This window comes from Manihot esculenta, chromosome 14 (genome assembly GCF_001659605.2).
Source record: "Manihot esculenta cultivar AM560-2 chromosome 14, M.esculenta_v8, whole genome shotgun sequence".
Taxonomy (NCBI): domain Eukaryota; kingdom Viridiplantae; phylum Streptophyta; class Magnoliopsida; order Malpighiales; family Euphorbiaceae; genus Manihot; species Manihot esculenta.
Genome location: NC_035174.2, coordinates 22,697,515 through 22,769,603, shown reverse-complemented (window position 1 = coordinate 22,769,603; position 72,089 = coordinate 22,697,515). Strand labels below are relative to the sequence as shown.

Sequence of the window (72,089 nt, the reverse complement as noted above, 5' to 3'; positions counted from 1 at the left end):
CGTGGTCAGAATGGAGATATATTGTGATTGGTTAGAATCTACAAAGAAGAGAATGTAAGGTGGTGGGCAGCCACTCTGATACTCAAGTCAGAATACTGGAGAAGAGAGTAAATGTAATGAATTGCTTTGAGTTTTTGTATGAGAGAATAACGTACATTTATCTTTATAATTCTTTCCTTTTATACGGTAAGAAAATAGTGATAAATATAGTATTTTCCGATTATCTGGCGGTGATGTGACTGATTGCTTGATAAGACATATTGCCAGCTAATAAGTTGGTAATCCTACTATTACAATTGTAATGGAATACATTGGGCTGTGCCTACTAATGTTAACTCTGTGCCGAGACTTGCCCTATCATGGAAGAGGCGAGTCTTGATGATGCACTGGGTGTTAAGGTGTCCAGATCTTCCTTCCTTTGGCCTGGACCGCATTTTCCACTTTTCATATCCTAGCCACATGGACCTATCTCGTAGTGACAGTTCTCGGTTTATTTTGGGCGATTATTATATAGTATAAAAGGTCCCCGCTGGTCTTTAATTCTTTAGATTTGAAGGTAACGGTTTGTATTTTTAGTTACGTGGCACAATTTGACTGGCCTTTACCGTTTGTGTCATTTTTTCTTCCCTGGGTCATGATGGTGACCTTATTTTTTGTGCCATATTAAAAACTTTGCCGGCTATACCACTGTATAAGAATCCTCATTTCTCTTTTTTTACTTGAGACTATCGTCTGCAGGAGACATGAATGGAGAGGCTTTCTTTTCTTTTTTCTTCTTGCAAAGCAGAGGATATTACCATGGTCTAGGAAGGGTATCTAACGGTGGGTCTTCACAAAAGTGCAAGCATAAAGTTTAGATCTAAGGACTGCAACTAGCCCGACTATAACGCCTTTTCGGCGTTACAAACCGAAGGAGAGGGGATGGATTGTACAAGATTGACTCTGAGGGCCAGGCCAGGAAGGTAGTTGGAGAGATAGTCCTTCATATGTCCTTTTAAGTGACATCTTCCTTTAGGTCGGTGAAATCCATGCACATCCTCCACTTTTCATTAGCTTTCTTCACCATGACTGCATTGGCCAGCCATGTGCGATACTAGACTTCTTTTATCAATTTTTCACTTAAAAGCTTATCAACCTCTTCTTTGATCACCCACCATCTCTCCAGTGCAAACTTTCTTTTCTTTTGTTAAACTGATTTAACGATCTTATCAATAGATAGTTTATGGGTGATAAGTTCCTTTTTTAGAGAGAAAAGGATTAAGAGTTTGGTGTAAATCCAAAGGAATATAGAAAGTCTAATGAATTTCCCGGTAAAAGAACCAAATGATGTTGCTAATATTAGACTGATGATGTGGCCGAAATAGAGCTACGCTATGGTTAGCTAGAACCTGCAAGGAAGAAAATGTGAGGTGGTAGTGGGTGCCCACGGCCGCCACTCTGATGCTCAAGTCAGAATATTAAGAAGAGAGTAAAGTAGTGAATTACTTAGAGCTTTTATGTGAGAGAATAACATACATTTACCTTTGTAATTCTTCTCATTTTATATTGTAAGAAGATGGTGATGAATATAGCATTTCTCGTTTATCCGCAGTGATGTGGCCAGCTGCTTAATAAGGGATATCATCAGTTAATAAGTTAGCAATTCCGTGATTATAGGTGTAATGGAGATACCCTGGGTTATGTCTGCTAATGGTAACTCCGTGCCAAAACTCGCCCATATAGGAAGGGCGAGTCTTGATGATGCACCGAGTATTAAGGTGTCTGGATCTACTTGTCTTTGGGTTGAACCGCATTTTTCACTTACTAAATTTTGGCCACATGGATCTATCTCGTAATGACAGTTTATTGCTTACTTTATATGATTGTTATGTAATATCAAGTCGTTTTTTCTCGTACTGATTCAGAATGGATACGATTGTTATGTAATATCAAGTCGTTTTTCCTTATACTGATTCAGAATGGATACAATTGTTATGTAATATCAAGTTGTTTTTTCTCGTACTGATTCAGAATGAACTAAGTCTGTTGGAGAGTATATTGGCATTAGTGTAGTGAGTGGAGGATGCAAAGTACCAAGTATCCATGCAAGCTATAGATTTTCTGAGTCCTCTATTAGTTTGATATTAATGATTACAAATTACATAGACATAACTTTATATAGGGTTAGCTATGCATAAATAACGTAGATGAATTTAATAACAAAATTGCTATTGAAAATGAATTCAATACTCTCAAGCAGTCATATGCTACTTCATAGGTTAAATACCGAAATATCAAGAAATCTTGCAGTATACTATCAATGATGCTGCGGAGGGTTAAAAACTCAAGATTTATTTATTTATTAATTTTTTTTATATTTTCTTTAAAGCAAGGAAGACAGAATGAAACGGAATGAGTACGAATTATACGAGGAAGACAACGAAACTTCTGGAATTCAAATAAACAACACATTAAATCTAAAATTTCCAATAAACAATATATTAATTTTTTAAAAAAACTAAAAATAAAAGAGTATACATAATTTTGTATTCATAATTTAGTAAAATTTATATATTAATTCATTTATTTAAGAAAAAACAGTTATTTATTACTTGTAATTGAAAAAATAATTCCCATTTTGAAAATTATTGTTAATAATCTTTATTGTATTATTTATTTAAGAAATAACTTCCTGCATTCAAATTACAAAAGCTAATTTATTAAACTAATGAAATTATACAAATAAAATTTGTTAATGAAATAAATGAATCTAAATAAATTTCTCACTAATTTATGATTTTTTTTTAAGTTATAAAAATTAAATAAATGATTTTTCAAAACATAAAGACTATATATAGATTTCAAAAAATTACAAAAATTAAATTATGGTTACCTAAGAAATCCAAATTTTAATATTTAACTAAAATTGTTAGAATAAATGTCTTAAATTTTCTGTATTTCTTTTTATAACAAAAGTTCTATTTTTTCACTTATTTTTAAATAAAAAATAATAGATTTATGTAATTAAATTATATTATGATTTTTATAAACAAAATTGAATAATTATTACTAATTACATTATTGAAAAATAAACAAATTAAAATTTTTATAAAGTAAAATCATATATTTTTATTTTAACTATCCAAGACATGAACATCTTTTACTTATTGTTTCGTTGCGAGCTGTATTCTTGTATTCCATTTTTGGCAGGTGAAATATACATATATAACACTTATGGTTTTCTCATTTTTCATAAAAATATTAAACATGAGAGTTCTCCAATTAGTTTCACGCATTTTCTAACATTTGAAAATTTAGAAAAATTAATCAATTAAAAATATTTTTTAAATAATAAAAAATAAATCTTTAAAAAAATTAAATTTTTTATAACAATTAAAATAATTTTCCATATTTAAATATTTTATTAAAATTTTTCTATATAAATTTATTAATATATTTTATTTTTAAATTAAAATTAAACAATGAAAATTTATTTTATTAAAAAATATTTTCCAAAAAATATTTAATATTCGCAAACAAATGGTACTTCAAAAAAATAAAAATTAGAAAATATTTTTGCACGTAAATCCACAGTAAATGGACCAATGTTCTTCCCCCACAAATCTAAATAAGAGAAAATGGTCAGGTATATCTGATCTACTCCATTAACGAATAGAAGTATACAAAAAAGAAAAACCATAAGATAAAAAAATGCAAAATTCATCATAAGTCCCTCTTCATTGCAACTCTCTTCTCTAGTTCCTAGAACGCTCAAGACATTCTCTGAGCCGCCTCCTTAGCCAAGAGCCTCTCCTTAGCCTTGGTCTTGGCCTGAGACTTGGATCCCATGATGCCACCACCCCACCTCTTCCGGTGCTCATCAAACTTGTCATTGAAGTTGGCCTAATTAATTGAAGATAGTTAGGATGAGAGTTTTGGGGGGGAATTCAGAAATAGGCAGACCATTTGAAGAACAACAGCGATTAAGTTCAAGATAACAAAATTCATATGAAAATCTTCAATTATGAGGATAGTTGTATATCAAATCAGAAAATCATGACATATTCTCTAAGAGCATGATACGAAGAAATTGTTTCACTGTAGTAGTGAAAACACAGACAAGTGCTATTTTTACCTTGACTGCCTCCAAGATCTTGCTAAATTCCAATTTATCTTCATTCTTCACAGATGTAAGGCATAAAGCTGCAGCTGTTTTCTTATGAACAATCTATTTTTTATCATACAAAAGAAATATAAAAAAGTTTATGAACTGTCACTTTCACAAGAAGACTGATTAAAAAAAATATCATTAAACGGATGTAATAAGTGCAGAAAGCTCACCGCTCCAAGTCTTGACTTCCCCTTCACAATTGCATAAGGGACCTCCATTTTCCGGCACAAGGCAGGCAACCAAACAACAAGCTCAATGGGATCAACATCATGTGCAATAACCACTAATTGGGCTTTGTTCTACACATATAATGCAGAGAAGGTCAGAAGAATTAATTATAACATATAGTTGATGGATCAACACTAGGGCTGTGCACGGTTCTTTGGTTCCCGAATAGAAACCGAAAAAGAACCGATGGTATAAGAATCAAACTGTACCGAACCGAATTTATTTAGCTATTTAATTCTGATTCCGGTTCTTTCTCAAGAACTATACTGAAACCATACTAGACCTTTACCGAATTGAACCGTACCGAAGAACCAATTTTATAGACATATTTTTAAATAATTTATAGTGATATTATAATTCTAATATTTTTTCCATAATATATTTTATATACCATATAATTTCAATAAAATTACACATATATAATCGCAATATTATTTAATTATTAAATATTTTTTTACTATTTTATTTAGCCAATTTAGTTAGTTGATTATAGTTTGTTATGTCTAAATAGATTATATATGTAGTATATACACTATCTCCATATTAATATAATTATATTACTAGAATATAAATTACTAAAATAATTATATATATGTGTGTGTGTGTATTTATAATTGTTATTATAAATCTCTATACCAATATAAAATTATTATATGTTTTAGTCATTGATCAATTATTAAAAATTTATAATGATATTTAACCAATTTAGTTCGTTAATTACAGCTTATTCTATTTAAATAGATTATGTTATACACTATTTCCATATTAATAGAATTTATACGAATATAATATAAATTACTAAAATCAATTACTTATATATATATGTATATGTACTTATAATTATTATTATTTCCATATATATATATATATATATATAATTGTTAATTAGATTATATATATTAATAAAAATATAATTTGATAAAATTAGAAACAAAATAAATTAAAATAACTGTAATTATTTTCTTAAAAAATATACTATTTTCAGCTAAACTATGTACTTTTGTCTAAAACTATGTACTTTTGCTATAGGAAACAAAGGAAACTAAATAAATTTACAACATACCAAAGGAATAATAAAAGCTCATTAAGTTGTAGTTAATTTCTTGTGAAAAAATTACAAGAATTTTAAAAGCTCTATTGGGAGTTTTTTTCTCTTTTTCTTCTTCATCTTCTTTCAAGAGTTTAAAAATTGTAATAGTGAAAACTATATTATTTTTAGTTATTTAGAATCTTGATGTATTTTAGATGGGAATACTATATAATATTAAGAATTTTTTATATTATTTTGAAGTTGAAACATAAGACTTATTAATTTAATAGAAATATTTAATTATTTCGATGAAGTTTAAATTTTATTATAGGAATTGAGAACCATGCCGAAAACGTACCAAAACCAAAATCAAAATAAGAACCAATAATAAAATCATATCAAAATTGAAAGCACATGAAACCGTACCAAATATCGATTTCGATTCTAGTTCGAAAAAATTGAAGGAACCGACTTTCGATTCCAGTCCCAATTCCTGCAAGGAACGATACTAGAACACGAATTGCACACCCCTAATCAAACTGCCATAAGCATGCAAGTGCTAACGTTCGGTTCAATTCAAAATCGAATCAAAAAAATCAAAAACCGAATTTTAATAAAAAAATTTAAACCGAACTGAACCAAACTATATATATAATCGAACCGAATCAAACCGATTCATCTCGATTTGGTTTGATTCAATTAATCGGTTCTATCCCTCTCCCAAACTCTCTCTCTCTCTCTCTCTCTCTCTGTGTCCTCTCCTCCTTCACGCTCCAACTATTCCAAATTTCCAATAACACATATCAAACATATAATCCAAAACAAAATTAATATTAAAACTATTTCAATCAATCATCCATATCTATAATGAAAGCAATGTTACAAATGAAACAACATTAAAAAAAGGAGAGAGAGAAAAACAATATTCCAATCACTAAAGTAAAATAACGCTGCAACAAGGATGATGGACTGATGGAGCTGGCACTGGGCAATGTTAGACAAGGAAATTCGACAATCTACAATGGTGCTACGGCCTACAGTGATGCTGTAATGCTGGTTTGGGCTGTGATGGTGCAGAATATTTCTAGTACTACGGAGAGAAAATGGAAGGCTAGATGACTATTAAAAGCAGCAAGAAGGGAGAAAAATGGAGAAAAAAGATTGAGGACGAAGGGAGCAAATGAACGAAGGAAGAAAGAAGGGGAGAGGCGGGCGACTAAGAATAAATGGGTAGAGAAAAAGGTAGGGTTACTAGTTGAAAAGGATGAATATATAGTTGGAAATGGATGACTGAGATTCATTAAAGATGAATGGTTAAGATTAAAAGTAAAAAAATGGTTGAAAAACATGAGATTGAAGGTGGAAGGAATCGAACCTAGTACCTAAATGTTAATGTAAAACACAACTTACCACCACAACATACCACCACAACATACAAGGTAAATGTTAGTTTGTATATTAAATTACATATATATCAGTTCAGTTCGGTTTCATTGAAAAATCTATTTTTAAAACCAAATCAAACCGATATAACTGAAAAATATAAAAATCAAAACCGAACTGAACCAAACCAAATTCTATTCTTTTAAAAACTGAACCAAATTCTCAAACTATTTCGGTTCAGTCGATTTTTTCAGTTTAAACCGAATATTGCACACCCCTAAGTGCTAGTCATTCAATATATAATTAAATCCGTAGCAAAGAGTGAAAAAGTGCAAAAATGAGCATAACCAAACACGTATTTACCAAGAAAACGAGAGATGAAAAAAGAAAAAGGAAAAGATGGAACAAAGCAACCAATCCTGATCTATTTTTCCAAAATATCTTCAACCATTGCCAGAAAAAACATAACCCAAAGCTAAAAGAAAATTTTTTCCGTGCTATGCATTCTAACTTCATTACCTAATAGGCAAGGAACAAGATCATAATAACCATCAAAATGTATACCTGCTCGACGAGATAAGTGACATGGTTAAGTCCATATTTAACAACAATGGGTTTCTTTGATTCCACAGTTTTCCCCTCAGCTTCAGCTTGTGCTCTTTTAACAAGCCTTTCCTTCTTAGCGGCCTTGTCCTCAGGTCTATATTTAAGCAACAATTTGAAGAGTTGCGTAGCTGCAATGAAAAACAATACCAGAAGGCTGGGTTTCAGAAAAGATAATATGTAGTAACCAGGATATTTTAATCATAATAAATTTCAAGCTAACCAACACAATTAGACAATTTATGCAACTTAACACAATTACTGACCATGAAATAAACAGACGACTCGCAAGTTCTAGACTAGTAATAGAAATCTTACCAAGGTTCTTGTCAAGCGTTTTTGTGAACTGGTTAACAGCAGGAGGAACCTTCAAACGTTGCTTCAGAATCCTCCTTTGCCTCTGAATACGAACAACATGAGGCCACTTGACAAACCTAGTTAAATCCTTCTTTGGTGGCAGTGCACCACCAATTCCAAACTGTTTGGGTCGCTTCTCAAACAAAGGGTTAACCACCTTTTCCTGCAAGCATAAATTGAATTACACAAAAAAAAAAACACTCCATTCACATTGCGTAGATAGAACAAATTATTAACCAAGTAAAACTTCAAGTTTTTGCTTAGCTTGTTTTATTCTTCCTTGAGAAAGAGAACTAGGATTACTTACAGGTTTCTTCTTTGCCAGTACTGGGGCCTTAATGCCTCTTTTGGGAGCCTGTGCAAATACATGAATGTGAAACAAAACAGATGGACGAACACAAACGAGAAAAACAACTAAGCAACTAACATACAGCCATACAACTATTCTAGCATTAAGCCATTTTTGTCACCTTCTCAAAATACACAAATAACACTAGCATAATAAGCTTTTAAACATTATTACCACAAAATCAACTCCTACTACCTTTGTTCATCAAACTATCGTTGTAGGATAGAGCAGAATTTCAGCTCTCAAGCAAGTTTAGAACCAGATAATTATCTGATGGCAAAACAATTCCATATGGCACTATGAATTACAACTCTAAAAGTACTATTTTATAAAAATCGCTTCCCAAAAATCTTAGCAACTTGACGGAGCAAAACTACCCAGATGAAATAAAAGATTGGATTACAATATCATAAAAAAATTCAATAGATTGATTGACAAAAAGCATTAAAACTCCCAAAGCAAAAGTAATAAAATGAACCATCTTATCCCACAATACCAATTGAATTAAATACATCACTCAGTATGATATAACATCGTTTCCCACTAACTGCCCATATGAGTGAAATGATTCGGTTTCCAATACTAAACAAATTCAAAGGTTCATCAACAAATTCAGAAAAGAAAAAAAAAATCCAAAACAGATTTGGGGAAAACGAAGTCGAATCATTCTGCACACAATGACAGATAAATTATAGAAGACTGAGTATAACATGGATATGAAATCAGCGAAAGTGTTGATGGTACCATGCGAGTAAAGAGATGCGCAAGATCGAGACCCCTGCTGTCGTACCACGAAATGGGGGTGAAAAAAGCGCAACAGAATTTTGGCTGCTCCCAGGGTTTTATCGAAACCCAAACCCTAAATTATAATTTGCACTTTAGTCCCTTTTCTGTTATTTATTTTTATTTAGCCTGTTACTGTTAACCAACTGGTCTTGGCCGCGCGGAATATTTTTAGAATAAATTATATTTTTAATTTTTAAATTTTTATATAATTAATAAATTGATTTTTATATATTTAAAATTTAATTTTTATTTTATATTGTAATTCTTTCATTTATTATAAATAGTAATTTAAAATTTATAAATAGTTAAATTTTTTAAAATATAATTTTCTTCTTATAATTTTTTTATAAAATCAATTACTAATTTAAAACTATTTGACACCATTGAAGTTGTAATTTTTTTAAAAAATTAAATGAAAAAATCATTTATAAAAATTCTAATGTACAGTTTTAAAATTATATTAAAAAATTCTTATATATTTATTCCATCAACTAAACAGGTATTCATTGATTTTTATACATTTTACAATTAGTTTATTAATAAAAAATTTAAAAAAAATTTGAGATTATACATCAATAAATTATTATAATTAATTGAAATACCATTTAATTTTAAATTATATTAAAATATCCTTATAATTTTTTAATTTTATTAATTAAAAAAAAGTATTTATTAATTTCGCAAATTAATCTCATATTAAATAAAATCACCACTTAATTCATTATATTTTAGTCTATTAGTTAGCTCCCTATTATCCATGCTATATGAAGATAGATAGAAAAAAGGGGTGATGAGTTTTATCAGATGAGAAGAGTAATTTAAGTATTAAAATATCTTTTTCCAGTTTTGACTAATAAATTAACAGTAAAAATTAATGAATATTTAAATAATATAATTAAAATATAAAAGTATTTTAATGTAATTTTAAAATTAATAACGGAATCAAATATAAATTTATTTCAATATAATTTTAAAATTATAAAATATTTTAATTAATTAGAACAAATTATAAAGGTATAATTATAATTATTTTTTTTAATTTAAAAATAGATAATAAAATTATTTATATATTGTTCTATTATTATCTTTTGTTATGTTTAAATCATTTATAAGTTCCTCATCTGAGTTTCTGGATCTAGAAGATCTATTTCTTCTAAACAGACTCATTTTAAAATTCTAGGGTTTTCACATACACTTCCTTCTCTACTCGTTCTGCAGGTCTTACACCTCTCTGCCTGACTTACGACTTTCGTGATCACAGTTTTAACAGTAGATTCCTCAGAAATACTAGTATCTGTTTGTATTTCTATATTTTGTCTTCTTCTTGAGGATTCTAGAGAATGTCTAGAAGGTTGATAAATAGTGGAATTGGTTTGCCGAAAAGAATTTGATCTTTTAAATTTTAGTTCTACTGAACCATCTTCATTTTGTATAATATAGTCTAATTCTTTATTATCTTTGAAAGGTAAATTTGGTATTGTTTTTACTGGGTATTTCCAGCTTTCAGGTAAACTTACATCTTTCCATTGTATAGTTTTAGGAATAGTTATATTTGCTTTAGATTGATCTATTTCCCAGAATATTGTTTCGCCTTCTACTCTATTATGATCTATCGCATTAGGACATAAACCTGTATTCATTATTTTATAATTTAACCTATAAAATATTTCATAAATGTGTGATCCTTTTAACATATTATAATTGTGTGTCAATATATCTAAAGTTAATATCTTCATTATGTGTGGATCTGTTAATGATATTGTAAAATTGGGAAAACAGTTTGAATATATTGGTCCGTTTGTTAAACTAGTTTCAAATAATCCTAACAAAGAATCTTTATAATTTATGTGTCTACAATCTCTTAAAGCTACATGCATACTGGTATTTAATCCTTCTACTGTTAATGGTTTAATTGCAATTTGTACTAATCCTATATGCATAAATCTATATCCTTGATTAATATATTTTATTATGGTCTTTTTACTGAGTAAACTCATAGATTGGTTTTCAGAATATAAAGATATTACTTTTTCTTTAGTTTTAATAGCTCTGGCAGATTTAAAATCTAAAATTCCTTTTTTATATATAGTAGATATTGGAGTTATAGGTGGCTTCCAATTAGCTAATTGTTTAGTATTCCAGTTACTTTCTCTAGATAATATTGTTCTATTATTATCTTTTGTTATGTTTAAATCATTTATAAGTTCCTCATCTGAGTTTCTGGACCTAGAAGATCTATTTCTTCTAAACAGACTCATTTTAAAATTCTAGGGTTTTCACATACACTTCCTTCTCTACTCGTTCTGCAGGTCTTACATCTCTCTGCCTGACTTACAACTTTCGTGATCACAGTTTTAACCCTAAATTTTTAATTTGAGTTTATTAGAATAGATAGAACTTCCATGGCTCTGATACCATTTTTGGAATTTCTCTTATGATTTAAACAATAATATCTCAAGACAATTTCTGATGTGGAAGATCAGCCAAGGCTACAACCACAAAGCATACTTATTTAATGATGAATATTTTTAAATGGCTAGGGTTCCTGCAACCTTAACCTGGATTGCCCAAAATTAAGTCAGAGGGGAGTGAGAAGAGAGAAAGCATATTGCCGTCAATACGGACTTATCAAGTATCAGTTCATATAGAATACAGAATGTAAATACAAATACTCACTTTGTATTAATTTATACTACTATTACACTGCTACGACCAAGTTGTAGTAAACTATGGTCTCCTTACAATTTGTAGAAGCAATACAAATAAATCTTTGGTAGTGAAACATGAAGAACATGAAGAGAAATTCAGAGAAATTTTTCGATGCCCTTACAATGAAATGCATAGCTCTATTTATAGATCCGGACTTCAATTTTTTCTTCAAATAAATTTGATGCTTTTTCTTTTGAGCTGTCATTTGTTTGGTGCTTTGATGAGTCATATGTCTGTCACCTGTCATGCTTTTTCTTTTGTCGGCCAGTATTGTTGAATGCTTTGCTGAGTCATTTGTCGGTTTGTGCTTTGTGTCACTGTCATGTCGACTATTGTTGAATGCTGAGTCATTTGTCGGTTGTGCTCTGTGTCTTTGTCGGCTTTATTGAGTCAAGTCTTTGTCAGTCACATTTCCACTTGAGTAAAAAAATCATCATTTTCATCAGAGAGATCAATTGGTGATGCTGTAGAACTTCTTGTCTCTTTTAACTCTTCTAATAATTTTCCATATTCTTCTTCTAAAGTACATGCAGCCATTTGAGACATTATTTGTTGTTTCTTTGCTAAAAAGGTTTCGTGTTTGGTTATGGTGGATAGGCCTATATTGGTAGTATTGCAATATTCAGGATGTTTTAGAAAGAATTGTTCTATGGCTTTTGAGCCACAAGCTTGTAGATCAGTCTTGGTCCACCATTTGATTTTATATGTTCTGATAAGGATTGGTATTTGGAAATTGTCAATAGACTGGTCTTTTATTTGATATTCTATCATAAGGATCCATGGTATATGAAAGTAATGGCAATAAATTAGCCATTTGGGAGAACAAATAATAGGATCTGGTAACTGGTTTTTCGCAAAGAATTGGTCTTGTGCTAATTGAATTTGATCTGGAATAATATCTTTGCTTATACCAAATTTGTTCCACCAGTGATGGAACCAATATGGTATAGGATACATAAAATTGTCAGAAAAGAAGAAAAAGAAAGAGACAGATAATTGGTCATTTTGCTTCAGGAATGTTCTTTCCCAAGCATTTTGGTAATCATAATAATTATATTTAACAATTTGTCTCATTTGTCCATTGGTCAAAGTCATTTCTTTTGTCTTATAGGGCTCTTGTCCCCAATCTGAAAGTGTCCATATTTTTAATATACGTACCTTGCAATACCGCAACTTGTTAGGAAATTTTGGATCAAAATTATTGTGAATAAGTATGGAGTTTGTGTTGATGAGGATGGCTTCATAATATTGCTGAGATTTATGGAAATTGTCTGGAATATAATAATGGGTTTTGGGAAAAATGGATTCACAAAACTGGTAGACATTTAAATTGGAATTTTGGGCCCAATATTCAGGTTCTATTGTAAGTATGTAGTCTTCAATGGGTTTATATTTATATTCTGATTGGGCTGATTCTTGTGAAGTTATTGGGCTTGGAGTAGATGGGCCTGTAACAGCTTGCTTAAAGGTGGATGGTGTTACTGGTTCTATTAGTCTTGTGGGGGATTGTAATGGACTGAATTTGTTAAGTGAAGTAAAATTAGGCCTTGGTGATCTGGGTCTTGGGTAACTTGGTTGCACAACCAGAGCACTTGATATCGGATTCATTGGTCTCTGCATAATACTTGCAGTACTAGTAAAATTGGTCTAGGAACAGAAGATTGTCCCGAAGTAAATAATTGTAAATTTATCAAATTGGTCTTAGTAATATTTGTCTGAGATCTCAAATATATCTTTTCAGTATCTTTCCCTTTTTCCATTATTTGCCTTGTAAGAATTCTCGAGTTAGGAAATCTGCAATAGAATTATTAGTACCTTTAATATGAGTAATATCAAAATCAAATATAGATAAAAAGGCTTGCCATCTTGCAAATATATGTTTAGCTGCTAAATTTTTTACATCTTTTGTTAACACATCTTTAGCTGCTTTGCAATCTACTCTAATAGTAAACTTTTAGTTTAGTAAATCACTTTGAAATTTAGTAACGCATAATACTATGGCTAAAATTTCTTTTTTTATTGTAGAATATTTTTCTTGTGTTGGATTCCAAAATCCTGAATAATATCTTATGATACAATCTTTATCATTTATTTTTTGTTTAAGTATACCTCCATATCCTAGATCAGAAGCGTCTGTTTCTACTATTTTTGGAAAATTTGGATTACAAATATTTAAACATGGCAAATTTTTTACATATTTTTTAATTTCCTGAACTATTTTTGTATGTTTTTCACTCCATGGTTTAGGATTTGTTTTTAACCTATTATATAGTGGTTTGCAAAAAATTCTTAATTTTGGATAGAAATCAGAAATGTAGTTCAGAGATCCTAAAAACCTTTGTAATTGATTTTTGTTTTTAATTTCATCTGGGAATTTGTCTGCGAATTCTATACTTCTTTGAATTGGTACTATTATATTTTGATAAATTTCATGTCCTAAAAATCTAATTTTTATTTGAAATATTTTCATTTTTGGTTTGGATAATACTAATCCATTTCGTTTTATGGCATTATAAAAAATTTGTAAATGTTTAATATGTTGAGAAATATCTTGACTAAAAATTAAAACATCATCTATATATGTAATGATAAAATCATATGGGTTAAAGATGTCATTCATTATTTTTTGAAATTCACTTGGTGCATTTTTTAATCCAAAAGGCATGATGTTCCATTCATATTGTTCAAATGGTACAGTAAAAGCAGTTTTGTATTTATCTTGTTCTGCTATTTGGACTTGCCAAAATCCTGATTTCATATCAAATTTTGAAAATATTTCTGCTTTATATAATCTATTTAATAAATCTTGTTTATTCGATATAGGATACCTAATCCATCTTAAAACTTTATTTAAAAGTTTATAATTTATGACTAACCTAGGTGCTCCTCTTTCTAATTCTGCATTTTTTATTACATAAAAGGCTGCACAAGACCAGAGAGATTTGCTTGGTCTAATTAAATTTTTTGTTAATAAATCTTGAATTTCTTTTTTGCAATATTCTAATATTTCTTGGTTCATTTGTATGGGTCTTGCTTTTGTTGGAATATCTTGTTCTCTAAAGTCTGGTTCATAAGGTAATGTCACTATATGTTGTTTTCTATTCCAAAAAGCTGTAGGTAAGTCAGAACATAAATCTTTTTCAAATTTTTCTTGTATGTTTTTTATTTGCTGTTGTATATTTGGCGTATCTAATTTTTCATTAATTTTTTTAGAATGCAAATCTTCTTTTAAGAATTTTATTTGATTTTCTATATTATTTATTTTGCTTACATTTATTTGTTGAAATAAACTGACATCATGATGTGTAATTGGGGATATGAATTTGAATATAATATCTTGTCCTAGAATGTTGGTTTCTAATCCTAATTGTGTTATTTTAAAAGGATACAACATTTGTAAAAATGGATTTCCCAGTATTATTTGGGTATTAAGATTTTTTATTAACATAAAGCTTGTTTTAAAACAAATATTATTATTACAAATATGTGCACTAGGTATTTTATATTCTATTTTTACTTTAGTCGAATTTGCTGCTGATAGGATTTGTTTAGTTTTATGAAAATATTTGCTAGGAATTATTCCTTTGTCTATACAATTCATATCTGCACATGAATCTAACATAGCTATTGTTTCTATTTTAAAATCTTTAATTGTTAAAGCAATTTTAACATACCATTTTTAAAATTTAATTCTAGTAATATTATTAAATTTTAATTTTTTGTCACTTTCATTATCTGAAACAACATCTTCTGATTTTATTTTGATGTTTTCTAAGCTTTGATTTTGTTCTAGTTGATCACACCTATGTTTTAATTGTCTTACTTCTAATTTTAATTGTTTTATTTCTGACTGTAAATCCATAGAAGAGATTGTTTTTATTGGTTTCTTTTGTTTAAACATTTGTTCTATTTCTTCAAAGCTTGTTGGTGATTCTGTTCCTTGTTTTATTTCTTCATTTATTATTTTTGTTAATTTTTTGAAAAATTTTCTTTTTATCTTAGAATCTTGTACTTGTTCTATTTGCTCTAATATTTGGTTATATTCTGTTAACATATTTATTTGATTATTACAAACACATATTTCTCCTTTACAATTATGCTCACTACTTCCTATTGTTTCTGAGGAATGATCACTACTGTAATCATCATCTAATTCTGATGAGGATAAATTAATCTGATCTATTTTATCTAATAATTGTTCAATATTATCAATTTTTAATTCTAATCCTAATTCATGTATCTTTTTTCTTGCAGGGCATTCTTTAGCAAAATGTCCTTTTTGATTACATAAATAATATGTTATTTTATCTTTTGACCTGGTTTTCCTATAATTATAATTTCTTTTTCTAAATTGTTTTTTCTTATTTATTTGTTTGTTATTTTTATTTTCATATTGATGATAATTAGATTTTTTGTAAATTTTATCTGCCCTAAAAGACTTATATTTCTTTTGTTTTGATTTCTTTGTGCTTCCAAATCCAAATTGTTCGCACCAGTTCCCTAATTCTTTTCTTGATTGTCTGTTTTCTGTTTTTAATTTATTCTGTAATTTTATATCTCTACATAATCTTAATCCTGTTAAATTTACATAAGTTATTCAATCTCCATATGTTAAATCATCATAAGAAATATGTCCAAATCTTTGTTCTATTGTTTCTTTTACTTTTGTCGAAAATAAATTAGGTAATCCGGTTAAGAATTTCTCTTTCCAATGGTAAGCATTTGGATCAGCTAAGGCATAAACTCTTTTTAGAAAGTTGTCTTTATACCATCTAAAATTTTCTAGTTTTCTGCATTTTAAATTTTGTAAAATTTCACTATTTCTTTCAGTATATAAGTCTAAGTCTCCTATGAAATGGGATATAATATTATAGACTAAATATGCTAATATAAAAGATTGTGGTTGTCCTGTTGATGGGTCAATAATTAATTCTCCCGTAGTATTATTAATTCTTCTGGCTGATAATATATTTTCTTTTATTTCATTACTAAGTAATTTGTCCCACCATGTTCTTAATTCTCCTGTAAATCCTAATATTATATTTTCTGCAGCTTCTTTTTCTGTAATTCCGACTCTTTGTTTATAAATATTTCCTACTATTACCATTTCTTTTGTAATTTGTATTATTTCTACTTCTGATCTTTCGTCAATATTCCATTCATATATATTCTTTGCATTATGTTGTTTTTGTTTTCTATCTAAGATTTTTAAATCATCAGGTTGTCTATTATATTGTCTTTCTATATTATTCAAAGGAATGATATAGTCTTGGTCAAAGTCTGATACTTCTAAAGGATTTTCTATTGTTTTATTATCGGAAGAAGAAGTCTCATTGTATTAAGTTAAGACAGTAATTTTTCCTTTATCTTTGCTAGTAGTTTCTTCTTTAATTTCTCCTGAAGTGCTAGCTTTTGAAGGCTTAGTTTGTTCATTAATTATTTTTTTGTAATAATTTTGACATATCATTTAATTCTGTTTTTGGATCTATTGTGACAATATCTATAGGATTTTGTGATGGAGGTATCATTTTTGTGAAAGGTTTATTTATCGGTTTTTTCGTGGGATCTATGGTATATGGTCTTGAATCAATATATCTTTGAGAAATGTATGTGGTTTTTGGTTTATATGCTTAATTCATTATATTTTAGTCTATTAGTTAGCTCCCTATTATCCATGCTATATGAAGATAGATAGAAAAAAGGGGGTGATGAGTTTTATCAGATGAGAAGAGTAATTTAAGTATTAAAATATCTTTTTCCAGTTTTGACTAATAAATTAACAGTAAAAATTAATGAATATTTAAATAATATAATTAAAATATAAAAGTATTTTAATGTAATTTTAAATTAATAACGGAATCAAATATAAATTTATTTCAATATAATTTTAAAATTATAAAATATTTTAATTAATTAGAACAAATTATAAAGGTATAATTATAATTATTTTTTTAATTTAAAAATAGATAATAAAATTATTTATATATTTTTAATAGTAAAAAATTGTATAGAAGTATAGAAATTTGAATAGAAGAATTTAAATATTTAATTTTAAAAATATAAGATACGGTAATTATATTAAAATTTAATTTATTTTTTATTTTTTATTTTAAATTTACACTATAAAATTTTATTAACAATAAATTATTAATTAATATTAATTTTATTTTAAATATTAATAAATATTTTTTAAATAATAATTTATATAACCTATACATATTTATATTAAAAGAAATTTAGATAATAATAACTATTATATTTTTTAAAAAATAATATTTAAAAATTAAAATACTTTTAAATAATAAATTTATGATTAAAAAGAAAGTTATTTTGTCCGTGCATTGTGTGAATTATTTATTAATTTAATTTAATAATATAATTTAATATTTTATAATTTATAGTTTGAAATCATAATAAAAAATCATATTTTGAACGTTAATAAATAATTTTTAAATATTTAAATTCAATCTAATTATATTAAATTAATTATAATTTAACTATAATTAGTGATATTCTGAGATCCAGATAATAGGGTTTGCGATAGTTGTATAAGCTTGTCTAGAGTGGAGGATGTCCTTCCCCTTTTATCATTTTTCCCTTTGTCTACTATTGATGCCTAACGGGCTCTCTGCTATAGTACCGCCTGTCTCTGCAGGTCCGTACGTACGAATAGCGTCAGACGTTCTTTCCATGTCAGGCGGCCATTTAATTCTTCCCGGCGTGCATGCAGGCAGGGTTACAAAATGACTAGACCTGCTGTCCTTCCTTATGTCATGTCATTAGGCTGAGCTCATGGTTGGGGTACCTGAGCTTGTGAGTGACCCGACCTGTTTTCTGAGGCTCTGTATGGGCCGAAGGGGTCGATCTGGCCCGACAGGGAGGGTTCCTGGATCTTGGATTGGGGCAATCTTCGTGGGCTTGGCTCCTTTCTTAGACGCGTGAAGCCCGGCGATCATCAATTGCCCCTTTACCTCCTCAACAGTTATTACATGAGTGATGAGGGGGTAAATATTTAGGTTCTTTTAATGATTGTGTGGCTCGAGAACGGTTTCCATCAAAACGTCCCTTCCTTGCTTTTCTGTTTTCAAAATTCAAAAAACCCCAAATTTCTACTGAACTCTTATTCCCCAGTTGCTCTCTGTGCACTTCGTTTCTCTACATTTTTCCTGCGAAATCATCTGCCATGGAAGATCCAAAACTTCCTGATGTTATGAACCTAGAGTCTAATGTCACTCCTTCCTCCCCCGTGTTCTTCTTTTCTCGAGAATATCTAAACACCCCCCTTATTTCGGATTAGGGCTCCTCATCGTAACGAGAGGATTGTTCTTCTCGATCCTCCCCCTTCCGGTCTCATTGATCCCCAGAGGGATCGTAGTCTAGTTTTCTTTGTCAAACAGCGTGAGTTTGGCCTAACCTTTCCCTTCTCTCCATTCTTTATCGAGGTTTTTTAGTATTTCGAAATAACTCCTTATATACTTGCTCCTAACTCGATTCTTTTCATGTGTTCTTTTGAGTATGTCTGTTTGAGTTGGGGTTTCACCCCACAGCTCATCTGTTTTCCACTTTTTTTCGTTTGGTTCGTGCAAGCCAGTGTTTTTATTATTTTGCTCTCCGAGGAGGGTTGTCTATCTTTTCGGGTCATAAGGATTCCATCAAGGCCTAGATAGAGGGGTTCACTGTGGTAGAGCTGAAGGGAGGCCTAGGGCTGTCTTGGCAGGTGGATCTCCCTTGGAGGCATGTACCTTCGGGCTGCAATGACCTCCCTCAGCTGACCCTTTCTGAGCAGATCGACCTTCTCAGACTGACTTCTGTTGAAAAGAAGTATGATGTCGAAAAGTGCATGTTTGTGTCTAGTCTTTAGAACTACAAAGAAGCTGCCGATATTTGCCCTGTTGATGTGTTGTTTACTCTTTAATTCTGTCTTTTATTTGGTATGTCCCTGATATGTTTGACTTCTGTTTCTTTGTAGCTTCCAAACTACCCATGGAGAGGATCAAGCCACCCAAGAATTTTGTCTTGTCTCTGGAGAGCATGAGGACTGCTCTGGACGCTTTTTGTGCCGGAATGTCGGTGGCGGACATGACTCGAGCAGTCGCTGAGCTTATCTCTCCTCGATCTACTAGTCGAGCCATTCCTCCTGCGTCGAGCTCCAAAGGTCATCGTTCGGGGGGTCCTAGAGCCTCCGGCCGCAGCTGGTCTCGCTCCTCTTCCAGGTCTCTCTCGGCCATGAAATCTAAGCCGGCCTCAATTTCGACATCTCGGGAGCTCGTCGTAATCGAAGAATCTGTTGAGGAACACCTCCAGGAAAGCACCGAGGTCCCCTTAGCTGTTGGGGGTGCCTCCAAGGGTGTGGCCGAGGTCGTCTCAACTAACGAGGGTGGAGTCGAGGTCGTCCCAGCTGGTCAAAGTGTTTTTGGGGACTCAAAGAAGGCCGGAGCTGTTCCAGGTGCTTTTTGTTCGAGGAAGACCTCAATTGTTAGCAGTGTCGTTGTTAAAGAGGCCATGGGCAAGCGAGCTCCTCCTTCAGAGATTCCTGCTTCAGCTCCTGCTCCAAAAAAGGTTCCGGCTCTGCCCCCAATCGAGAAAGAGAAGACTTCTATGGAGCCACTATTTTTTGCCCCAGACAACGAAATCCTGAACGCAGAGGACATCACCCACCAGTCCCCGGCAAGCGTTGTCGCCGAGCTGTTACGGGAGAGGATGTTCGGTGGGGTCACTGAGGCCTCAGACCCGCGCTTGTTGGCCCTCACCGGCCTTCTAGCTAGCTCTATTGGGGAGCAGGTGGCCTTCCATTCTCGGACTCGAAAGGAGCTTAGGGACACTGTCAGGGAGATGCTCTTAATTGTAAGTTGTTTTCTTATTCTGGTTCGTTTTTGTCTTTGTTGTTTCTAATTTTATTATTGTCTCTTCCTTCCTCTAGGTGATGAGCGTCTTCATGGAGATTGATGCCTGTGACTGGTCCCTTCGGAACACTGTGGATTGCCAAATTGAGGAGGCCCGTCTCTAGGAAAATCTCGTAGCAATGGGTGATGCTCGGGGCCAGCTCACCGCGGCTCAAGGTCGTTTGAAGGACCTCGAAAATGAGCTAGTTTGGATATGGGATGCTGTGAAGAGGGCTGACGAGAGGACAGCAGTAGCGGAGTCTCGTTGTGATGAAGTTTCGGCTCATCTGTCCTCTCTAGAGGAAATTAGACGAGAGAGAGACGAAGTGGTGGCTCAAAGAGATGACGCCTGGAGCGAATGTGAGGTACTCAGGGCAGATCGTGACAACGCCCAGGCCCAATTCGAGACAGTGAAATCCCAAAGGGAAGAGGCCCTGGCTCGGGTTATTGTTCTTGAGCAAGAGCTCAGCAAGCGCATTGAGGACCTGAAAGGCTTGACCTTGGCTACAGAGGAATTAAAACTTCAGAATCAGCAGCTCTGTCAAGAGGTTAAGGTCCTGGATGTGAGGTGTTCTGCCCTGCTCGAGGACGCCAAACTTACTGAGGATAAGGTCCGGTTGGCATGTGAAGAGCGCCTGCAGGAGTACAAGGGCTCTGTCGAGCTAAAGGCTGAGATTGATCAGGCTTGCCAAAGATGCTTGCAGGAATATAAGGACTCTTCAGAGTTACAAACTGAAATTAGGCAAGCCTGTGAGGATCATCTCCAACGTTATAAGGATTCCCCTGAGCTGAAAACCAAGATTGAGGAGGCCTGTGAGGAGCGACTTGCGGAGTTCAAAGCTTCTGATACGATGAAAAACGAGATATGGCACAGAGCTTTCTGCATGTTTGCCTCTAGGTTCAATCAGGGTTTGAAAGAGGCCAGGGATGCCCCCTCCACCCCATTAGCTCGGCTCTGAGCTCCTGAGGTAGATTCCGATGGGGAGGAGGTACGTTATGAGGAGGATGATAATCCCCTTCCTAAAGGCACTCCAACCTTGCCAACTGGACCTAGAGAAGAGGGTGATGGGCCTCAGGGGTCTCAAGTTGAGGGCGACGATGCCGCGCTGCTTGCAGAGGATACCGGACTCCCAAAGAACAACAACATAGTTAGTGTAGATGACAATATAATTACTGAGGTTGAGCCTCTTAATATTATTTTGTCATATGTAATAGCTGATAAATAAATAAAGACTATGATTTCTCTTTCATGCCTTATGTTGCCTTTCTTCTTCTTCCTTTCTTTTTATTGTCTAAATTTTTATGACGATCTGAGAATATGTGTCTTGGTGACGGATGAAATTTGTTTGTGACTTATACTCTCATTCATATTTAGATTGTTTTTTACTCAAATTGCTTTACTAACTTTGCCAATCTACCTATGCCTCCTTGAGGTCGGGGTCTTTCTCTTTTACTAGGCTTATAGAGTTTTCCTAATTTATAATAAAGAAGGCTTTTGACAATATGTGTTCTTAACAGATCCTTAACTTTTTTAACTCGGAGTGACGGGCTAAACTTCTTCTTTTATGACTTTGTCAATTAAATTGCCCTAAGCTAGGTCTTAACATCAGGCTGAGCTTAGTTGTATATAACATTCAGAGAGATAAGCTGGTCAAAATAGGCTTCATACCTTAGGCAATTTCAATCTCTGTCTTCCATGCCACTTTCTAGCAATCGTCCAAGTCTGGACCGCGCGTTCAACTGTTGCCTTTCGTACTTTGTTTGAGCACCTGTTCATTATGGGATAGTCCAAGCTGAACGATAAGTTCATCTGTTTAACTGAGCCTATGAGTTAGTGATTTTCGTGTCTCGTTTTGTGAGGTCGGACTGGCTCTTTTTAGTTTCATGTTGAGGTCAGTTTGACCTTCATTGTTTTTATTAGCTGACCTCTGCTGCAACGATCCGGAAACCGGACTGCTATCGGCGCTAGGATCCAAATCGACTTAAGGTCACCGAAACCCGTAGCAAGCCTACTATACATCCTGTTATACCTGATAAATCCCATACATGATCATACATATTCATAAAAACTTTAAACTTTTTACATATGTACCAAGCTTGACCTGTGCATGCACTATAACTGTAAACATAAAACCCCTTACTGGAGCCCTCATCAAATGCTCCAGTTGGGTCAACATCTCAAATGTCAAGCCTGGTTCAACATGTCTCATCATTAAATATTTACATCAATATCATGTACAACAGGGATTTACAATAAACACTAGGGCCAAGCACAATACTAATCCTCATTACATTATTTTACATTATATCATTTTACATTTCATTACATTACATGTCCACTAACACTCTATTACATGACATAACTATGACCATTACCCTTGCTGACTCCCTGTGCTATCTCTGGTCCTATAAACCTGGGGGTTAGGGGAAGGGGTGAGCTACTAAAGCCCAGTGAGCAAAACAGTAAAACAGTTTATAAAGGTATGCCATCATGAAATGCATCACAACACAAGTAAATCACCTTAAAATGGTATTGTCACCAATAGCCCTTTACATATCCAATAAATGCCCGGTGTAACAGCCCGAAAATCGGACCGCTACCGGCGCTAGGGTCCAGATCGACTTAAGGTCGCCGGGACCCGTAGCAAGCCTAACATGCATCCTGTATACCTGATTAATCCCATACATGATCAACATTTACATAAAACTTTAAACTTTCTTTCTTTCATTCACCAAGCTTAATCTGTGCATGCACAACTCATAATCATAAACCCCAACACTAGAGTTCTCATCATCAACTCTAATGGGGCAACATACAATAAGCTTGGTCTTCATATCTCCATAAAAAACATACACAAAGACTATGTACAGAGGGATTAACCACACACTAGGGCAAAGCACAACTCTATCTATTACATTACATTATCTCATTTTACATTTTAATACACATCTTTACATTACATCATGTCCACAACTATACTATTACATAAAAATCATAACTATAGCCATAATCTGCTGACCTCCTGAACTATCTCTGACCCTGCAAACCTGGGGTTAGGGAAGAGGGGTGAGCTATAAAGCCCAGTGAGCAGAACTAAATAGAAAAACAGTTTATTATATCATATGCTTTCATGACATGCATCACATCACAAACAATACACATCAAGGATGAATTTGTCACCAATAGCCCTCTACGTATAAATCTCATATCATAACAAGTTCAACAATGCTCTATGCCAAGGGCGATACGGCCACGCCTGGACTTCACATACTCTATGCCAGGGGCGATACGGCCACACCTGGACTTCTCTTACTCTATGCCAGGGGCAATACGGCCACGCCTGGTCTTTCCGTCTCATATCATGTCATACATGTCATATCGTGTCATATCATGTCATACTGAGGGCTAATGGATCATCCAATATTCATCCACATCGTCATCATCGTATTATGCAATGCAACATATTCGTGAACTCTAATGCAAACAACCTATTACATAACATGGTATTCGTGATGCATGAACATGCTTAAAACATTTACTTTCTTTCATATTAAAATAGTTATGTTCTACTCACCTTTGACTAGCTCTGGACGGACTCTGAAGCAGCTAACACTGTCAAACACCTCGGTTTCTCGGGTCCGATACTACACAGGTGGACTCCAGTGAGGTGCCAAACATACTCTAAACAACTCATAGACAACTCCCTAAAAACCCCCTAAAACAAACATAGAAATCATGCAAAGGAAGGCTGGACAGGGCACTTTCGGCGGCAGGTTCGGCGGCCGAAAGTCCCTCTAGAGCCGAAACTCAGCTACTTTCGGCGGCACCTTCGGCGGCCGAAAGTCTCTTCCAGAGACGAAACTCATGCATGTTCGGCGGCACCTTCGGCGGCCGAAACTCCCCTCCAGAGCCGAAAGTCTAACTTTCGGGGGCAGGGTTCGGCAGCCAAAACAAGCCACCACAGGCAGGTTCGGTGGCCAAAAGTCCCTTCGGCTGCCGAACCTGAGTTCATTCAGAACTCAGCCTCATGCACAAACAAGTCTCCAAACATCCTAAATATGCATTCAACTTCTCAAAAACATGCATAAACCCTTAACCATGCATAAAACCCTTAACCATGCATAAAGGAGCTTAACAACTAGATTAAACTCCAAAAACAACGCCAAAAAGCATACATAAATAGCTTATGACACATAAGCCAAAACCATTAAAACAACCCATAATCTCACTTGCCCTCTCCCAATCATGCATACACTCTCCCACAAGCATATAGGGCATAAACACTAGTCCAAGCCCCCAACAATCAGCACATAAACATACATTGGGCACAAAACCCACATAAACCTTAACATGCATATCTACCCATACTCAACCATTAAAACCTCTTAAAACTTCATTAAATACAAAGGGAAGCAAGGATCTACACTTATCTCTTGAAGATCGAGGGTTGGTGCGATCCCTAACTCGGAGGTGTGGAGGATCCAAGCTCTACAAGCCTCCAAGCTTCAAAACTTCTATTTAAGCTTCAAAACTTCAAAACAAGGGTAGAACTCATGAAAACTTAAGGGATGGGTAGAGAAAGCATGAAAACGACCAAAGGAGGACAAAAACTCACCTGAGCTCGAGAATGGGGAGAAAACTCGCCCATTTCTGATCTGAGGGCTCTTTATAGGTGGCCTGGTCAACCACCTTCGGCAGCCTAACGTGCTCCCTAAACTCATGTATGTTCGGCGGCCGAACTTGGTTTCTGCCCTCGCACTTTCGGAAGCCTAAAGCACTCCCGAAACAGCCCTATGTTCGGCGGCCGAACTTGACTTTCGGCGGCCGAACCTGGCAAATGCCTCCTTGGCCTATTCTTTTCAAAACTCAATTTCTTTTCCATTTAAAACCATAAAATCATGTGAAAATATTTTAGAAACACATTTTACCCCTCTAGAAGACTCTGGCATCGTCAGAATTCCAGATTCCAACGGAGATTCCGCAGAAAGGTAGGGATTCCGATGCCGGAATCTAGCCGGGTATTACACCCGGCCCTCGACGGAGCTCCTCAGGACTTCCTCTTAAACATAACATAACATGTCCAACTGTGCCAGGGGCGATACGGCCACACCTGGTCTTCTCTTACATATTGCCGGGGCGATACGGCCACATCTGGTCTTCTCTTACATATACATATTGCCAGGGGCGATACGGCCACACCTGGTCTTCTCTTACATATACATATTGTATCACATCGAGGGCTAATGGATCATCCAATATCCATCAACATCAATAACATATTATGCAATGCATCATATTCGTGAATTCTAATGCAAACAACCTAATATATATTATGGCATTCGTGATGCATGGATCATGCTAAAAAGATTTTATTGCTTCAAAATAAAAGAGTTGTGTTCTACTCACCTCTGGCTGACGCTTTACTGACTCTGTAGCAGCTAGCTCACTACTGACCTCCTCGGTCTCTCAGATCCGATCCTACACAGGTGGACTCAAATGAGAGACCAACATACTCTAACATAACTCTAAACATCTCCCCAAAAACCCCCTAAAACATCACAAAACATTCATAGAAAGCATACAAAGGAAGGCTGGACATGACACTTTCGGCGGCAGGTTCGGCGGCCGAAAGTCCCTCCAGAGCCGAAAGTCACCCACTTTCGGGGGCAGGTTCGGCGGCCGAAACTCCCCTCTAGAGTCGAAAGTCCAAACTTTTAGGGGCGAGTTTAAGCGGCCTAAAGCTGCCTCCAGGCAGGTTCGGCGGCCGAAACTGGCTTCGGCGGCCGAACCTGGGCTCTCCCAAAGGGCAGAACCCGAGCCTCACATGCACATCCAGCCACCCCAAAGCCTCTCAACTCATACCAACTCACACAAAAGCATGCATAAACATATTTTCAAGCATTTAGGGGCTTAAAACTAGGCTATACCCCAACAAACATCACAATAAGCATACATTTAATATAAAGAGTACATAAACCCTAACATTTTAGATCTACTCTAAACATGCATTAAAACCCTTAACCCCTTCTTAAAACTTACTTAAAACATGAAAGAAGAGAAGGATCTACACTTACCTCTTGAAGATCGAGAGGAGATACGATCCCAAACTTGGAGATGTGGAGAAAACGAACTCCGGAGGTCTCCAAGCTTCTAAAACCTTGATCTTAGCTTAAAATCTTCAAAACATGGTAAAAACTCATAAAAAAACTCTGGGAGATTTGAAGGAAAACATAAAATCAACCATGGAGGGTCAAGAACTCACTTTTGCCCGAAAATGGAGAGAGAAAACTCGCCCATTTTCGAACATGGGGCCTTTTATAGGTGGCTAGCCAGACCACTTTCGGAGGCCAAAGGTGCTTCCACAACTCCACCATGTTCGGCAGCCGAACTTGAGGTTCGACGGCAGCAAAAGGGAGCCACCTTCGGCGGCCGAACATGAGGTTCGGCTGCCGAACCTGACATTTCCCTTCAAAACTTTCTTTTCTATCAAACCTCAATTTTTTTTCTTGATCAAACCATAAAAACATGTAAAACATTTTAAAAAACTTTTATTTTACCCTTCTAGAAGACTTCTGACATCCGAGGGATTCCGGATTTCAACGGAGATTCCGCCGGAAGGTAGGAATTCCGATGCCGGGGTCTAGCCGAGTATTACATCTGCTTTCTTTTTAGCGTGATCTTTTCTTAACTCCTTTTTCGAGACCGGTCACCTACCTTACTGAGGTCTTGCGCATAATTCAGACTCTTTGTTTTTTGCTTAGACTTTTATGCCTATAGCCTGTGATGCTGCCTGTATTGCGAGCTTGGGAGTTCGGGATTTCGCTTTCTGCACTTTGGTGCCCTAAGCTCTTTTGTGAAGTCGGACTTAATTTCTTGCTTTCTTGCTGAGCCTTATACATGTTATGTTTTAGTTTGACTGCTTGTTTGTTCAGCTTTAACTTTTCTTTTATAGGCTTATAGCATTGCCTGTACAGACATAAGGCCCCTCCGAGCTTTTGCGGAGATCGACTATCTATTTTGGACTTGACCATACTGCGGTTCGATTTTTTTATATCCAATGAGTCAGGGCTTTCTCATGTTGCACTCACCAAGAGCCAGAAACTTGATGGTCTACAAGTTGGATGGTAGATGATTGCAATCACCAATGAAAATATTTACATACAATACACAAAAGCTTTTCTGTAGAGCATTGTAGTCTACACATTGGGTACCAACAAATTAAGAGCTTTCACATGAGAGTTGAAGTTATTATTAAGTTATCAACATGCATACATCTACTTGGTATAGTGATCCAAGAAGTTAGTTTTATGTTCAATCCATTGCTAAGTAATGTGGTTGCTTGATGTGCAAAGGCATTAATTCTCAAGAAGCTTAGAGAGATGGCAGTGGATATCCTTGGCAGTATCAGGACGGCTATTCAATATTGACGAGTACTTTACAATTGTTGCAATCAAAACCCACATCATTAAAGGAGAATCCAATGGAACGGAAGGTATCACGAACAATCTTCTCAAGCAATCTTGGATGAACCGTTGCCTAATGGTTGGTTTAATTCAAGATCAAGACAATGAAAATTTAGAAGGAGGAGAAGATCTCAGCCTTAGAAAGTCCCTGTCAAGCCCATGCACGAAAGATTTATTTGAGCAGCACTTCATGCATCATTATCACTCCTTATTACTCTCCATTTTCTGTGACTCGTGTTACTGGAACTGACATCTTTTTTATTCCTGTCTCTATTGGTTTTTAATTATATGAAAAGTGATGAAAAAAATCAAAAAGAGGAAAGAGAGTGAAGGGAGAGAAGGGTTATATCTTGAGAGTAATTAGGAAATTATGAAAATTTTTTTAATAAAATAACGGTTAAAAAATTAAAATGTAGACGCATGTCTTGATAATTAACAAAGTAATCTATAAAATATTTTCATATAATTTTAAAAATAAAAAAAATATTTTAATTAATTAGAACAAACACAACAACAGGGACCCACAATACTAACTCACTTATAACGGAAATGATCGACTGTTTTGTTTATTAGTTCAGCGAAGTAGAAATATCCGCAAATAAAGACACGTTGACGACGGCGGCACTTGTAGGACATACGATCCGGACCTCGAATTTTCAATCCCGCCTAAAATTTCACCTCTCTCACGAAAGCCTAGGAATCAGCGAAAATGGAGGACCAGGAAAACGGCAGTGGGAATGTGAATGAGAACTCGATACCGCCGGAGAGCGAGGAAGAGCCCGTTATTGGCCCCGGCCCGGCTCCAATGGCTCGCGCAAAGCGTCCTCTTCAGTTTGAGCAAGCCTACCTCGATGCTCTTCCCTCTGCAAATATGTATGCATTATCACTGTATTGTCTATTTTGAGCTTCTTCATTTGAGTGTTTCTTAGGGATTTAGAGTTTCGTCAGGTTTTTATGGTATTTGATTCTTTGCTTTGTTATAACAATTCTGTTGTAGTAGTGTTTTTGATGTTGGTATTAGGTGATCTGTTTATTGGTTGTACAACTGTTATCTTTTTGTGGTCAGCTTCAAGCTCTACACTGACTGTTTTTTTTTTTAAGGGATTTTTAGCTTATGTGTTTTGCTGTAACTGATGATCACCTTGAAAACGCGCTAGTTTAATTCCAGTTAAAAATCTGTTTGCTTAAGGTGGATTATAGTTCTTGCCAAATCCATGAAAGAAGTATTAGCAGGATAGGATAGAACCTTTATCGGAGTGCTATATTGTTCTCCTATAGCAAAATTGTGGATTGATATGAAGTTGTTTTGTGTTCTACATCTCTGCGTAGACTTGAACTGCTCTGTACTTCATATTGAAAAACTAAAAGAAAGGCCAATAAATGAGAAATTGTAAATTTGTGAGTGTAGAAGAGTTTCTTATCCATTATTTATCTTTACAGGTACGAGAAAAGTTATATGCATCGAGATGTGGTTACCTATGTTGCAGTGTCTCCAGCCGATTTCTTCATAACTGGAAGTTTTGATGGTATTATACTTCAGGATTATTGCATATATTTTCAGAATCTCTAAAGCTTTGTCTGAAGTCTGAACTTTCTATCCATTTATTTGTAGTTCAACATAAAGTTAGGTCCTTGATAGGGTAATATGAGAATTTTCCACCACCTGATGCTGTTCAATATTTTCTGAGATATGGAAAGTTGGAGTTCATTTTTCGGGTTGTAATTGCACAGGAGTTTTTTCTGGGCTTTTCAAATATTGTTGAGGTCTGGTAGCTGTTTTAATGGGATTTTTCTTAAAAAAAAAATTACATTTTCTATGGATTTTTTTCACATACAATTAATCACATGTCTCCTATCTGTGTCTCTATGAATCTCTCCTCTTCACTTGCTAACCAAAAGGCAGTTGCATTCCATGCTAATTATTGTTGTTGGAGAACTCTTCCTGTTCTGTATCTCTTTAAGGTTGCAATATGATATCGGTGGTGGAGTTTATTACCATTTGAATAGTTTCTTATGCAATTAGGATTTTAGATGCAGTGTTAAATGTCAATTGATAGTAAGTGCAACCCTATAGTTGTGGTCATCTCTCATCTTCTTCTTCTTCTTCTTCTTTTTCTTTTTCTTTTCTCATCAGAAGGCTAATGCTTTCTAAGAAAATGGATGGCTAGTACATTGGTTTGAAAATTGGATTATTCTTCACATTTTTGTTTGGGTGTATTGTTTTAGATTATTGTTGATGAATTTGATTATTTTTACATTTTATTTTGTTAATAATCAGGGCATTTGAAATTTTGGAAGAAAAAAGATGTTGGCACTGAGTTTGCAAAACATTTTAGATCCCATCTTGGCCCCATTGAAGGTTTAGCGGTGAGCTCATCCTCCTTCCTTGATTTTATCATGTAATATAATTTAGGATGATCTTTCCTCTTATCTTTTGAAATTTGAACCTCGCTTGTAACAGCCCGAAAATCCGGACCGCTACCGGCGCTAGGATCCAGATCGGCATAAGGCCGCCGGGAACCGTAGCAAGCCTGACATAACCTGTAATCCTGTTTAATCCTATACATGATCAACAATACTCATAAACCTGTAAACATTCTCATATAACAACCAAGCTCAACCTGTACATAAACATAAACATAACATAAACCTCCACTGGAGCCCTCATCAAATGCTCCAATGGGGTATCTCATCATACATAAGCTTGGTTGAAACATAACCTCATATCTCATATCATAAAGATCATGTACATACAAGTGGGATTAACAATCTGTATTGGTCAAGCACAACTCTATCCTCAATATTTAAATTACATAACATAACTTAAAACACTTTTACATTACATCAAAATACAATTGTCATGTCCACCATCTAACTATTGCATAAACATAGCTTCCATACTCTGGCTAACCTCCTGATCTACCCTGTACCTGCACATCTGGGGTTAGGGGAGAGGGGTGAGCTATAAAGCCCAGTGAGCAGAATAGAGAAAACATATAATAAATATTTCATGCTTCTATGAAATGCAACACATCACAAACATATCACATAAGGATGGTATTGTCACCTATAGTCCTCATCATAGTCCAATCATGCCAGGGGCGTAGAATGGGCCTCACTGGTCTTTCTCTTACATACATAACATAACATAACATTCCAATATGCCAGGGGCGTAGAATGGGCCTCACTGGTCTTTCTCTTAACATAGTCCAGGGGCGTAGAATGGGCCTCACTGGTAATCCGTACCGTATCATCATCATATCATGCCGTAGGAGGAACTAGAGGATCATCCAATAGCCAATCCGCATCCACATCAAATTATGCAATGCAACATATTCGTGATTACTAATGCAAACACCCTATAATATCACATGGCATATATGATGCATGAACATGCTCAAAAAGTTATATTTCATTTATTTAAAAACTTAAGGTTTATTCCACTCACCTCTGGCTGAAGCTCTATAGACTCTGAAGCAGCTATCTCACTGCTGAGGTCCTCGGTTCCTCGGGTCCGAACCTACACAGGTGGACTCCAATGAGGGACCAATCATACATAAACATAACTCTAATAAACTCCCCAAAAACCGCCTAGAACATCAGGAAAACATCACATAGAAATATGCATGAAATGGCTGAACAGGGCACTTTCGGCGGCACCTTCGGCGGCCGAAAGTCCTGGACAGATCCGAAAGTCAGGCACTTTCGGCGGCACCTTCGGCGGCCGAAAGTCCCAGACAGAGACGAAAGTCTCTTTTCGGGGGCAACTTCGGCAGCCGAATGCTGCCTCCACAAAGGGGGTTCGGCGGCCGAAAGTCACTTCGGCGGCCGAACCTGAGCTTCTCCCGAAGGGCAGAAACTCAGCTCCTCTATGCACATTTCGCCTCCCAAGCTCAAATCATGCAAAAACTAGTTCTAAAACATGCATACATATCATACATTACACCTAGGGGTCTCAAACTATCATATACCCCATCTACAACACTTCCAACAACACATAAACAAGCTACATTGTTTAAAACATCAATATAAACCCATAAACTCAACATATGCCCTAACATGCATTTCTACTCATAGATCTTGCATAAAACTTATTTAAAACACATAAGGAGCTTAAGATCGGCTCTTACCTCTTGAAGATCGAGAGGAAGACGACCTAAACTTGGAGATCCACGAAAATGAGCTCCTGAGTTCCCAAAGCTCCAAAACTTGTTTCAAAAGCTCAAAACTTGCAATGTGAGTTTAAAACTCAAGAAAAATGGAAGAGATTTGGAGGAAGAACACAAGATTTGCAAAGGGAAGGTCGGAAGCTCACTGTGGCCGAAAATGGGAGAAAGCTCACCCATTTCGGCTAAGTGTGTAACGACCCGGAAATCCGACCCGTTACCGGCGCTAGGATCCAGATCGGCTTAAGGCCGCCGGGACCCGTAGCAAGCCTACATACCTCCTGTAAACCTGTGGAATCCCATACATAACAACATATACATGATCTGTAAAAAATTTTCTTTTCTCTTATCCAAGCAAAACCTGTGCATGCACAAAATCATACATAAACCCCACACTGGAGTCCTCATCAAATACTCCAATGGGGTATCATCATCATACATATCAGCTTGGATAATCATGGTCATTAACATCATTACTCATTAACCACTCTGTACATAATGGGGATTCACACACCTCTAGGTCAAGCACTACTATAATCCTCAATACATCATCAAATCATTCATTACAGTACATGGTCATAAATACTCATTACATCATGTTCATGTCCACTACTATCTATTACAACATACAAGGCTTGACTTCACTCTAGCCGACTTCTTGATCTATCCTGTACCTGCAACTCTGGGGATAAAGGGAGTGGGGTGAGCTACTAGAGCCCAGTGAGCAGAAACTAAAAACATTTGTTTTAATTCCTCCATTTTTAGGTATATTATTATTCATTTTATTATTATTATTATCATTTAACTTTTTCTTTCTTTTTCTTATTCATGCTTTCATGTATGCGCCATAACACAAACATTTCACAACAAGGATGAACTTGTCACCATTTAGCCCCAATCTTTCTTACTTATACATGCCGGGGGCGTAGAGCCGTAGCAGGCACACCCGGACTTCCATAATCTGTCATAGTGCCAGGGGCGTAGAGCCGTAGCAGGCACACCTGGACTCACATAGGCTATCATGACATACAAGGGCTAATGGATCATTCAACATTCATCCACATCAACAACAAAGTATGCAATGCAACATATTCGTGAATTCTAATGCAAACAACCTAATATTGCATGGCATAATGATGCATGGGAAATGCTTTATGATTCATTCATTTATTCATTTACTTTAAAGCTTAAGGGGTTGTTCCACTCACCTGGTAACTGAAGCTTTAACAACGAACTCTGAACGACTATCTCACAACCGGGGGTCTCGGTTCCTCAGGTCCGAACCTACACAGGTGGACTCAAATGAGGCACCAAACATACATGAACATGACTCCAAAATACTCCCCAAAGACCCCCTAAAACATCATGAAAACATCACATGAAATCATGCAAGAAACGGCTAAACAGGGCACTTTCGGCGGCAGGTTCGGCGGCCGAAAGTCCCTCTGCAGCCGAAAGTCATGCAGGTTCGGCGGCACTTTCGGCGGCCGAACCTCCCAGACAGAGACGAAACTTGAGTTTCGGGGGCAGGCTTCGGCAGCCGAAACTGCCTCCACAAGGGGGTTCGGCGGCCGAAAGTTACTTCGGCGGCCGAACCTGAGTTTCTGCCGAAGGGCAGAAACTTGGCTCCCTTGTGTCCACAGCCTCCAAAACGCCTCAAAGCAAGCATAAACTTGATTCTACACATGCATACACATCATACATCACACCTAGGGGTCTCAAGCTTCAATATACCCCAACTACAACACTTCAAACACACAAACATCAATATACATTGTTCATCAAAGCATCAAAACCCATAAACTCATCACTAAGCTTAAACATGCATTTCTACCCATAAATCAACCTAAAGCTTGTTTAAAACACATAACTAGGGTGGATCCGAGCTTACCTCTTGAAGAAACGAGAGGAAAGGCGATCCTAACTCGGAGATGGAGAGATTGAACTCTTTGAACCTCCAAATACCCAAAACTTGCTCTTTACTCACAAATCTTCAAAACAGTAGTTAAAACTCGTTAAAACCATGAAAGATCTAAAGAAAACACTCAAGATCGAGGGAGGAGCGGCAGAGACTCACCTTGGCCGACAACGAAGGAGAAAAACTCGCTCGTGCGGACCTAAGGGACCCTTTTATAGTGGCTGGCCAGACCACGTTCGGGGGCCGAATGTGCCTCCGCATGCATGCCATGTTCGGCGGCCGAACGTGAGCTTCGGCGGCCGAACCTGGACTTCCCTCACTCATGCTTTCGGGGGCCTAACGTGCCTCCTAATCACATGCATGTTCGGCGGCCGAACTTGTCTTTCGGCGGCCGAACCTGGGTTTTCCTCCAAGGACTTTTCATGCAAAAACTCCTTTAATTTCTTACTTAAAAACATGAAATACATGAAAACATTTCGTAAAATCATAGTTTTACCCTTCTAGAGGTTTCCGACATCCGAGGTCCCACCGGACGGTAGGGATTCCGATACCGGAGTCTAGCCGGGTATTACATTCTCCCCCCCTTAAGAACATTCGTCCCCGAATGTTCCTCAACTAACATACAAAGCATGACATCAATCATAACATACAACACATAGAACAACTAACACTCACCTCAAAACAGATGGGGGTATTGCTGGAGCATAGACTCCCGTGTCTCCCAGGTGCATTCTTCAATATTGTGGTGGTTCCAAAGGACTTTCACCATCGGGATTTCCTTGTTCCTCAGCTTTCTGATCTGAGTGTCTAGGATCCGCACTGGCTGTTCTACATAGGTGAGATCCTCATGGATCTCCATATCAGGCTCACTAAGAACCTTTCCAGGATCCGACACGTACTTCCGTAACAGAGAAACATGGAAAACCGGATGGATTCTCTCCATCGAAGCAGGCAAGTCTAGCTTGTACGACACATTACCGACCCTCTGAAGCACCTCGAAAGGACCGATGTACCGTGGAGCTAACTTACCCTTCTTCCCGAACCGAACCACTCCTTTCATAGGAGACACCTTGAGCAAAACCAAATCCCCCTCCTGAAACTCTAGCTGTCTTCTGCGGATATCTGCATAACTCTTCTGCCGACTAGCAGCAGTCTTGATCCTCTCTCTGATTATGGGTACCACCCTACTGGTAAGCTCTACTAACTCCGGACCCGCAAGAGTCCTCTCTCCTACTTCCCCCAGCAGATAGGTGATCTGCACTTTCTCCCATACAAAGCTTCATATGGAGCCATCCCTATGCTAGCATGATAGCTGTTATTGTAGGCAAACTCCACCAAAGGTAGATGCTGCCTCCAAGAACCGCCAAAATCTAGCACACACATTCTGAGCATATCCTCTATTGTCTGGATGGTCCTCTCTGACTGTCCGTCTGTCTGTGGGTGGAAGGCAGTACTGAAGTCTAATCTGGTACCCATAGCGTTCTGCAGACTCCGCCAAAACCTGGAGGTGAACTGGGGCCCTCTATCTGACACTATAGATACCGGGACCCCATGCAGTCTGACAATCTCATCTACGTACACCTGCGCCAACTTGTCCACAGAGTAACCACTCCTGACAGGGATGAAGTGAGCAGATTTGGTGAGTCTGTCCACAATCACCCATATGGAGTCCAATCTGTTGGACGTCGCCGGTAACCCCACTACGAAGTCCATAGCTATATTCTCCCATTTCCACTCTGGAATCGGTAGTGGATTCAACATTCCAGCCGGCTTCTGATGCTCTAGTTTCACCCTCTGACACACATCGCAGGCTGACACGAACAGTGCCACGTCCTTCTTCATAGCTGGCCACCAATACACTCTCTTCAGATCCTGATACATCTTGGTGGCTCCAGGGTGAACACTATACCTGGTATTATGGGCTTCCCCCATAATATCTCCCTTCAGACCAATGTCATCTGGCACACATAATCTGTTCCCGTAGCGGAGGATCCCCTTATCATCGAACTTGAACTCATTATTCTGGCCTGACTGAACCGTTCTGGCTATTCTGGTGGTTCCACAGGACTTTCACCATCGGGATTTCCTTGTTTCTCAGCTTCCTGAACTGGGTGTCTAGGATCCGTACTGACTGCTCAACATAGGTGAGATCCTCTTGGATCTCCACATCAGGCTCACTAAGAACCTTGCCTGGATCTGACACGAACTTTCTCAACATAGAAACATGAAAAACCGGATGGATTCTCTCCATTGAAGCAGGTAAATCCAGCTTGTACGATACATTCCCAATCTTTTGCAAGACTTCAAAGGGTCCGATGTACCGCGGAGCCAGCTTACCTTTCTTCCCGAAGCGAACCACTCCTTTCATTGGAGACACCTTGAGCAATACCAGATCCCCCTCCTGAAACTCTACCTGTTTTCTGCGGATGTCTGCATAACTCTTCTATCTGCTTGCAGCAGTCTTGATTCTTTCTCTGATTATGGGTACTACCCTGCTGGTGATCTCTACTAGCTCAGGCCCTGCCAATGCCTTTTCTCCAACTTCTTCCCAGCAAACAGGTGACCTGCACTTCCTCCCATATAAAGCTTCATATGGAGCCATCCCGATGCTAGCGTGATGGCTGGTATTGTAGGCAAACTCCACCAAAGGTAGATGTTGCCTCCAAGAACCGCCAAAGTCCAGCACACACATTCTAAGCATATCCTCGATAGTCTGGATGGTCCTTTCTGACTGTCCGTCAGTCTGGGGGTGGAAGGCAGTACTGAAATCCAACCTAGTACCCATGGCATTCTGCAGACTCTGCCAAAACCTGGAGGTGAACTGGGGCCCTCTATCTGACACTATAGAAACAGGAACTCCATGCAGTCTGACTATCTCATCAACGTACACCTGCGCCAACTTGTCCACAGAATAGCCACTCCTGACAGGGATGAAGTGAGCAGATTTGGTGAGTCTGTCCACAATCACCCATATGGAGTCCAATCTGTTGGACGTTGCCGGTAACCCCACTACGAAGTCCATAGCTATATTCTCCCATTTCCACTCTGGAATAGGTAGCGGGTTAAGCATTCCAGCCGGCTTCTGATGTTCCAGCTTCACCCTCTGACATACTTCGCAGGCTGACACAAACTGTGCCACTTCTCTCTTCATAGCTGGCCACCAATAAACTTTCTTCAGATCTTGATACATCTTGGTGGCTCCGGGGTGAATGCTGTATTTTGCATTATGAGCCTCTCTCATAATGTCTCCTTTTAGCCCTATGTCATCGGGTACACACAATCGACTCCCATAGCGGAGGATTCCCTTATTGTCGAATCTGAACTCACTGTCCTTGCCTGACTGAATCGTCCTAGCAATCTTCACTAACTCTGGGTCCTCATGCTGTTTCTGAGCCACCTGCTCCAGAAACACGGGTGTCACTCTCATCTGTGCAATCAAAGCACCTGTACCAGACAACTCCAACTGTAGACCTTCCTCAATGAGCTTGTAAAACTCCTTCACCACTGGTCTCCTCTCTGCCGTGATGTGGGATAGACTGCCTAATGACTTCCGGCTTAGGGCGTCTGCCACGACATTCGCCTTACCCGGATGATACTGGATCTTGCAATCATAGTCACTCAGCAGCTCTACCCATCTCCTCTGTCTCAAGTTCAAATCTCTTTGACTCAGGATGTACTGCAGGCTCTTATGATCTGTAAAGATCTCACATTTTACCCCATAGAGGTAGTGTCTCCACATCTTGAGTGCAAAGATTACTGCTGCCATCTCAAGGTCATGTGTGGGGTAATTCAACTCATGCTTCTTTAGCTGCCTAGAAGCATAGGCAATCACCCTCTCATTCTGCATAAGCACACAACCCAATCCCACACGGGACGCATCACAAAAGACTGTAAAGTCCTCTCCACTAGATGGCAGAGCTAAAACTGGTGCTGAAGTCAACCTCTTCTTAAGCTCTTCAAAACTCTCTTCGCACTGGTCGGTCCACAGAAATTTCTGATTCTTCCTGGTTAGTCTGGTCAGAGGAGCTGCAATCTTTGAGAAGTCCTGAACGAACCTCCGGTAATAACCAGCCAAACCCAAGAAACTCCTGATCTCCATCACTGAAGTGGGTCTAGGCCAGTTAGCCACAGTTTCTGTCTTCTTGGGGTCTACCTCAATCCCATTCTCCGACACTACATGCCCCAAGAACGAAATGCTCCTCAGCCAGAACTCACACTTAGAGAACTTGGCATACAAGCCATGCTCCCTCAAGGTCTGTAGAACCATACTCAGATGATGGGCATGCTCCTCTGCATTCCTGGAATACACTAGGATATCATCTATGAAGACAATAACGAAGTGATCCAGGTACTGGCTAAACACTCTGTTCATGAGATCCATGAATGCTGCAGGGGCGTTAGTTAACCCGAACGGCATCACAAGGAACTCATAGTGTCCATATCTGGTCCTGAAAGCTGTCTTTGGCACGTCTTCTTCTCTTATCCTCAGCTGATGGTACCCGGATCTCAGATCTATTTTGGAGAAACAACCCGCTCCTGCTAGCTGGTCGAATAGATCGTCGATCCTTGGCAATGGGTACTTGTTCTTGGTAGTGACTTTGTTCAACTGCCTGTAGTCGATACAAAGTCTAAGGGATCCATCCTTCTTTCTCACAAACAAAACTGGAGCACCCCAAGGTGAAGTGCTCGGTCGGATGAAGCCCTTTTCTACCAACTCTTGCAACTGTTCCTTCAACTCTTTCAATTCTGCTGGCGCCATCCTGTAGGGAGGAATAGAGATCGGTCTAGTTCCAGGCATCAATTCAATCTCGAACTCTATCTCCCTAACAGGTGGTAAACCTGGCAACTCGTCTGGGAACACATCTAAAAACTCATTGACCACTGGCACTGCGGCGGGCTCTCTAATCTGACTGTCTAGCTCTCTCACATGAGCCAAATACCCCTGACATCCCCTCCTAAGCAACCTACGAGCCTGAAGAGATGAGATCAAACCTCTAGGTGTACCCCTCCTGTCTCCTCTGAAGACGACCTCTGATCCATCCTGACCTCTGAACCTGACTACCTTGTCCCTGCAGTCCAAGGTAGCGCCATGGGTAGATAACCAGTCCATCCCTAGAATGACGTCAAAATCTGTCAACTCTAGAACCACAAGGTCGGCGGACATGCATCTCCCATCAACAAAAACTGGACTACACTGACAGACTGACTCTGCCACTGATGGATCACACTTGGGTCCACTGACCCAGAGAGGACACTCTAACCCAGAGACCATTAATCCCAACCTCTCTACGGCCCTCGGAGCAATAAAAGAATGAGATGCACCAGGGTCCATTAATGCATACACATCAGAACACCCAATGACTAAATTACCTGCCACCACGGTGTTAGATGCATCTGCCTCCTGCTGTGTCATTGTGAAGATCCTTGCTGGAGCTGACGGACCCTCACCTCTGAACCCTGCTGAAGAAGAGGCTGACCCTCTCCCTCTGCCTCTGCCACTGGCCTGTGTCATGGCTGGAGCTACTGGCTGTGCTACGCTACCAGAAGCTGTCTGCTGAGACTGTGTCACAAAAGCTGCTCTAGGACACTCTCGTGCCATGTGTCCCTCCTGCCCACATCTGAAGCAGGCTGACGTCCCAACCAGACATACTCCTCTGTGCGGTCTCCCACATTTCTTACATACTGCATTATCTGCACCTGAGCTCGAGCCACTCCCTAATCCCAGACCTGACTTGATCTTGTTCCAGAACTTGTTCTTCTTAAACTTCTTGGTGGTACTGCCCCACCTCTTACTACCTGAGCTTAAGGAAGAAGGATCCACTTTTCCCTTACCTGGAGTTCTGGAACCAGAAGGCTGTGCTGCTGACTGTTTGACTTTTCCCTCGATGATAGCACTAGCCTCCATCCTCCTAGCCATGTCTACTATGGCGTGAAAACTCTCTCTATCTGCTGACTGCATCAAGGAGGAATATCTGGAATGGAGCTTCATGATATACCTCCTTGACTTCTTCTGGTCTGTATTAAGGTCCTGCCCAGCAAATGGCAGCAACTCCATAAACCTGTCAGTATATTCGTCTACACTCATGTCATCAGTTTGCCTCAACTGCTCGAATTCTATCATCTTCAATTCCCTTGAACTATCAGGGAAAGCCCACCCTGCAAATTCATTAGCAAACTCCTCCCATGATAGACTATCCACCCTCGGTTTCACATAGCCCTTGAACCACTCACGGGCCTTCTTGCATTTTAGTGTGAACCCAGCCATCTGAATGGCTCTACTGTCATCCGCCCCTATCTCATCTGTTATCGCCTTAACCCTCTCAAGGTACACAAACGGGTCATCACCGGTTTCAAACTGGGGCGCACCCAACTTCATATAATCAGTCATTCTGACCTTGCTCCCTCCTGATGAGCTAGGTTGAGGTATTTGGGCTTCTGGGACAGTAGGTGCTGCTGGTGGTGGAGGAGGTGCAACATTTTCTGTAGTAGGGTTTACTGGATTTGGATGGTAGGGTGGTGGTGGATGCATAGGATACTGTGGGTATGGTGGGTAATATGGTGGGTATGGCATCTGTGTGGGGTAAGGGCTAAAACTAGGGTAATCCGATGTACCTCCTATCGAATACCCGGGATTCTGTGAGAAAGGTGGGTAATGAGGTGGCTGTACAAATCCCGAGGCCTGAGTGCCTCCTTGGGACTCTCCCATACCTTCCTCTGACATACTCATCCCCAAACTGCCATCCCTCCTCTGGTCCACATCCATGTCATCTCCCACATCTTCGGACATACCACCTTGAACTGTTCCTCGTACTGATCTGCTTCTTCCCAGATCTAAAGACCTTCTAGGGTCTCTTGCTACTCTGTCCCTGTTGGACCTGCTAGACATTGCCCTAGGCAATGCTGGAGGACGGGCGCTCATGCCCTCATCCTCAGGTGGTACTCCAGTCAATCTTGCAGATCGACGAGTTCCTCTCATCCTGTTTTCTGAAAAACCACACATAGCACAAACATCAGCATCATATGGTTCATGTGGGCACACATGAACCCTCATCACAAACGTCACATAGCATAGCATATCATTAATGCACATGCATAAAGTCATGGCATTTCACATTATCATGCAAGACAGGACTCCACATCCTATCCTAGTGGACATGACCTTCCTATTGTGCTTGACCTGCTATAACCTCTATGAGCCCGACACTCTAGGTCCGACCATATGAACCTAGGGCTCTGATACCACTCTGTAACAGCCCGAAAATCCGGACCGCTACCGGCGCTAGGATCCAGATCGGCATAAGGCCGCCGGGAACCGTAGCAAGCCTGACATAACCTGTAATCCTGTTTAATCCCATACATGATCAACAATACTCATAAACCTGTAAACATTCTCATATAACAACCAAGCTCAACCTGTACATAAACATAAACATAACATAAACCTCCACTGGAGCCCTCATCAAATGCTCCAATGGGGTATCTCATCATACATAAGCTTGGTTGAAACATAACCTCATATCTCATATCATAAAGATCATGTACATACAAGTGGGATTAACAATCTGTATTGGTCAAGCACAACTCTATCCTCAATATTCAAATTACATAACATAACTTAAAAACACTTTTACATTACATCAAAATACAATTGTCATGTCCACCATCTAACTATTGCATAAACATAGCTTCCATACTCTGGCTAACCTCCTGATCTACCCTGTACCTGCACATCTGGGGTTAGGGGAGAGGGGTGAGCTATAAAGCCCAGTGAGCAGAATAGAGAAAACATATAATAAATATTTCATGCTTCTATGAAATGCAACACATCACAAACATATCACATAAGGATGGTATTGTCACCTATAGTCCTCATCATAGTCCAATCATGCCAGGGGCGTAGAATGGGCCTCACTGGTCTTTCTCTTACATACATAACATAACATAACATTCCAATATGCCAGGGGCGTAGAATGGGCCTCACTGGTAATCCGTACCGTATCATCATCATATCATGCCGTAGGAGGAACTAGAGGATCATCCAATAGCCAATCCGCATCCACATCAAATTATGCAATGCAACATATTCGTGATTACTAATGCAAACACCCTATAATATCACATGGCATATATGATGCATGAACATGCTCAAAAAGTTATATTTCATTTATTTAAAAACTTAAGGTTTATTCCACTCACCTCTGGCTGAAGCTCTATAGACTCTGAAGCAGCTATCTCACTGCTGAGGTCCTCGGTTCCTCGGGTCCGAACCTACACAGGTGGACTCCAATGAGGGACCAATCATACATAAACATAACTCTAATAAAATCCCCAAAAACCCCCTAGAACATCAGGAAAACATCACATAGAAATATGCATGAAATGGCTGAACAGGGCACTTTCGGCGGCACCTTCGGCGGCCGAAAGTCCTGGACAGATCCGAAAGTCAGGCACTTTCGGCGGCACCTTCGGCGGCCGAAAGTCCCAGACAGAGACAAAAGTCTCTTTTCGGGGGCAACTTCGGCAGCCGAATGCTGCCTCCACAAAGGGGGTTCGGCGGCCGAAAGTCACTTCGGCGGCCGAACCTGAGCTTCTCCCGAAGGGCAGAAACTCAGCTCCTCTATGCACATTTCGCCTCCCAAGCTCAAATCATGCAAAAACTAGTTCTAAAACATGCATACATATCATACATTACACCTAGGGGTCTCAAACTATCATATACCCCATCTACAACATTTCCAACAACACATAAACAAGCTACATTGTTTAAAACATCAATATAAACCCATAAACTCAACATATGCCCTAACATGCATTTCTACTCATAGATCTTGCATAAAACTTATTTAAAACACATAAGGAGCTTAAGATCGGCTCTTACCTCTTGAAGATCGAGAGGAAGACGACCTAAACTTGGAGATCCACGAAAATGAGCTCCTGAGTTCCCAAAGCTCCAAAACTTGTTTCAAAAGCTCAAAACTTGCAATGTGAGTTTAAAACTCAAGAAAAATGGAAGAGATTTGGAGGAAGAACACAAGATTTGCAAAGGGAAGGTCGGAAGCTCACTGTGGCCGAAAATGGGAGAAAGCTCACCCATTTCGGCTAAGTGCCCCTTTTATAGGTGGCTGGCCAGGCCACGTTCGGGGGCCGAATGTGCCTCCGCATCCATGCAATGTTCGGCGGCCGAACTTGACTTTCGGCGGCCGAACCTGGACTTCCCTAACTCATACTTTCGGGGGCCTAACGTGCCTCCAAAACACATGCATGTTCGGCGGCCGAACTTGGCTTTCGGCGGCCGAACCTGGGTTTTCCTCCTAAGACTTTTCATGCAAAAACTCATTTAATTTCATACTTAAAACATAAAACACATTAAAAACATTTTTATAAAACATGATTCTACCATTCTAGAGGTCTCCGACATCCGAGATTCCACCGGACGGTAGGAATTCCGGTACCGGAGTCTAGCCGGGTATTACATCGCTGATATTTGAATAACTAATATTTTGTCAGTATGCTGTAAATCATGCTATTTCACCCTTCTTAGTTTGTACCTTGCATGGAAAAAGAGCATCTTTTCCAACACTCATCTTTGATAGTTTGGATGTAGACCTACCTTTTGGTTTGTAGGATGCTAATTAGCTTTTTCCTATAGTGGGTGGTAGAATTTGATCGACTCTTTCTTTTGTTGATTCTCCTTTGTTACTTGTTAGTACAGTCATCAACTGTGACTTTGTTCAGCCATGCAGGTTAGCGTGGATGGTCTACTTTGTTGCACAATTTCCAGTGATCAATCTGTGAAGGTATATGATGTTGTCAATTATGACATGATGGTCATGATTCAACTATCATTCATCCCTGGTAGTATTGAGTGGGTATATAAGCAAGGTGATGTCAGAGCTAGGCTTGCCTTTAGTGATCAAAATTCCTCCTTTGTGTGCATATATGATGCAAGAGCAGGTTCAAATGAACCTATCATCGCAAAAGAGGTATAAATCACTCCAATAGTTGCCTGATTTTCCATACTTTCTTTCTTTTGCAATGTAAAAATGATTATTCTTTTTTTTTTTTTTTTTTTGAACTTGTATTTGTCTAGATACACTTGGGGCTGGTCAAAGTTATGAAATACAATCATGTATTCGACACTGTGATATCTACTGATTAAAAGGGAATCATTAAATATTGGAGTCCTGCAACACTTCAGTTTCCAGAGAGCGAGTATATATTTATCATTCATGCTCTTTTGTAGTTTATTTTGTGAGTCTTATGTGGACCATCTTGCTTGGAGTACCGTTGATTTTTTCCCTTGTTGAGAACTTTATTTTTGGGTGTGTGCACGTGTTTTCTAGTTTCTTCTGATCACAGCAAATGCTTAACTCATTTATCTGATACATTCAGGGTGAATTTTAGACTGAAAAGTGATACCAATCTGTTTGAAATTGTGAAATGCAAGACAAGTGTTTCCACCATGGAGGTAACATATTTTATCTATGCATGTGTGAACTGTGTTTGACATAGATTAACCATTATCAATCCAATTTTTTCAGTTTTTCTGAATTCTTAATCTTTTAATGGGTCACTGTAAAAGCTTGATTTGAAAGATGAAAGGAAAAAAAATCCTCTAAAAGTTATGATGTTCAGGTGAGTCCAGATGGTAAGCAGTTCTCTATTACATCACCTGATCGCAGAATATGTGTATTTTGGTTTAGAACGGGTAAACTACTACGGGTTTATGATGAATCTCTTGAGGTAATGTGACTTTTGATTAGACTTCCTAGTAGTTATTTGCTTATATAGTTATGTGTCTCTCACAAAAATAAAGTGTCTTCTGTGTGTAGGTGGCTCAAGATCTTCAGAGAAGTGATGCTCCCTTATACCGGTTGGAAGCTATTGATTTTGGGCGAAGGATGGCTGTTGAGAAAGAAATTGAAAAAACAGAAACTGCACCTCAGCCCAACACCGTCTTGTAGATAGTAAATTTACATACCGATAAGGTTGCCCGAATTCGTGGAAAAAGGAGGAGAACAATGACAGATGCTTGCAGATTACCTTGTGTCAAGGTGATCGAAGCTGTAAGAAAGTTAGAAAAATTCCTGCAGCTGCAGCAAATGTCAATGAGAGTAAAGATCCTTTAGCAGATCCCACTCTCTTGTGTTGTGCTTTCAAGAAACATAGGATTTATGTATTCAGGTATAGTATATGTGCAACTTCAGAACATCACTGATTATGAAAAACTTCATCCAGAAATTGTTTTTTTTACAACAACTTTTGCTGGTGATGCCTGTTATGGGTGGCACTAATTGGTTCAGTTTTGTATAAGGCCGATCCTTGGAAAATGTCATTGTAGTGCGGAAAGCAGTTAGACTTTTATAAGCGGGAATAAATATGGATCAGTTGTAGGAATCACAAATATACTGATTTGACTTGTGGGGAGTGTCAAACATTAGATTCAATTATATATATATATATATATATATATATCTCATAATTTGTTTATTTATATATGGCATTTTGTTTTTCTAATGCATTTAGAGTGGCCTCTTAGCCTCTGTTTCTGGATTATGTTGTATCATGCAATGTGACATTATTTTTGGTGTTGTTTTTATGGTTAATTTAGCCGGAGATAACCACAGGAACTTGAGGATGCAACTAAGGGAAGAGATGTGTTCAATGAAAAACCTCCACCAGATGAGCTTTTGGTGGCTGTATCAGATATAGGAAAGGCTGTCGCCACATCTCTTCCTAACAATGTGGTGAGTTCTCTTTCTAATTGTCCCATATGCAGTCCAGAAAATGTAATAACTGTTTCTTAGTTTATTGATTCATTCGTTATGTGTGCATGTGTGGTTTCACATGCATCCTCATGACTTTGCTTTTGCGTTTTATGTCTAACACTGGAATTTGTTTTGACTACTTTGGCTTGACTTTGCTTTTGTGTTTTATATCTAACACTGGAATTTGTTTGACTATTTTGGCTTGATTTGCTTCCAAAGTCAAAAGATAACTGGAGAGAGACGATAGTTTTTTTAAAAAAAAAAAGAAATTCAGAAGATAGTTGGAGAAACTGTAGAGCTTGTTCTAGTTTATTAAAATCACAGGATACTGAACACACAGTACTGCAGATCCTATCTGCAAGTTTATTCATTGTGTGCTGATAAAACATCTAAATAAAATTATTAGTAGAGCTTTTACATTTCTGTTCGAGTCCTGGAAAAATACTGTACTTGAAATTCCCATGCTTAAGGTCAAATTTTATTGTCCAGTCAGAAATTATGTTATTCTTCATTTCCTTTGATTCTCTTTTCTCGTTGAACAAACTGAATGATGATACATTTTGGAAGCTATGCAATTCAATAGCTGAAAGAGAAATGCCTTCCCGGCACACACACGTGTCCAATCTTTCCGGATTGGAAGTGACTGTAGACAATAATTCTCTGAAAAGTAACTTGCTTATTTTAAGAACGGAATGTATTTTTGTTTCAGCTTCTCAAAGGGCCCTAACTAAACCGTTTTCTTTACCAAATAGTGTTACTATCATCATTACCGCTTTTTGGGTTTCTAGTTACTGTTTCTTTTGATTTATGATTTAGGTCTATTTTACATCCTGATTAGTTGACTTAGTGTTTGCACAATCAGTGATGATGATGTTGTTTGGTATGTAGTGCATCATATTCGTTCATCTCATATAATTTCTCTACTTAATTTTGAGAATTTTTTTAGTTTGTATTCTTTATGTATGTGCTTCTAGTTTGCAGTGTCTTTTATGTTCTCCCATCTGTTCTAATCTGTATTTCTTTCCAGATTCTACATACCACAATGGGTGATATTCACATGAGACTATACCCAGAAGAATGTGCAAAAACAGTGGAAAATTTTACAACACACTGCTGAAATGGCTATTATGATAATCTTATCTTTCATCGTGTCATCAAGGGTTTCATGATACAGACTGGAGATCCTTTGGGGGATGGCACTGGTGGGCAGTCTATTTGGGGAAGGGAATTTGAGGATGAGTTTCATAAAAGGTAATTTTTTAGTTCTATTATTGTTATTATTATTATCCACCTTCTAGCCTTCTATTCAGTGCTTATACCAACATTTTTCTAGAGGTTTTTATGTCTTATTTATTTGTTCTAGTTAAGTTTTGGTTTGGATACAACAAAAGAGAGATACTTTCCTCGTTCTTTTTAAGTTAATGAGCATATAAATTACATCATGGTTTGTGGTTGCTTAAAATTTTCATTTTAGGGTGTCTTCCATTACTTGGTGAAAGAAAAGATGGTTATTCATATGAAGATATTGCATATCCTCTCACATCAATAAGATTTATTTTTATTCCTTCCCTACCTATGGCCGATTGCCTCCAGTGGTGACATCAAAATTTGTGGCATATTGTTGTATAATGGTGTGTATATATATATATTTTTTCCATAATTTCTTTGTTTGCTTATTCTCAAACAAATGAAAAGACTTTGCAGCGTATTTTAATTGGTAGTTATTTGTACACAAATTTAGAATGTAACTCGCAAGTTACCATGTTGTTTTTTAAACTTCAGTGGTGTGCTATTTCCAATACTGTGATTTTTATAAATGCCTTCCATGTGTATGAACGACTAACTGGATGTTCATCTCCACAGTTTACCACATGGCAGGCCTTTCACTGTGTCAATGGCCAATGCTGGCCCGAACACCAATGGCTCTCAGTTCTTTATCACTACAGTAGCCACACCATGGCTGGACAATAAGCACACTGTTTTTGGTAGAGTTGTTAAGGGAATGGATGTTGTCCAGGTAATGTTGAATCCCCTTATCCTCCTATTGTCTATGTATAATCTTCAATTAACCTTTTAAATCAGCTTTCAGGCATGCTATGTTTCACAGCACCTTGATAAACGGATTAAATACACATCCTGACATCGCCTGTTATTTTCCTGTAATTCGTTGAATGTATTATTCTACATTTGACTTACATTGTTAGCAGGCAATTGAGAAGGTGAAGACAGACAAGGCAGACAAGCCATACCAAGATGTAAAAATCTTGAATGACTGTTCCCAAGTCTTAGTAGAATCACCTTGATATTGTTGGCAGCATTGCTTAGAATTAGCTGTCAAGTAACCCTTTATTGACTGTGGATCTATCTTGAGTTTCTCTCTCTCCTCTTCTTCTTCTACCTTCAGCTATTGGGATAATACATGTGTTGGTCTCCCAGGTATTTTGCATTCATGTGAAAAGGACAGTGAGGAAGTTGGGCTTTTTGTAAAATAAAGTTAAAAAAAAAAATATTTCTTAAACCCTGGTCCGCGAGAAAATATTTCCCGGACCAGGGTGAATCGGTCTTCTACCGCATTTTATAAGTGCGGTAAGCTTTACCGCACTTATAAAATGCGGTAGAGAGCCATTGAACCAGAATTATAATTTTTTTTAAATAAAAAAAATTCTACCGCACTTCAAAAGTGCGGTAGAATTTTTAATTATTAAAAAAAATATATTAAAAATTCTACCGCACTTCAAAAGTGCGGTAGAATGTTAAATTTTGCAATAATTGAAAATTTCTATAATTTTTAATAATTAAATTAATAATTTAATTTACGTATTATCGCACTTTAATATTACCGCACTTTTAAAGTGCGATAATAGAGTTTATATTAAATATATTATATTAATTGTAATTATTTATTTATATATGAAATTTATAAATAATTATAAAAATTATATTATTATTAATTATTTAATATAATTAAAATTTAATATAATAATGATCATATAAAAATTTATTTTAATAATTAAAATTATGTATTTATAACATTATAATTATATTTATTTAAATATAATATCATATATTTTATATTTATTCATAGAATTTATTATTTTTATTAGAATTATATTTATAAATAAAAAAAAATATTTAAGAATCATAAAAATTAAAAAAAAAAACATATAAATAATTAAAATTATAGAATGTAATAAAAATAAAACAATATAATTACAAATGATAAAATATAAAAAAATAATGCTAATTATGTCCCAAATGTCCTCCCGTGCCACATGGACGTCCCCTTCGTTCATGTGGACGTCGAGTTCTATATGGCCGACGGTCACCACTTGTACCCTCACCTTCAGTAGCAGCAGGATTAATATTAAGATCAGGAGCTACCAAGCTCAGATCTCGTGTTGCAGTATAATGCGATGGTAAATAGATATCATCAGATGCAAAAGTGGAGTACTGCTGGCCCGATGTGTACTATACAAAATTGCCAGAGAATGGTTGTGTGCCTAGGCTAGATGAAGGAATATCCACAGAATGTCTAGCCGAAAATGCATTAATGGAGCTACTATGTCGTGCAAAAGCATCAAAGGTACTACCTATCGGGGTCTGCATCTGAAATGGATTATCTTGAATACCAACCTGCTGGAAGGACCACTGTGTTGGGGTTATATGAGGTGGTGGCATATAACTACCATGTGTCCACGTAGTATATTGTGATCCACCTTCTTGTGGAACACTAGGTCCTGCTGAAGACTGTCCAATCTCACCAAATGATCGATGAGTGTGGAATGAAACGGGTACCGGAATGATGACATTTGCCAGGACAGTAGTATGTACATCGGGATCAGCTTGTTGGCGAGAGCTACGTCTACGCCTAGGCCTCCTCGGCGGGTCAACAGGCTCTTCAGGGTCATCTGGCATAGGTTGCGCTCGAGGTGCTGGCTGTGGTGGAGGTATCTCTGTTATTCGTTTCTCTTCTTCCATGGCATAGAACATTGCTGTTGTTTGTCTTTCAATAAGATCTGTGCCCGGATTAGGAAACTGTCGATTAATTAAATGTATATTCTCGATACCATCCTCCTGTTGGCAAAACAAAAATTAAACATTGATATGTTTAAAAAAAATAAACATATGTAAATATAATGAATAATTAAATATTACCACAGTGCCAATAGCTGCACCACGATGCGATATCCATCGACGAGAAACTCGTCTATACCATTCGAGGTACTCGGAATGATAATGTAGTGGCCCATGTAATGGTGCTGCTTCAACCAACCTTTGCCATCTATCTTCCCAAATGGCAATCCAATGTGCATGAATTGTAATCCAATTACTGTCGGATGATAATAGAGATGTGTTATGAAGATCAGCTGGCTGGCGTGGTGAATGTGGTATTGGTTGTTGCATCTCGAATTGGCGCAACACTCTATCAAGTTGATGCCGTTCTACCACGTGGAAGCATATCAAGGGAACCACTGCTCTCCAAATGTCACGTCCTTGCGTGCAATATAATGGCAATGATGCAAGGAGTTCATCGGAATATGGCTCCCATACCATCTGAAATGAAAAAAATATATATATTTATTAGAAATTTGTTAGAAATATCATAGTAATCGAAGTACATTCCATAATTCGTATTATACCTCTGGGTCACCCATTCTGTCAAATTTATAGCGTATTTCTATCAAGACATGTGTTACGACTTGAGTGATACGTCGTACATTACTCCACCTAAAAATATTATTAAAAAATACAAGAATTTAATATAAATGCGTAACATGCAAATCATAATAATGTCATAATAAGCATAACATACTAACCGACTTCCCAGTGGAGCATCATTATGTGGGTCTCGTATATTTATAGATGGTGATATTGAAATAAATCGTTCCCATGCCCATATCTGCAGGATGTGTAGAGCTCCACCTAATTGAGACACGCTCGGATCAGTGGCCCGACAAAGTTCTCGATATAACCAGGCAAGACAAGCTGAACCCCAACTATACATGCTTGCTCTATGTAAATTAGCAATTAGAGGCAGAAACATTAGGTTCACCCTACTAGGATTCCTATCAGTAAATAAGGAACCACCAATGATCCGCAGAATGTAAGCACGGGCATATCTCTAGACCACTTCTTCATCAGCATCATCTGGTAGCTCATTAAAATTTTCGACTAACCAACTTAATGGCAACGAGCTACCCCGCATAATATTAGCGGGAGGTACGAGTCCTAAAGTATCTTGACAGTACATCATCCAATTGATAATAGAATTACCTACAACAACATCTCCATCAATAGGTAGGCCGGAAATAACACCGATGTCCTGGAGAGTAATTGTACACTCTCCCACTGGCATCATAAATGTGTGTGTTTCAGGACGCCATCTCTCAACCAGTGATGTAATTAAATGATGATCCAGTGAAAAGTAGCCTAATCTGACAGCACCATAGAATCTAGAAATTTTGAGATAGGCTTCAATACGGGGGTGAAAATCCTGCTTCAAAACACTCGCTGATCGTCTACAAAGTAGTGGCTCATTTTCAATCTCCTCATTCCAAACCGACTGTGATCTATGAGACTGCTGTTGTGTCAATAAAGACTGGTCAAGAGGGCCCGGACTCGTGTAATCACGATAATTTTGTCTGCCCGTCATGTCTGTCAAATAAAATGTGAATAAATATGTCATAATTGATGATAATTTTCATTAATAACATAAGTACGAGTAACATGCAATTTTATCAGAGAAGTCACATGCAATGAATAATCCAAATTATAAGCTCACAGAAGCTGAGATAAGAAATATAATGAATAATCCAAATTATGCATCTGATGAAGAGATGTCTGATGAAGAGTAATTGTTATCTACTGTCACATTTTAATACTTGTGGTGGCAACTAATTGTATTGTTATGTTATTTACAATTAGATGTGTTATAATTTTAATATGCGGACTGTATGTGCTATGTATTACTATGTTATGTACAGTAAATGTATTATGATCAATAATTTTTTCTTACTTAACAAAAGAAAGGTACTAAATATCTTTTTCCACTTTAATATTTTACAAACCATTCTACTATTTTACAAAAGAAAATGTGAATCGTGGAGTGGTGAAAACTTGCCTTGATTGTTTCCTATCAGGAGACAAATTGGAAGTGAGGCATTATAATGGAAAAATGAAACCATGTGATGAAGTTGTGGAGATGGCCTATAAGCTATTGGAAAAGGGGTTCGGCCAATATGATTTAGTTGTAAACAACTATGAGCATTTCGCAACCTTTTGTAAGATAGGAGACCCCAGTAGCGCACAAGTCGGCGTTTTCGTAGGGATCGGTAATTTAGCTCCTGGTACTCCATTCCAGTTGTTTAGTGCTTACCATTTGATTCGGAAGTGGACATTCCGCAGATAGATTTGTTTAAGTTTGAATCTCTCGGAACAATTCTCTACAAGAATGAAGATGCTCCAGCTTCAAAACTCTTAAAATACTGTCTGAGAAAACAATGAGAGCCTAATATTGTTAATTATATGCTTCCTCATCTCATCAGCCTTAAATAAAGAGAGGAGTTGATGAGAAAAAAAATAAAATAAAGTTAGAGAGATTTCTGCATTGGATTCTCGGCTTTCAGAGGTGCAAGGCTATTAATATATCTACAATAAAACCAAGCAGATTTCAAACAGTAAACGCTGCAAGAGATTGCAATTCAATTTTAACATGTCTATCGGATGATAATTGTAACAATTGAAAAAAATAGTAGAATGGTTTGTAAAATGTTAAAGTGGAAAAAGATATTTAGTACCTTTCTTTTGTTAAGTAAGAAAAAATTATTGATCATAATACATTTACTGTACATAACATAGTAATACATAGCACATACAGTCCGCATATTAAAATTATAACACATCTAATTGTAAATAACATAACAATACAATTAGTTGCCACCACAAGTATTAAAATGTGACAGTAGATAACAGTTACTCTTCATCAGAAATCTCTTCATCAGATGCATAATTTGGATTATTCATTATATTTCTTATCTCAGCTTCTGTGAGCTTATAATTTGGATTATTCATTGCATGTGACTTCTCTGATAAAATTGCATGTTACTCGTACTTATGTTATTAATGAAAATTATCATCAATTATGACATATTTATTCACATTTTATTTGACAGACATGACGGGCAGACAAAATTATCGTGATTACACGAGTCCGGGCCCTCTTGACCAGTCTTTATTGACACAACAGCAGTCTCATAGATCACAGTCGGTTTGGAATGAGGAGATTGAAAATGAGCCACTACTTTGTAGACGATCAGCGAGTGTTTTGAAGCAGGATTTTCACCCCCGTATTGAAGCCTATCTCAAAATTTCTAGATTCTATGGTGCTGTCAGATTAGGCTACTTTTCACTGGATCATCATTTAATTACATCACTGGTTGAGAGATGGCGTCCTGAAACACACACATTTATGATGCCAGTGGGAGAGTGTACAATTACTCTCCAGGACATCGGTGTTATTTCCGGCCTACCTATTGATGGAGATGTTGTTGTAGGTAATTCTATTACCAATTGGATGATGTACTGTCAAGACACTTTAGGACTCGTACCTCCCGCTAATATTATGCGGGGTAGCTCGTTGCCATTAAGTTGGTTAGTCGAAAATTTTAATGAGCTACCAGATGATGCTGAAGAAGTGGTCCAGAGATATGCCCGTGCTTACATTCTGCAGATCATTGGTGGTTCCTTATTTACTGATAGGAATCCTAGTAGGGTGAACCTAATGTTTCTGCCTCTAATTGCTAATTTACATAGAGCAAGCATGTATAGTTGGGGTTCAGCTTGTCTTGCCTGGTTATATCGAGAACTTTGTCGGGCCACTGATCCGAGCGTGTCTCAATTAGGTGGAGCTCTACACATCCTGCAGATATGGGCATGGGAACGATTTATTTCAATATCACCATCTATAAATATACGAGACCCACATAATGATACTCCACTGGGAAGTCGGTTAGTATGTTATGCTTATTATGACATTATTATGATTTGCATGTTACGCATTTATATTAAATTCTTGTATTTTTTAATAATATTTTCAGGTGGAGTAATGTACGACGTATCACTCAAGTCGTAACACATGTCTTGATAGAAATACGCTATAAATTTGACAGAATGGGTGACCCAGAGGTATAATACGAATTATGGAATGTACTTCGATTACTATGATATTTCTAACAAATTTCTAATAAATATATATATTTTTTTCATTTCAGATGGTATGGGAGCCATATTCCGATGAACTCCTTGCATCATTGCCATTATATTGCACGCAAGAACGTGACATTTGGAGAGCAGTGGTTCCCTTGATATGCTTCCACGTGGTAGAATGACATCAACCTGATAGAGTGTTGCGCCAATTTGGGATGCAACAACCAATACCACATTCACCACGCCAGCCAGCTGATCTTCATAACACATCTCTATTATCATCCGACAGTAATTGGATTACAATTCATGCACATTGGATTGCCATTTGGGAAGATAGATGGCAAAGGTTGGTTGAAGCAGCACCATTACATGGGCCACTATATTATCATTCCGAGTACCTCGAATGGTATAGACGAGTTTCTCGTCGATGGATATCGCATCGTGGTGCAGCTATTGACACTGTGGTAATATTTAATTATTGATTATATTTACATATGTTTATTTTTCTTAAACATATCAATGTTTAATTTTTGTTTTGCCAACAGGAGGATGGTATCGAGAATATACATTTAATTAATCGACAGTTTCCTAATTCGGGCACAGATCTTATTGAAAGACAAACAACAACAATGTTCTATGCCATGGAAGAAGAGAAACGAATAACAGAGATACCTCCACCACAGCCAGCACCTCGAGCGCAACCTATGCCAGATGACCCTGAAGAGCCTGTTGACCCGCCGAGGAGGCCTAGGCGTAGACGTAGCTCTCGCCAACAAGCTGATCCCGATGTACATACTACTGTCCCGGCAAATGTCATCATTCCGGCACCCGTTTCATTCCACACTCATCGATCATTTGGTGAGATTGGACAGTCTTCAGCAGGACCTAGTGTTCCACAAGAAGGTGGATCACAATATACTACGTGGACACATGGTAGTTATATGCCACCACCTCATATAACCCCAATACAGTGGTCCTTCCAGCAGGTTGGTATTCAAGATAATCCATTTCAGATGCAGACCCCGATAGGTAGTACCTTTGATGCTTTTGCACGACATAGTAGCTCCATTAATGCATTTTCGGCTAGACATTCTGTGGATATTCCTTCATCTAGCCTAGGCACACAACCATTCTCTGGCAATTTTGTACAGTACACATCGGGCCAGCAGTACTCCACTTTTGCATCTGATGATATCTATTTACCATCGCATTATACTGCAACACGAGATCCGAGCTCGGTAGCTCCTGATCTTAATATTAATCCTGCTGCTACTGAAGGTGAGGGTACAAGTGGTGATCGTCGGCTATATAGAACTCGACGTCACATGAACGAAGGGGACGTCCATGTGGCACGGGAGGACATTTGGGACATGATTAGCATTATTTTTTTTTATTTTATCATTTGTAATTATATTGTTTTATTTTTATTACATTCTATAATTTTAATTATTTATATGTTTTTTTTTTAATTTTTATGATTCTTAAATATTTTTTTTATTTATTTATAAATATAATTCTAATAAAAATAATAAATTCTATGAATAAATATAAAATATATGATATTATATTTAAATAAATATAATTATAATGTTATAAATATATAATTTTAATTATTAAAATAAATTTTTATATGATCATTATTATATTAAATTTTAATTATATTAAATAATTAATAATAATATAATTTTTATAATTATTTATAAATTTCATATATAAATAAATAATTACAATTAGTATAATATATTTAATATAAACTCTATTACCGCACTTTAAACGTGCGGTAATACGTAAAATGATATTACCGCACTTTTAAAGTGCGTTAATACGTAAATTGAATTATTCATTTAATTATTAAAAATTATAGAAATTTTCAATTATTGCAAAATTTAATATTTTACCGCACTTTTGAAGTGCTGTAGAATTTTTAATATATTTTTTTTAATAATTAAAAATTCTACCGCACTTCAAAATTCTACCGCACTTCAAAAGTGCGGTAGAATTTTTTTTATTTAAAAAAAATTATAATTCTGGTTCAACGGCTCTCTACTGCATTTTATAAGTGCGGTAAAGCTTACCGCACTTATAAAATGCGGTAGAGTACCGATTCACCCTGATCCGGGAAATATTTTCTCGCGGACCAGGGTTTAAAAAATATTCTTTTTTTTAACTTTATTTTACAAAAAGCCCGAGAAAGTTGCCATTTTCAAGTCTCAGATTGTTCCTCTGAGGCTATCTTGCCCCTCTTTACCTGCCTGACCTTTATGGTGAATGTGTGAGATATTTCCTCTGTTCCTGCACACAACCGGTGGTCTGACCTTTATGATATTATTCATGAATGTACATTTTATAAACATGTATTTCTGGTATCTTCACTCAATCTTCTGCCTTAATTTATGCGTCCGAGTTTCTTTTCTTCTACTGTAAACAATTTTGAGAAAAAGAGTTAAAGAAACATTGGAGTCATTGTCATTCTGTTTTCTTTGATCATATTTTCTTGAATCATGTAACCTGAGCCATATGAACATTCCTGATTTTATTTCATTTGAATTTGGCGTGCATTATCTGCACAAAGCCTCAAAAATTCTTGATGGACTCATCATCATCTACTTGTCTTAGGATTAAGATTAAATTAGGATATAGCTAAATTTACTGTGGAACAACTCAACATGTGTTGCAGATTCTAGTCCCTTGGACTCTTTTCCACATTTGGAAACATATTTATTAGCCCATTTTCTATTCTCAATCTTCCTTTTTTCCATTTTACATCAACAAAACTAAATTCCTAATACCACAAAACTATTTCTGAATCAGTGGTACACTTTTGGCCCCTTCTCATAGTGGACCTCAGAGTTTAGGTTGCTGTGTTCTTGTGGCACAGATTTTTGCATTAGCATACAAGGAATCTAATTGTTCAAATAAAAGAATGAGGGTCTGCTAGCATTTTAATTTACATATTTTAATTATAAAATTTTAAAACAATAAAATTGTTTTTTAACATATAAAAATGATTTTTATTAAAAAAAGTTTTAAATAAAATTTTGATTTCTCAGCTACAGTTTTTTTTAAGGAATTATGGAAATGATTATATAAGGTACCACGAATAAATTTCAAAGAATTGTATTTTTCTTCTGCAGCTGCTAATTTGTTTAAAGAATATTGTTAGTTAATGAATTTTAATTTAATGGTACTATTTTTTATTTAAATGTTATGGGGTTTTATTATTAAATTTTAATTGTGATTAAATAAAAAAGGTATTATATTAAATGTAATATCTATTAGTATTAATTGAAATATGTGCCCTTAAATTGAAAAAAAAAATTAAAAGGAATTATTATTTCATCTGTCCAATAAAGATAAATTTGTTTTTTTTATTTGTCTTACATTTCAGACATTTTTCTTTTGGAGATAATAATTTATTAATTAGCTCTTTAATATATTATTATTTGATGTTTATTAAAAAAATAAAATTCATTAATTTTAAAAATAAATTAATAATTAAATAATATTAGTAGAATATATATTAGAAAAAATAATATAAATTTATTGTTTTAATTACATTAACTATATCTTTCCTAATTCATGTAGAAAAAGAAAAAGTACTATGAATGGTAATCAAACTAAAATTATTTAGTTCGTGCAATTTGACTGGGATTTAAATACAAGATTAGATTAATCCAGACTAAATATCACTAAAGCTGTTTTTTTTTTTTCTTTTTTGTCTGAAATAAAGCAAAGCTGATGAGATAAATATTAAAAGAGAGACAACTAAGCGACTTTGGTGCGCTTAAAAACTTACCAAACAAAGCCAAAAGGGATAAGCATGGCTTAAGACAGTTTCTATTGTGAATAAACACTTGGAGACAGTCGATGGAGGACACCACGGAGGAGCGTGGAGAGGCGCGTGAAGTTGTAAAGGTGTTTGTTTGTTGATTGCCCAGTCATATCGTAGCTGTTGTTGGTAAGTAGTAACTGCTCTCATAAACACATTTCCACGTAGAGCGCAGTGCAGGTTTCACTGCCAAAGTTGGCACTCACTGCCAGTTTAGATTTGATTTATCCCAAACTGCCTCTTTGTTGTCTTTCTTTCTTTCTTTTTTTGTTCTCTTACTTTGCATATATATATATATACGGCTCTCTCCCATTGCAAGAATTCATCTATGGTTAGTGTGGGTGAGAGTTGGAGAGCTGATAAATTTCAGGTGCTCTCTGCTTTCTGGATTTTGCCTTGTTATTTTTTTTTTTTTCCATTTTTGCTTTTGAGAATAACATCATGGTGGGAATTGAACTCAGGCAAGAACAGAGGAACTGTGTTAGGAGCATGAAAGAGCAGGTAACCCTTTGGTTATTACATATATATATATATATATGATTTGTGGTTTTGTTTTTATTCCTTTTTTATTGTACATTGTTGTGGAGCTAGGGAAAATGAGGAGACTAATGATTTTGTATTTGTTTGGTTGGTAAGAAAGCCTTGATTTTCCTGGAAACACCAAAGGAAAAGGGGAATAAAACCCTTATGTTAATTAATATACATGCCTGGAATTATTTGTTATGATGGGTTTTGGATTTTTGATTTATTATGTTATTGTTTTTTCTTCTTTGCAGGGAATATTGGATGATCACTTTGATCATGTTCTTGATTTACGAAGTACAGACAATCCTCGCTTTGTTGTTGAAGTGATATCCATGTTCCTGAATGATGCTGAAAACTGTGTAGCAGAGTTGAACCGATGCCTGTATTCCTTTTAAATAATCTTTTTAGTTTCTCAGTTAATGTTATTTAGTTTTCCATTGTATTTATATGTTGTTAATCAGGTGGAATGATCTTTCTTAAATCATCAGGAATCAGCCTGTTGTTAACTATGCTCGAGTTATCAACTATGCTCACCAGCTTAAAGGCTGTAGCTCTAGGTAACGTCTTTACCTTCTCAATATTAAATTCACTTGCATTTAATCAAAGCAATCTCCTTCTTATATGTTTAGATTTTGGTACTATTCGGTGAGTATGTTCATAACCATGAAGACTCCATTATTTAAGAATCTTTATTGCAAGGGAAATTCTTACAAGTATCCCTTACACATACACTCAACTAATAAATAAATGATAAATAAGCCAAAATTATGGTAGGTTTCAAATTTAATCACGTTCTATTGATCAAGTGCACATATAACGCGTGCACGTATGAAGGGTGCATGTAAGAAATTTCCTTATTGCATATGATGTATATGAGTGTGGATTGTATTGTCAAGGAACTAGAAAAAAAGAGCTTAAAAGGGTTCATTTTTCATTTACGCGGTCTAAAATGATTGAAAGGATTTAAGGATGTTCCAAGTAGTTTGTTTAAGATGCAAGAGAACAAAGAGTACTTTCAGAATTTAATGTGCACAAATACACTTGCATTATTTTCTGTGCATTCATATCCTTGAACGCTAGCTAGAAAGGAAAGTGCGTACATTCGCGAGGCTTATGGCGCGTATCGAACTGCTAGGAGCAACATATAAATGATTGTTAGTTAGAGTTTTCCTATCTGGATCTACCTGTATGAGATCAAGGAAGATTGATTATGTGCCACCTGCTACATATACACATACCTATTTATATCACGAGAGAACCTTAGGAGAGCTGCCGACTCCAACTATTGTCCATGTTCATTCCATATTAGATTTGACATCAAAGAGTGGCTTTAAGAATTCAGTGTGCATAAATACACTTGCATTATCTATTGTGTAATCAAATTATTGGAAGCTAGCTAGATAGAAAAGCACGCGCATTCGCGTGTCTTATGGCGCGTGTCTAACTGCTAGAAGCAACACATAAATGATTGTTAGTCAGAGTTTCCTTATCTAGATCTACCTGCATGAGATCAAGGAAGATTGATTATGTAATACCTGCTACATATATACATACCTATTTATATCATGACAGAACCCAAGGAGAGTTGCAGACTCTAAATATTGTCCATGTTCAATCTATATTAGATCCAACCAACTGCCTATCTTGCCTCTACATCCGTGACAACCCATCTCTGTCTCAGTAGAGTCAGAGTATCTTTGGTTAGGTTTTGTTATTTTTCAGGAACTGCTTTTTAATGATCATTAGACTCTGCTACATATACACATACCTATTGATCCTTACGGTCTGTCTGAGCTAAGTATGCTTAATGAGTAATATATTGTAACAATTTAACATTCACTATGGATTGTAATAGTTATTTGAATTCCACAAGATACATATCTGTGTCTATCTAAATGGCAGCTGTTAGCTGTCTTTCCTTCTATTGAACTTTCTTTCCACTGAACTACAACTACCTGCAATTTTTTCAACTCTCATTTGACATACACATATCTGATGAATCCTTTTCTGTTCCTCTTATATATGATGAATATTCTTGTTGCTTTCTTCTACTGATCAATAGTATTTCGGCATATGTTTTGGTATTAACATGACTTGTATCTTCATTTAGATGTTTATTTTCTGGCAAACTGTGAGCATAACACAGTATGCGCTGTAAAAACTTGATATTTACTTATTTGCTTTAATTTCTATTATATTTTCATTAAAACTAAAGGAGACAAAAAATAATCAGTGTATGTACAAATTCGTCTTAAAGCTACACTATAAGCTAACCTCAAGGTCATATGTCAACATAAATAATAAATATGCCACTCACTGACTTGACGCTCTTCATCATACTATTTCAGAAACTATAGATTGAATTCTAAATCTTAACATCTGCATTTGGGGTTGCAGCATTGGTGCCCGCCAGGTGAACCTTACATGTCGTGAGCTTCGAAATGCTAGTGATGCTATGGATCAAGACGGGTAAAAAGCATCTCCTTTTTGTCATTGATTCAATGAGATTACAATCAAACATATTTACATAATATTATTGTATACAATTTGCTTACTGTTACAGCTAGCTCATTACATAAATGCCATAATTTCTAATGGAAGAACTAGCTTCCTACTCACTTCTACAATAGTGTTCAAGATAGTGATTGCAATTTTTGGTGATTCTTATTCAACTCTATGCATGATTATGGTTGTTAACTCTTCTTTAAGCTTTAAATGAACTGGAATTATAATGCATTAGAGAGTAATCTCTAGTCTTATGTCACTTATAACAGAAAAATTATTACATAGGACACGTTGTATATATAACGGTTATAATGGGTTGTCGTTCTTTTAGGTGCTTTGAGGCTTTCAACAAGCTGAACAATGCATTCCAGGTTCTGAAGAACAACTTAAATGCAATTACCCAGGTAGATCTTCCTCCATAATTCAGGCCTTTCAACACTTTTCCAGGTGCCTTAAGATCAAATGAACCACCAAGGATTTAAGCTTCTTTTTCTCTTTCTTTTTTTCTTTTTCTTCTAATGTTCCTTATAATACACCAATTTTATATCCTTCATTTGCATTGTCCATATTGTTAATCATACTGTAATTGAATGCAGATAGAAAGGCACATCATGGCTAATGAGAGCAGGAGACGCCGCCGCCTCCTCCGTCCATAGGGTGGTGGTTTAGCTATGCCAGTTCAGGTACTCAGGAGAAAATCTGAGTTGGCTTTAAAAATATATGCTATTATCATGTAAATAAGAGTTCATTAGAACTCAAAGTTCTGCCCGTTTTAAGACTGCTTTTGTTCTATGTTTGTGTGTTTGAGTTTCAACCTTTTAATATCAAAGTACTGCTTTATGTTCAGTGTTCTATTAGTTGTTCTTTGATAAATTTCAAAATTAAATTTCAATTGGTAAAAGAAATAACTTTCAATCTTGATATTTTTCATTTTTCATAAACAAAGCTTAGATACGAAGCATCTGCACAGTTGGATTTAGGATAAATAATAATAACTGAAAGTAGATATTTAAATTAAAGAAAATAAATATCTAAAATTGAATCAGTTAATCCAAAAATATTATATCACGATTACTGCCTATAAAACTTATTGTCAGTAAAAGTCAATATAGGGTTATTACTTGAGCTATATGAAAATTACTATCTTGAAAATATTTATTGAGAGCTTTTACATTTTTATTTTTATTTAAATTTAATATATTTTGATCATAAGAACTTCAAAATGGTTAAATGGTTTCTCTGAACACTTCTATTTTTCTGAAAAAAAAAAGTTTTGAATTAGTTTTTCTTTCCAATCACAATCCCATACAACATCGTAAATATTAAAAGAATACTATAATTTATTAAATATTAATATTCAATGAAGAACTTAAGCGACAATTAGAATCTTGAAATTCTATTTTTTAAAGTGGAAATTGTTGAGAAAATATCTCTTTTAAAATAACATAACAAAAATAAGTAAATATTACATAATAATTTTACGTTACGTTGTTGATCCTTAATTTTGAGTTATATCCACGGATCGAATTATGAATAATTCTTTTACTATAAAAATAATAGATATAAAAAGAAATTAAAAGTGAGATCTATCCAAAAATAATGGTATTCAAAATGTTTTCTAAAATACTTAAAATATTTTCTTTCACTATTTTTGTGGTTTCAACTAATCTTGATGCTCTCTTTTCTAAACTCCTGCCTATTTATTGGCAAATTCATACACCTTCACTTGATGGTTAATTGGCCAGGTTTGAATTTGTTGCTCTTATTTTTTTTTTTTTGTAATAAAGATTTTCATAATCTTTTGTGTGCTCTCCATGTTGGAAGGACTCACCTAACAATTCTCCCCCTTTCGACTAGATGAAAGACAATGCCATTCCAACTACTAACTGTACTCAAACTTTTTCTTTGATAGAATCTTTGTTAACATGTCTGACTTATTTTCTTACTCCTTCACTTGGAGGTTAATTGGTCACGTTAGTGGCTTGAATTTGTGGCTCTTATTTTTTTTAATAAAGATTTTCACAATCTTTTGTGGGCCCTCCATGTTGAAGGAACCCACCTAACAATTCTCTTCTTCTCGACTAGATGAAGGATAACACCATTCCAACTACTAGCAGACAGTACTCAAACTTTTCTCTTGGTAGAATTTTGCTTACCATGTCTGAGCTATTTTCTTCTGTATGAATCTTTTCAAGTAGTAGTTGTTTCGTCTCCAACACATTCTTGATCCAGTGATATCTCACATCAATATGCTTTGATCTTGAATGGAAGGAGACATTCTTCTCAAGGTGAATAACACTCTAACTGTCACAAAATAATTGATATTTTTCCTGCTCGAGCCCAAGTTCATTTAAGAACTTTTTCATCCATAGTAACTCTTTCCATGCTTCAGTTTCTGCAATGAACTCTACTTCAGTAGTGGAAACACACTTTTGTAATCTTGATTGCTATGACTCGACTCCCCCTACAAATGTAAGTAAATATCCTGATGTACACTTTCTCGAGTCAACATTGCCGGCCTGTTGAATTTCTGCTTTAGCAATAGGACAACTAACCGCTTTAGCATGCTCCATGTTGAACTTCTAAATTACTTTCTCTATATACTTCTCTTGTGACAACCATAACCTTTTGCCGCATCTATCTCTGGTTATCTTCATGCCAAGGATTTGCTTTTTTAGTCCCAAATCTTTCATAGCAAAAGACTTATTCAGTTGCTTCTTCAAATTATTAATTCTAGAGACATTTTGGCCAACTCTCAACATATCATTCGCATAAAGCAAAAGGATGATGAAATCACCATCAGAGAATTTCTGAAAAAATACACAGTGGTTTGAAGTAGTCTTCTTATAACTCTGCTCTCGCATGACAAACTTGAACTTTTTATACCAGTGTCTCGATGCTTGCTTCAAGCCATACAAGCTTTTTCTTAGCTTGCAAACATAGTCCTCTTTTCCTTTCTTTATGAAACTCTCTGGCTTCTCCATATATATATCTTCCTCCAAATCTTTGTGAAGGAAGAAGGTCTTTACATCCATCTATTCGATCTCAGATCAAGAAAGCGGCTAGGTCTAGTACTGTTCGGATGGATGTCATCTTCACCACTAGTGAGAATATCTCTTCAAAATCAATACCCTTTCTTTGGTTGAAACCCTTCACAACCAATCTAGCTTTTGAATCGAGGATTGAAATTGTATTCATCATGCTTGATCTTGAATACCCATTTATTCTTCAGAAATTTCTTTCCTTTGGGCAGCTTTACCAGGTCAAATGTTTTGTTCTCATACAAGGACTTCATCTCATCTTGCATGGCTTCAATCCACTTTTGCTTGTGTTCGTCCTCTATAGCTTCTTCAATACTTTCTGATTCTCTCCCATCAATCAGCAACACGTATTGGTCTCTAGAGTATTTGGTAGAGGGTTGTCTGACTCTTTCAGATCTCTTTTATGGGACTAGAGAAGCTACATGTATTGTTGGTTGCACATAATCGTCATTCTCATCGTCTGATTCATCTTCATCTCTAATAGGAGCATTATATGCTTCAAGTTGATTTTCCTGAACTCCATCTCCAACTTGTCTCGACACCTTTGTTGGAGGAATCAACTCTAGGTCTGTTGAGTCACCATCAAGTTTTGGGACAGCTTTCTGCTCCTTGCCAATATCTTTAATGGTCTCATTTTCAATAGACATTGTATCACAGCTCCTTACAAGCCTTTTCTAGACTGAATCATAAAATTAGTAGCCAAGTTGATCTTAACTATACCCAATGAATACACAATGTCGTGTCTTGACATCAAGCTTGGATCTCTCATCCTTAGGAACATGAACAAAGGCTTTGTATCCAAACACCTGCAGATGATCATAGGAGACTTTTTTTTTCTGACCAGACTCTTTCTGGAGTTTCATACTATAGAGGAAAATAGGATGAGTGATTGAACACATAAACTGCTATTAGTAGAGCTTCACCCCAGAATGACTTGTGCAGCTTTGAATGTGAGAGTAAGAATCTAACTCTCTCCACCAAGTCTTGTTCATCCTCTCAAACAAACCATTTAACTACGACATCTTTGGAGGTGTTGCTTAATGTCGAATTGCTTATTACAGTAAGCATGAAATGGTCTAATATACTCTCTGCCATTATTTGTGCGAACACATTTGAATTTCTTCCCCGTCTGCCTTTCAACTGAGGCATGGAACTGCTTGAAGACATCCAAAAGTTGATCCTTTGACTTTAAAGTATATGCCCACGTCTTTCTGGAATGATCATTAATGGAAATCACAAAGTATTGAGCACCACATAAATCTAAATGTACTAGATCTAACACATTATTCATTTTGGAAGAGGGGAACTCTTGAAGACGACTCTACTCTGCTTTCCTACCAAACAATCACTACACTTCTTCAGATGCATCTCCTTTGCTCCGGGTAACACATTCTTCTTTATTAATTTTGCCATCCCTTTATCACCAATGTGGCCAAGTCTCTTGTGCCATAGCTTATGTAACGACCCGAAAATTGGACCGCCACCGGCGCTAGGATCCAGGTCAGCTTAAGGCCGCCGGAACCCGTAGCAAGCCTAACCTGAACTCTGTGTACCTAATAAATCCCATACATGATCAAACATAAAATATAAAACCACTGTCCTACCACGTACCAAGCTTGACCTGCATGCACTATGTCTGTAAACATAGAATCCACTCTCATAGGGTCAGCATACCATATGTCAGCCTTGGTTTGACATATTTCTCATCAAGAAACATAAAACAGACAATAACGATCATGCCTAATAAGGGATTAACCATACACTAGGGCAAAACACAATTCTATCCATTAACTGACATTACATCTCTCTATTTTACATTACATACTACTCCTTTAATTTACATCATGTCCACTACTTTATTACATAACCAATTTAAACTCAGCACTCTGCAGACTCTGACTCTCCATAGCTATCTCTGGCCCTGCAAAACTAGGGTTAGGGGAGAGGGATGAGCTAAACAGCCTAGTGAGTAGAAACAATGAAAATAGTTCATTAATTACATGCTTTCATGAAATGCGTCACAGCACAAACATTTCACATCTCGAATTGGACATGACCTCAAAACTCCCTCTGTCGGTGCCCGGCCCCCAAAGGAGCTCACACAGGTCACTACATGTCCTAGTGCCCGGCCCCTCCTATGGAGCTCACATAGGTCTTATCTAGATATAACAGATCGTGGGCTATTGAGATCGCCTTGGTCCATCCACATCAACAATAAATAATGCAATGTATCATATGCGTGTCTACTAATGCAATCACCCTATTGCATTCTCATGGTACTCATGGTGCATGAAATATGCTAAAAGCATTTAACTTCTCAATTTAAAACATTAAGTTTAGTTCCACTCACCTCTGGCAGACGCTGGACTGACTCTGCAACAGCTAACACTGATGGCCTCCTCGGTCCCTCGGGTCCGATCCTACACAGGTGGACTTGAATGAGTTGTCAAACACACTCTAAACCACTCATAAAAAATGCCTAATCAACTCCCCAAAAACCCCCTAAAACATCCTAGAACAATCATAGAAATCATGCAAAGGAAGGCTGGACAGGGCACTTTCGGCGGCAGGTTCGGCGGCCGAAAGTCTCTTCCAGAGACGAAACTCATGCATGTTCGGCAGCACCTTCGGCGGCCGAACCTCCCCTTTAGAGCCGAAAGTCCAACCTTTCGGGGGCAGGTTTAGGCAGCCGAAACCACCTCCTCAAGGGGTTCGGCGGCCGAACATACCTTCGGCTGCCGAACCTGAGTTCCTCCAGAACTCAGCTTCATGCACAAACAAGCCTCCCAAACTTTCCAAACACCCAAAACATGCAAACCACACTTCCACAATCTGCATATACTCAAGTATAGGCACAAAGGGGTCCAAAACTAACTTACAACCCTGTAATACCCGGCTAGACTCCGGTATCGGAATTCCTACCGTCCGGTGGAATCTCGGATGTCGGAAACCTCTAGAAGGGTAAAATCATGTTTTTATAAAATGTTTTAATGTATCTTATGGTTTTAAGCAAAAAGGAAATTGAGTTTTAAATGAAAAAGACCAAGAAGACATTTCCAGGTTCGGCCGCCGAACGTGGGATGGTTTAGGGGGGCAAGTTAGGCTTCCGAAAGTTTCAAAGGTTCGGCCGCCGAACTTGCATGAGTTTTGGAGGCACTTTAGGCTGCCGAAAGGTGGTCTGCTAGCCCCTATATAAGAGCTCCATGGCCGAAACGGGCGAGTTTTCTCCCTATTTTCGGCCACGGTGAGTTCTTGCTCTCCCATGGTTCATTTTAGATGTTTTTCCTTCGATCTTTCATGTTTTAACAAGCTTTATATTGATTTGAAGATATTTGAACAAAAGACTGAGTTTTGGAAGCTTGGAGACCAAAGAGTTGAGATCTCTCCCATCTCTAAGTTGGATCGTCTCTCCTCTCGTTCTTCAAGAGGTAAGAGTAGATCCATAGTTCCTTTAATGTTTTAAGTAAGTTTTATGAAGTTTCTTGGGGTAGAAATGCATGTGTAGGTTTATGTGGAGTTTATGGGTTTACTGTGCGTTTATGAACAATGTATGTTGGATATGCATGTTTGATGTGTTGTAGATGGGGTTTACGATAGTTTGAAGCCCCTAGGAGCTTGCATGCTTGAGTATGCATGTTGTAGAATAGGAAAATGCATGATTGAATGAGTTGGGAGGCGTTTATGCATGTTGAGCTGAGTTTCTGCCCTTTTGGGAAGAACTCAGGTTCGGCAGCTGAAGGCTTTTTCGGCCGCCGAACCTGCCTTTGGTAGCATGTATCGGCTGCCGAATCCGGCCCCTGAAAGTGGACTTTCGGCTCTGGAAGGGAGTTTCGGCCGTCGAAGGTGCCGTCGAACATGCATGAGTTTCATCTCTGGAGGGAACCTTCGGCCGCTGAAAGTGCCGCCGAAGGTGCATGACTTTCGGCTCTGGAGGGCCTTTCGGCCGCCGAACCTATCGCCGAAAGTGCCCTGTTCAGCCCTCCTTTGCATGATTTATGTGATTGTTTTAAGGTGTTTTAGGGGGTTTTTGGGGAGTATTTTAGAGTCATGTTTATGTATGTTAGGTCCCTCATTTGAGTCTACCTGTGTAGGTTCGGACCCGAGGAACCGAGGACCCCAGCAGTGAGTTCAGCTGCTTCTGAGTCTGTTAGAGCTTCAGCCAGAGGTGAGTGGAATGTCTTATTTCGTTTCAAAGTAAATAAATAAATTCTGAGCATGATACACGCATCATGAATGCCATGAGATACACTAGGGTGCTTGCATTAGAATTCACGAATATGTTGCATTGCATAATATGTTATTGATGTGGATGAATGTTGGATGATCCTTTAGCCGCACTACGTTATGAGATGATGTGATACGGTATGGAAGACCAGTGAGGCCCATTCTACGCCCCTGGCACTATGTAAGAGAAAGACCAATGAGGCCCATTCTACGCCCCTGGCATATTGGAACGTTATGTTATGAATGTAATGTAAGAGAAAGACCAGTGAGGCCCAGTCTACGCCCCTGGCACTATTGGAATGGGTAGTGGGCTATTGGTGACAAGTTCATCCTTGATGTGAATTGTTTGTGATATGTTGCATTTCATGAAAGCATGAAATTTAAATTGAATGTTTAATTATTCTGCTCACTGGGCTTTATAGCTCACCCCTCTCCCTTAACCCCCAGGTTTGCAGGTACAGGGTAGACCAGGAGGTCAGCAGGAGTAGAGTCATGTGTTATGTAATAGCTAGATGTGGACATGTATATGATGTAATGTAAAAGTATGATATAGAAATGTTATGTAATGATGCTTATGAAAGTTTAGAGTTGTGCTTGACTATAGTATTATGTTAATCCCTTTCTAATACATGATCTTAATGTTTAATGATGATTATTGTAAACCAAACTTAATTTATATTATGTCACCCCATTAGAGCATTGATGAGGACTCCAAGGTGGGGTTAATGTTTATGTTTATGTATAGTGCATGCATAGGTTGAGTTTGGTGATTGAATGGAAAGAAAAGTTCAAAATTTTATGTATGTTGTTGATCATGTATGGGATTAAGCAGGTTCATAGGATGAATGTTTGGTTTGCTACGGGTCCCGGTGGCCTTAAGCCGATCTGGATTCTAGCGCCGGTAGCGGTCCGATTTTCGGATTGTTACAGATTGGTATCAGAGCCCTAGGTTCATATGGTCGGACTTAGAGTGTCGGGCTCATAGATGTTCTAGAAGGTCAAGCACAATGGGAAAATCATGTCCACTAGGATAGGATGAAGAGTCCTGTCTTGAATGATGATGTGAAATGCCATGATTTTATGCATGTACATTAATGTTATGCTTTGATATGTGATGTATGTGATGCGGGTTCATGTGTTTGCACATGAACCATTTGATGCTAATGTTCTATGTGATGTATGTTGTTTTTCAGAAAACAGGATGAGAGGAACTCGTCGATCTGCACGATTGACTGGAGTACCACCCCAGGACGAGGGCATTGATGCCCGTCCTCCTGCATTGCCTAGGGCAATATCAAGTAGGTCCAGCAGAGAAAGAGCAGTAAGAGACCCTAGAAGGTCTTTGGATCTGGGTAGAAGCAGATCAGTGAGAGGAACAGTGCAAGGGGATATGTCGGAGGATATAGGGGATCAGATGGATGTGGATCAGAGGAGGGATGGCAGTCTCGGAGTAAGTATGTCGGAAGAGGGAATGGGAGAGTCCCAAGGAGGCACTCAGGCCTCGGAATTTGTTCAGCCACCTTACTACCCACCCTTTTCACATAATCCCGGGTATTCGATGGGAGGTACATCGGATTACCCCAGTTTTAACCCTTATCACTCTCAGATGCCATACCCACCTTTCTACCCACCGTAGCCACAGTACCCTATGTATCCACCCCCACCCTACCATCCAGGTACAGCAAACCCTACCCTAGGGGATGCTGCATCTCCTCCACCACCAACAGCACCTACTGTCCCAAAAATCCAAATGCCTAAACCTAGCTCATCTGGGGGGAGCAAGGTCAAGATGACCGATTACATGAAGCTAGGTGCTCCCCAGTTTGAAACCGGTGATGACCCGTTTGTGTACCTTGAGAGGGTCACGACAATTACAGATGAGATAGGAGCTGATGACAGTAGAGCCATTCAGATGGCTGGGTTCACACTAAAATGCAAGAAGGCCCGAGAGTGGTTTAAGAACTATGTGAACCCGAGGTTGGACAACCTATCATGGGAGGAGTTTGCAAATGAGTTTGCAGGATGGGCTTTCCCTGACAGTTCAAGAGAATTGAAGATGATTGAGTTCGAGCAGCTGAGGCAGACGGATGAGATGAGTGTGGATGAGTTCACAGACAGGTTTTTAGAGCTGTTGCTGTTTGCCGGGCAAAATCTGGATACAGATTAGAAAAAGTCAAGGAGGTATATCATGAAGCTCCATTCCAGGTATTCCTCCTTGATTCAGTCAGCAGAGAGGGAGAGTTTCCATGCCATTGTGGATATAGCTCGGAGGATGGAGGCTAGTGCAATCATCGAGGGGAAAGTCAAACAGTCAGTGGCACAGCCTTCTGGTTCCAAGACCCCAGGCGGGGGAAGGATGGACCCTTCTCCTCTGAGTTCAGCTAGTAAGAGGTGGAGCAGTACCGCCAAGAAGCCAAAGAAGAACAAGTTCTGGAATAAGATCAAGTTTGGTCTGAGATTAAGAAGTGGTTCGAGCTCAGGTGCAGATAATGCAGTATGCAAGAAGTGTGGGAAGCCACACAAAGGAGTATGTCTGGTTGGGATGACAGCCTGCTTCAGATGTGGGCAGGAGGGACACATGGTACGGGAGTGTCCTAGGGCAGCTTTTGTGGCACAGTCTCAGCAGACAGCTTCTGGTAGTGTGGCTCAGCCAGTAGCTCCAGCCGCGACTTAGGCTAGTTGTAACGACCCGAAAATCGGACCGCTACCGGCGCTAGGATCCGGGTCGACTTAAGGCCGCCGGGACTCGTAGCAAGCCTGACATGCATCCTGAAAACCTGCTTAATCCCATACATGATCAACAACATACATAAAAATTAAAACTTTTCTTTCCATGAACACCAACCAAACTCAACCTGTGCATAAACATTAACATAACATTGATCCCTCTGTGGGATCTCATCAGTGTCCCCAAATGGGATGACATAACATATGTTGAGTTGGTTTACATAAACATCATAAAATCTCTAAGATCATGTAATAAAAGGGATAACAACCATCTATGGTCAAGCACACCTTTAACATCCATAAACATCCTTACATAACTATACTGTACTTTTACATTACAATTTGATCATGTCCATAACTAGCTATTACATAAGCATGACTTCTTTACTCTATCCGGACTCCCGCACTATACCGTACCTGCAAGCCTGGGGGTAAAGGGAGAGGGGTGAGCTAAAAGCCCAGTGAGCAGAACTATAAAACATATTAACACTATGCTCCAATGAAATGCATCATAACACAAACAATTCACATAAGGGTTGGGTGAACTTGTCACCAATTAGTCCAAGTTAACATAGTGCCAGGCCGTAGCATGGGGTCCTGGTCTTCCTGTCATAACATACATTACTTACCATTTCCCCAGGGCCTCCTCTGGGCTCCTGGTCTTCGAGTCTCATAACCGTGCCAGGCCGTAGAATGGGGTCCTGGTCTTTCCTTACATAGTGCCAGGCCGTAGCATGGGGTCCTGGTCTTCCTGTCATGGACTAATTGGGTCATCCAATATTCACCCACATCAACAACAATCGATGCAATGCGGCATATTCGTGGAAACTAATGCAATCATCCTATTGCACAACCATGATGCATGAAATATGATAAAACATTTAATTTAAAAGATTAAGTTTAGTTCCACTCACCTCTGGCTGACTCTGACAACACCGAAGCAGCTGAACTCACTGCTGGGGTCCTCGGGTCCGAACCTACACAGGTGGACTCAAATGAGGGACCAAACATACCTGAACATAACTATAAACTACTCCCCAAAAACCCCCTAAAACATCATGAAACAACCATACAAAAACATGCAAAGAAGGCCTGGACAGGGCACTTTCGGCGGCAGGTTCGGCGGCCGAAAGTCCCTCCAGAGCCGAAAGTCAGGCAGGTTCGGCGGCACCTTCGGCGGCCGAAACTCCCAGACAGAGACGAAACTCATGCATGTTCGGCGGCACCTTCAGCGGCCGAA

At 37.4% G+C, this 72,089-nt stretch overlaps 4 protein-coding genes and 1 pseudogene across 4 annotated transcripts; 3 read left to right on the top strand and 2 right to left on the bottom strand.

Moving 5' to 3' along the window:
• Positions 1-3,608: 3,608 nt before the first annotated feature.
• On the bottom strand, positions 3,609-8,979 carry LOC110600169 (60S ribosomal protein L7a-2). Its single transcript, XM_021736938.2, has 7 exons — positions 8,845-8,979; positions 8,059-8,106; positions 7,713-7,914; positions 7,356-7,525; positions 4,321-4,449; positions 4,115-4,207; positions 3,609-3,882 (listed from the first exon to the last, which is right to left on the bottom strand). The coding sequence occupies exons 1-7, from the start codon at positions 8,845-8,847 to the stop codon at positions 3,751-3,753; spliced, it is 777 nt and encodes a 258-aa protein (XP_021592630.1). The 5' UTR covers positions 8,848-8,979; the 3' UTR covers positions 3,609-3,750.
• Positions 8,980-20,617: 11,638 nt separating this feature from the next.
• Positions 20,618-21,436, top strand: LOC110600578. Its single transcript, XM_021737444.1, has one exon. It carries the CDS (start codon positions 20,618-20,620, stop codon positions 21,434-21,436), a length of 819 nt encoding a protein of 272 aa, XP_021593136.1.
• A 7,055-nt stretch (positions 21,437-28,491) lies between these two features.
• On the top strand, positions 28,492-48,082 carry LOC110600143 (annotated as a pseudogene).
• Positions 48,083-48,976: 894 nt separating this feature from the next.
• LOC110600141 (serine/threonine-protein phosphatase 7 long form homolog) lies at positions 48,977-50,911 on the bottom strand. The gene is made up of 4 exons (XM_021736898.2): positions 50,611-50,911; positions 50,434-50,521; positions 49,949-50,347; positions 48,977-49,867 (listed from the first exon to the last, which is right to left on the bottom strand). Exons 1-4 carry the CDS (start codon positions 50,835-50,837, stop codon positions 49,262-49,264), a joined length of 1,320 nt encoding a protein of 439 aa, XP_021592590.2. The 5' UTR covers positions 50,838-50,911; the 3' UTR covers positions 48,977-49,261.
• A 6,593-nt stretch (positions 50,912-57,504) lies between these two features.
• On the top strand, positions 57,505-61,709 carry LOC110600142 (histidine-containing phosphotransfer protein 1). Its single transcript, XM_043950338.1, has 6 exons — positions 57,505-58,328; positions 58,604-58,734; positions 58,841-58,909; positions 60,750-60,821; positions 61,189-61,261; positions 61,454-61,709. The coding sequence occupies exons 1-6, from the start codon at positions 58,269-58,271 to the stop codon at positions 61,511-61,513; spliced, it is 465 nt and encodes a 154-aa protein (XP_043806273.1). The 5' UTR covers positions 57,505-58,268; the 3' UTR covers positions 61,514-61,709.
• The last annotated feature ends 10,380 nt before the right edge of the window (positions 61,710-72,089 follow it).

What these genes read in the sequence shown, in the direction of transcription:
- LOC110600578 (XM_021737444.1), top strand. Translation starts at nt 20,618, where the DNA reads ATGGGTGATGCTCGGGGCCAGCTCACCGCGGCTCAAGGTCGTTTGAAG.
- LOC110600141 (XM_021736898.2), bottom strand. Translation starts at nt 50,837, where the DNA reads ATGTTTCTGCCTCTAATTGCTAATTTACATAGAGCAAGCATGTATAGT. An exon ending in GATGCTCCACTGGGAAGTCG is followed by an intron (nt 50,522 to 50,610) that starts GTTAGTATGTTA and finishes TAATATTTTTAG; the next exon opens with GTGGAGTAATGTACGACGTA. An exon ending in GTGCAGCTATTGGCACTGTG is followed by an intron (nt 49,868 to 49,948) that starts GTAATATTTAAT and finishes TTTTGCCAACAG; the next exon opens with GAGGATGGTATCGAGAATAT.
- LOC110600169 (XM_021736938.2), bottom strand. An exon ending in TACTGGCAAAGAAGAAACCT is followed by an intron (nt 7,915 to 8,058) that starts GTAAGTAATCCT and finishes TTATGCTTGCAG; the next exon opens with GAAAAGGTGGTTAACCCTTT. An exon ending in TCACTTATCTCGTCGAGCAG is followed by an intron (nt 4,450 to 7,355) that starts GTATACATTTTG and finishes TTATATGTGTAG; the next exon opens with AACAAAGCCCAATTAGTGGT.
- LOC110600142 (XM_043950338.1), top strand. Translation starts at nt 58,269, where the DNA reads ATGGTGGGAATTGAACTCAGGCAAGAACAGAGGAACTGTGTTAGGAGC. An exon ending in GCAGAGTTGAACCGATGCCT is followed by an intron (nt 58,735 to 58,840) that starts GTATTCCTTTTA and finishes TTAAATCATCAG; the next exon opens with GAATCAGCCTGTTGTTAACT. An exon ending in ACTTAAATGCAATTACCCAG is followed by an intron (nt 61,262 to 61,453) that starts GTAGATCTTCCT and finishes AATTGAATGCAG; the next exon opens with ATAGAAAGGCACATCATGGC.